This window comes from Dermochelys coriacea, chromosome 2, assembly GCF_009764565.3.
Source record: "Dermochelys coriacea isolate rDerCor1 chromosome 2, rDerCor1.pri.v4, whole genome shotgun sequence".
NCBI lineage: Eukaryota > Metazoa > Chordata > Testudines > Dermochelyidae > Dermochelys > Dermochelys coriacea.
Window position 1 is genome coordinate 128,453,817 of NC_050069.1, and position 72,089 is coordinate 128,525,905.

Sequence of the window (72,089 nt, forward strand, 5' to 3'; positions counted from 1 at the left end):
GGAGTTCAGGGTGCAGGAAAGGGTTCCGGCTGGGGCAGGGGGTTGGGGTGTTGGGGGCTGTGGGCTCTGGGATGGAGTTTAAATGTGGGAGGGCACCTGCAGGCACTGCCCCCACAGCTCCCACTGGTTTCAGTTCCCTGCCAATGGGAGCTGCAGAGATGTCACTAGGGGCAGGGGCAGTGTGCAGAGCCTCCCTGGCCACCCATGCACCTAAGGGCAGCAAGAACCTGGCAGCCATTTCCGGAAGCTACTCAGAGCTAGAGTAGGCAGAAGCCTGCCTTAGCCCTGGGCCCCTGCTGTGCCGCCGACTGGACTTTTAACAACTCAGTCAGCAGTGCCAATGGGAGCCAACAGGGTCCCTTTTTGACCGGGCATTCCAGACAAAAAACGGATGCCTGGCAACCCCAGCAGGATCCCAAAGGTGGATTTAAGCCATCCTTATCTTTTCCCCTCCTGTGGCTGTCCAATTGCCAAGCCAGTGTAAATAAGAAGCCTTAGGGCAGGGACTGCCTCCTACTATGGACTTGTCTACATGAGAAAGTTGAATCAGCAGACCTTAAATCAACTTCACAACCAATTTATTTAAGATGGTGCAAAAAAGAGTCTCTGTGGAGACTCTGATTTCAGTGTAAGAGGGACTTATTTTGGTTTGGTTCCTAAAAAACTGCTCCTAATTGACTTAAGCTGAATGAAAATAAGCCACCTGTGCCAAACTAAGAGTGTCCACATAGCTTTTTGCACTGATTTAACTATCTCTGTTTACATTCACACCTTAAGTTATACCAGTGAAACTTTCTCATATAAACAAACCTTATGTGTGTGTATATATAGATATATATTATAGTGCCAAGTAAAATATGCCCTAATCTTAGTCAAAGCCCCTAGGTGCTACTGTAATATACATAATAATTTTATACAAAAAATCAATATATGAATACATTACTAGAGAACACAACTGATTACTATAAATGTGTTCAAGATACAAAGAAAGATTTCTAGCAGAGGTAATTGAGCAGGATAGTAGGGTTAGAATACATTTTAAAAAGCAAACATTTTGAGCCAGGTGGCCTTGTCCTGTCGCTATAGGGTCCTGTGTCTTTAGGTATAAGGGACTCTGGAAAGTGTTGGTGTCACTTTAGCTTCTTGGCTAGGAGTATATTGGCATATGTTCTGTGCCATAGTCCAAGGGTATATTTTTTTGAGGTTAAAGACATCAATATGCTAATGTCCCTGATGCCTTTCCATACTGGGTGATTTAACGTGTAGGTATAATGACAATAGTTCAGGAAACTGGCTGTTGTACGTTGTGTTTACTTTTTAAGCACCTGCAACCTACTCTTACCCGCAACCAGTCCATTATTATGACTGATGTTCAGACTGATGCACTTAGCTGCATTTGATTATGAGAACATTTTAACAATGTTCATGATATCATGCTTCTTTCTCTTATATAGAGGAAGTTCATTATATTGTATCATATACGGAATTGCATCAAACTAGCCTATTTGGATGTAAATTGCATATTGCAGTGGCATGCAACATTTGTCTCACAGTTTTGTTTTGTAGATAAATGAATTTCCATATATTGTCCTAGTTAATGATGCAGATGTGCATGATATTTAGTATCTTCTAGTATATTAGACTGAAATTGAAATACATCATTCAATCTGAGAATAAGACAGAGGGTCTTTACAAATTTTACTATTGGTCTAAATTGTTTTTGGTTTTGTCAATCCTGTCTTTTTTAATTGCAGTCTGAAAACATTGCATGTTTTGATTACCTTGTTTCTGTTCTTTTCCCCCACTTTTCTTCCCCCCACAGGCCCCATCAGCCAGATTGGGGGGAAATGGCTACATTTATCCATTTCTGAGGTAGAAAATTGATTTTGAGATTATATCTCGTAGGAAAATATTCTTCACAAAGACCAATATAATTTGTCAGACAAACTAAATTTTGCAGCCAGATTGTTTTTTGTTGGGCACAAGGCCTCCATAAAGCAACTAATTTAATACATTCTTGCAACACTGCCTAAGGTGGTTAATATTGCCCTGATATACTATGTCAATCATAAAAGATTGCTAAATTGTAAAGTGATCTTACATAAGAACAGAAGAATGGCCATACTGGGTCAGACCAAAGGTTCATCTAGTCCAGTATCCTGTCTTCTGGCAGTGACCAATGCCAGTTGCCCCAGAGGGAATGAACAGGTAATTATCAGGTGATCCATTCCTTGTTGCCCATCCCCAGCTTCTGGGAAACAGAGGCTAGGGACACCATCCCTGCCCATCCTGGCTAATAGCCATTGATGGACCTATCCTCCATTAATTTATCTCATTCTTTTTTGAATCCTGTTATAGTCCTGGCCTTTACAACATCCTCTGGTAAAGAGTTTCACAAAAAGTTGATTGTGCGTTGAGTGAAGAAATACTTCCATTTGTTTGTTTTAAACCTGCTGCCTATTAACTTCATTTGGTGACCCCTAGTTCTTGTGTTTTGAGAAGGAGTAAATAACACTTCCTTATTTACTTTCTCCACACCTGTCATGATTTTATAGACCTCAATCATATCCCCGCATCTCCCAGTCATCTCTTTTCCAAGCTGAAAAGTCTCAGTCTTTTTAATCTCTCCTCATACAGAAGCCATTCCATACCCTTAATCATTTTTGCTGCCCTTTTCTGAACATTTTTTCAATTCCAATTTTTTTTTGAGATGGGGCAACCACATCTGCCCACAGTATTCAAGATGTGGGCATACCATGGATTTATATAGAGGCAATATGATATTTTCTGTCAAATTATCTATCCCTTTCGTAATGTATTCCCAACAATCTGTTTGCTTTTTTGATTGCCACTGCACATTGAGTGGAAGTTTTCAGAGAACTATGCACATTGACTCCAAGATCTCTTTCTTGAGTGGTAACAGCTAATTTAGACCCTATCATTTTATATGTATAGGTAGGATTATTTCTTCCAATGTTAATTACTTTGCATTTATCAACATTGAATTTCATCTGCAATTTTGTTGCGCAGTCACCCAGTTTTGAGAGATTTTTTGTTGATAAGTTGTTGCCTATGATCTTGGAATTCTCTACATTAGAATGAAGTGCAAGTTATGCAGTTCTAGGTGATATTTTAAATCAAGTCTAGTTTTCACTTGTAGAAAATATTTTTAAATGCACTGGGTTTTTGGAGAGTGTGATAGTTTTATTTATTTAGTTTAGATTGGTTGATTTTATCAAGGCATGAAACTAGTGAAAAAAATAAATATGTAATTGATTTTGCCATATGTGTTTAAATAGTCTGTATTTTATGTTGACTAACTTTAATAGAGTTCTCTTATTTTTTAAAAAAAAGATTATACAGTTTTAATGGTATTTGTGAAACAGTTATATCTTCAAACTACTGATATATGTATTTTGAAAACTGCCATAGTCCCCATTCCCAAAAAGAATTTAAGAACCTTTAAGCATATGATTAGTCACATTGTTTTCAGTGGGGTTGTTTGTGCTTAAATGTTTTTTTCTGAATTGGAAATGAAGAGGAGTTCTGTCATTTATTTCAATGATTCCAGGGTTGTCTCAGGGAGTCGACAAATGCTGTTTCACTTTTAAAAATACGGTAATAAGGTCTACTCAATAACAAATGTGTTGTATTTTTTGGAAGCAGCATTAAAAATAATCTGACATATTGACTTAAAACATTTGCAAACAAAGTAAAAAACAGAAAAATACACCCATGCTTGTCAGATGACATCCAACAGATTTTATAGTGTAGGCCACCATGTTAATATGCTAATTTTCTTCAGGGCTCTTTTTTACACTGCCGCTAATCTGGAGTTTCTCCACTGAAGTTAATTCCAATTCTTACACCAATTTTACTCCATTTCACTGACTTCCACATGGTAAAGACAACAGGTTAAGTGTGAGTCAGAATGAGAGCCAGAGCTATTCTAGATTTCCATTGGTATAAGAGAGGGGAACATGGACCCATCTAAATGTAGGTGAGTATATGTCTCTATGCTTCTAAACTGTCCTCTTTGCACATTCAAAGTCACTTTCTTAGAACATGATCCTGCACAATGATGAGCACTGTGGCCTTGATCCAGGAAAGCACTTAAGCATCCTTTGAGTAGTCCCATTGGACTCCTCAGATGTTGAAAGTTAAATATGTACTTAAATGGTTTGATGGTTCAGGGCCAGATCATTCAGCACTTTGCAGGATATTTTCTCTCAGATGCTCTTATTTATATTTGATTAAGATAACAGATACATCTATTAGACCGAATTGTAGTTAATACAATCCTTATCACCAAAATTAGTAAAATGTATCTTTACATTTAATGTTCAATGACTTCAATAAATAATGATTTTTACATTTCATACTAACACATTATAAAAATAAACTCCAGATAGAAAAATCAAACTATGGTCATATAATGTGCTAGCAATGTAATAATGATATTCTTGCCTCTTAACGTGTATCAGATTGCATGCATAACTAGCTAATAAACTACAAATTAATAATTATCCAACACTAGGGAATGGAGACGAGAGAGACAGAGGTTGAAAGGCTACCTACAGATATTTTATTCTGGAAAGGTTACTACTATATAAAATAGTACAGATTTGGATTTGAATACTTCCATGGAGAAAAGTTGCCAGTAATCAATCAATCTAATCTTCTGTCAGGTCTTCAGGTATCCCACAGAGGTGATGAAGGTCAAATCCATTGATTAAAAAAAAATAAAAGAAGGAAATTTCTGAGTAGAAATCTTCTGAGGAGCATTAACTCTGGGCCTTCATTTTCTATCCAATTGTGTGTTGGGGATAAAATACAGTCATGTGGGTGAACAATCAATGGTAGCACAAAAGTTGTGGGAGCCATGCGACTTAGGGGAACGTGAGCACATGCCATGGAGTATTCAGCTTTCTGCACTGCAGCCCTAGGTTTGCAAGCTAAATCCCCCAAGATGTCTAACCCTATCATAAGGGTGTGTGGGGGGGTACTTTTTATAGGGGAGAACAGGAAAGAAAAGGCAAAAACCAAGGCAAACCTTGTGCAGATGTCAGTGGACTTCCTCTCTTTCCTCAGTTTTTTCCACAGTAAGGGATGATCACACACAAAGTGTTTGGAGAGTCCTTGAAAAACAAGAGAGTATCATAATAAGCAAAAGGAAAATTACCATCTGCTAACATAATAGGAAAAAATCCTGTGAGAATTGTAATTGTATTTATATTTATAGGGCAGAGGACTCTCCCCAGACACATATAAATAAGATACATTCTGATTCAGAATATTAACTAGCTCTTCTGCTAGTGATAGATACCTTGGGTCAGGGAGCGGTAAGTCACCCTGGTTTAATTGGTGGTTTTATTTTTGTTCAAACAACTCCCAGGCCACTATTCTTCTAATTATCCTTAAATTTTGCACTGAGATTGATTTCAGAGGTGGTAATGCAAATAATTTGAGTGACAATGTGAAATCAAATAACTTACCACTGGTTTGTCAGATAGTTATGAAAAGCAGCTTAGAAATGGGAGAAAGTGGAATTAAGCAATGCATAATATCTAAATATATAAAATGATTCCATCCAGCTGTGGTAAGAAAAGGATTTTAACAGGAAAACTTTGGTTCCTGAAGAATAAATAATAGAGGGATTACATAAAGAGAGCAAGAAAAGGGGGGATATTTGCAAAGGCAAGAGATAATAATAATACTTTGGGATGCTTTCAACATTATTTTCTAAACATATTTTAAAGTGGTCTTTTTTCACCGGGGCTCCTGTTTTGTATATTAATAGTTCCTCTACTTCTATTTGTAATTATATTTACCTGTTCTTTTAAAGCAGAGAAAAGAACATGCTGTTGATTCCATCTGTGAGATTATAAAATAGTGAAACATTTGTTAGTAGGGTTTAAGTAGGTAATTTCTGTCCTTTTATAGAGTTTGTTAAAATAATTGTTCAAAAATAAGACCCTTAGTGTTTAAGGACAACAATAAACAGACTGAAGTGTTGTGTTGGGATTATGAACTGAAGTCTTCTAAAAAAAAACCCAACAAAAAACCCAACAATCCCTCCTCTCCCCCGCTCCCCAAAAAAAGAAAAGGAGGAGAGAGAAAGAGAAAAGGGAATTTTTGTCATTGACATTTTTAATTTTGTCAGCATATCCACAGCTGGAAAAAGAGCCAATAATAATGAGCCAAAATCTTCATAACATAATAAGAACATCTCCCACTCACCCCCTCCAGCCTCACAGATTGGGGGAAGCTTTGTTCAGATCAGCAGGGGAAAGAAAACTCTTCACTCTTTTGTGGTTTGTACCTGTTCTCCCCTCCTCCTGGTCGTGAGGAGGGGGCTCTGTGGCTGTTTGATTGGACAGAAGGGTGCAGCATAAGCCTATTGGCTCTGTGTACCCAAGGGGAGGGTTTGTAAAATCTACCCCCTCCCTGAGGAGCAGTAATCTGTGCTGGGAATATAATCTACCTCCTCTTCCTTCCATGGGATTAGAGTAGGTCCAGGTTAGGGCCTTGTTGTAGACATTGTGCTAGTCACCTTTTTGGGTCTGAGAAATAATTTTCCCCTCATTGCTAGATTGGCCTGTGTGGTGCAGTTTTTCACCTTCCTTTCAGAAACCAAGGGACTCAATTGCAAAAATCATGCTGTGACAGATTTGCAGTGTCCAGTGCAAGTACTCATTCAATAGGATGTCCAGTTCCCTAATAAACCAGAACTGGAAGAAGGTTAGGAAAAGGAACTCCCAAAGAAGGTGAGGAATGAGGTTGGGGCTCCTAATGTCTGGTAGAGGGAAGAGACAATCTCTTCTCCCCTGCCCCTTAACTCTCATACAAGGGAAGGGTGATGGGTCCCAGTGACAATTCTGGAACTAAGTTAACAAAGTAGGGGATTGATGGCAGTCCTGTACCAGGTGGAATAGATTGCAAAGGAAGAAAGACCTGTACTGGACAAGTTATTGCTGGATATATAAAGTGAATAAAACAGACTTTTTGCCCCCTGTGTGCTTTCCCTACAAGTGTTTTCCCTTTCTTGGGATGAAAATTTCAGACACTTTTTGTATAGTTGATTTGAAGAAATTCCAGTTTTCCTCCATATTTCAGTCCTTGAGCTCTTCAATATAGCTGACTTCTTAAAATAATTCCCTTAATTTTCCAAAATCTACTCTTTTTTTAAATAAAAAACCGATAATTGATGACTTGGTTTTGATTATCTTTCCATTTCATTTTAACTGAATCAGCTCAGGATCAGCTGATCCAAGGCTATTTCCAGTGACTAGCTCTTCTGTGATGTCCTCACTATTTATGAAAACCAAAACTAAAATTACATCTCCTCTTGTTGGTTCAGTGATGATTTGGTGGAAAAAACCCTGTTATCTATCAGATCCAGTAATAATGGGTCCAACCAGTCTCAGTAGCATTTATTGTCCCATCTATATCCGGGAGTTAAACTCTCCCATTATCCGAAAATTTCCAAAAGTATTTCTCTCTCTAATAAGAAAAGGAGTACTTGTGGCACCTTAGAGACTAACAAATTTATTTGAGCATAGTGAGCTGTAGCTCACAAAAGCTTATGCTCAAATAAATTTGTTAGTCTCTAAGGTGCCACAAATACTCCTTTTCTTTTTGCATATACAGACTAACACGGCTGCTACTCTGAAATCTCTCTCTAATAACATTGAAGAGGTCATGATCCATATCCAAAGTGACTCCCTGGGAGTCTAGAGCAGACCCCTAACACTATCCCAACAGAACCTCTTTTACAATCCTTCCCCAAAGTGATTTTGGCCCAAACAAGATTCTGTTTTGTCCATACAATTACTTCTTATTTCTTTAAAGTTTACTGCTTTAGTGATGTATAACACTACCCTCTACCATCTTGACCTTTATTCCTATCTCTCCTAAACAGCACTGACTCTCCATTACATGTATTTTAGTCCTGAGTGCTATTCTACCATGTTTCCACAATCCCAGTAACATCTGGCTTAACCTCCTGTACTAGTAGTTCCAGTAACTTCAGTTTATTTCTCAGTCTCCCTGCATTTGAATACAGGCATTTCAGTTGTTTTTCTCGGACCTCACCTAGTTTTCTAGCTTATGGTGTTCACTATCCCCTACTATATCTTCATTTAGGTGATTTTCTTGCAGCTGTGTATTGATGCCAGCTGTGGAGATTTCATGAATCTATCTCATTCTTCTCCCCCATCTCATAGTTTAAACTTTAAAGGTCTTCTTATCAATCATGTCAGCCTTGATACCAGAAGGTTACTATAACAGATAGTCAAGTAGAGTCCATCAGTCAAAAAAAGTCTTCTTTCCATAAATGTATTGCAATGATCCATCAATGCTACACCTTGGTCCTTCCTATTCTCTGCCTGTGGCACGTAATAATATAATGCCCCGTGGGTTGTAATAATTTGGACTTATTTCAGGTGTTGGGTTTAGTGTGTGCATGCTGGGTGGTCACCTACAATATATAGCAGGTCAGACTAGATGATCTGGTGGTCCCTTCCAGTCTCAAACACTATGACTATGATACAGTGAGCATGAAGAAGGTTCACTCACCTTCTAACTAGGTGCAAGGAACAGCTATCTTTTGGTCTGGCAACCCTGCCAATGATCATTCTATTCCTACAGTGAACTCTTTTCCTGCAACTTGTCTGCCAGCCAGGTCTAGATACTTATGTCTGCCCCTTTCAAGGTAACATAAAAATCTTCGGAAAAGGGACTTTGGCTCCAATTCTAGGTCCTGATTCTCACCTCAAGGCATTCCGGTGTCCTTGTCCCCATTTACAGATTCATGCCACCTTGCCAGTGGCTGGTAGAGGATATTGGGCATCTCCCACTACACAGGTTCCAGTCCAGGGAACATATAACTAGCAGCCAAGTTCTTCAGAGTCCTACTCATTGTAGTTGTTTCTCTGGGTTCTTCCCTGCCTATCTTTCTCGGGCCTTCTTACCTGAAGCTTCTCAAGGTTGACCTTTTTTCAGAGTTAGCATCCCAGAACCTTTTCTCCTTCTGGGTTTCCTCCTCGCCATGTCTCTGGTCCCAGAGAGTGACTGCAGATTCTCTTTGTCTGCAGCCCCTCCTCTGCTACAAACTTCCTCTCTTTATACTAACTAGACTGCTCCTGCCCAGCTGGACTTCATGATTAATTAAGTCTGACTCTCCCTCCAGATGGAGCCAGATAACATAACTGGCCTCTCAGGACCACATTAACCCATTCAGAGCCTGTGTGGGATACACACACCATCACAGTGACATATATCCAGATAATACTGGCAAGTGACCCAAACCCACATGCTGCAGAGGAAGGTGAAAAAAACCCAAGGTCAAGAGGTGAGAATACAATTCAGGACCCATTGGCTTTCAAGCCCTATGCACATTCCCCCTAGGCTATGAAATTATGTTGGTGTTAACAGCCAAAGGCAGTCAGGTATAGAGCTCATTGGGATATGTGTAATGTTCCCTAGAGGTACTTGTCTGGCACCTCTCCTCTACCTCTCCTGAGAAGGAAGGAGTCTTGCCTATGCTTGCTGTGGATCAGCTGCCTGCAACCACCAGCCTCTGGCAGCACAAACACTACCTTCCAGGCCTCATTCTCCCTGTGTAGGTAGCAATAGGCACACACCAACTCAAGTCCTCAGACAATTCCCTGCAGAGTTCAGCCCCTTATTCACTGTTCATTCACTATTCCCAAAGAAACAGCAAATACCAGTTTGTAAGATTAAACTGAGGATCACCAGTGTTCTTAACTTAGATATCTTTATAATGAAAACAAGAATAAGTTTATTATCAAAGATTCAAGTAATAGTGGGTAAGAATATTGGAAAAAAATGGTTACATATAAAGTAAAATCATAGTACACTTTCTAGAGACTAAACTTAAGTAACAGGTTAACCTCCTGTCTAAAGAGGTTTATCACACCTATTGTTTATCTCAACATTGCAAGTTTATCTGCAGAGTTTTCACTGGTTGAAACCCCACTTTCATGAATGCAAAGCTGCTATCCATTTACTTCCTAGGTACAGGATCCCAGGGTGTCCTTTGCCTTTTAGACATACCCTCAAAGTTCATTGTCTTTACTCATAGACAGGATAACCCCAAAGGCTTGGGTTTTTTTTTTTCCTGTGTGTGTCTTTCCTGTTAACTTCATATCTGTTTGTTAAGATTTGACTTCATATCTAAATAAGCATCATTGTGTTGGCTTAAAATGCTTAATTTACATCCTGACAGATATATATGTTTCTTACCTCCTGTGAGGAGGAACCAATCTAATGCACATCACCTTTTGGTGACCTGCTTTTGAACATATAAGTTTAAGAACACAATTTTCTGGTACAGATACATAATTCATTACAGAATACATGCACATACATTTCACAACAATATTGATGACTAGTGAGACACTGACTTTCAGTTGAGATCTCCCATGACTTTCTCTGGCAATCCAGAATGTATATACCAGAAACAAGGCACTCGAGTATCCCCACTGCTCCCCCTTCTCAGTTGGCATTAAGAGATTCTTTGGTCACAGTAAATCTATACTGGAGCTGGAGGTCTCATAGTAGCTTTGATCTAGCTAGCATGCTATAAATAACATTGTAGCTGCTGTGCAGGGGTGGTGAAATGGGATAGCTGCCCAAATATAATCCCATCTGAAATCCTAAATACCTACTCAGGAAAATTACCCTGTCACCACCACCCAGGCAACCATAGGTACTCTGCTATTTTTTTTAAGCTCACTAGCTTGATCACAGCTAGTGCAGATATGTCTATGCAAGCCAGAAATTATATCTCCAGCTACAGTATAAACATGCCCTAAGGGAACATACCTGACAAATACAAAGCACGCTCTCAACTACACACAATGCTGTAGTATTAAAATATGCATTATAAGTACAAATCTGAGCATTGATATCTCAATCTATTTTGTGCTATCAATGAGATCTTTAGAGGTGCAAGTATTCAGAGTTGCAACTGCAGTTCAACAGCTTGAACAAAAATGTGGATACATGGTTTGCAGATGCAAATTGCACTCTCAGAAAGGAGGCTGCCTTTGTGAAAATCTACCCCAAAATACGCTCTTCTGAAATAGGAATGCTAAAAGTCTGAGTCTTCAATAAGGGATGCAGCAAGCAAGAACAGCTACACTACCTAGCCACCTTGCAACTTAATTAAACCAAAGGTATTTCTTAGGAGGCAACAATTGTTTTGTTTTACGACGCTGAAAGACAGTGAATCAGAAATCTATGTTTCCCTTATTTTCAGAATGAACTCTGTGGATTTTCCAAGGTTCCATTTCTTTCTTTCTGTGTGGGAGTGTATAATATTAAATCTGAAATATGTTTTGCATTATTTTCTTATCCACTGCTGTCTTGGAAAACTCATGGTACACATGAGCATTTTTCTCTGTTATAAATTATTTAGCTTTTGTGTTTCATGAAAATGTGATTTTTTAAAAGTAAAATAAAGCTGTGGAATTTACTGATTGTAATCACTTTTCTATTTCCCTTTTTTTATTATTGTTTCTAGATTCTTTTCTTCATTTTATTATACCACTTTCTGGCACCCAAGAGGTTTGTGTGTTTAAGTTGGATTCATTTAAGTATAAGTTAACTGGAGAGAGATACAATTAATAAAATCACTATTCTTATTCCAGCATGTGAACAAAAGTCTAGGGATGGAGAAACTGGTTGGGATAAAGTAGAAAACATCTTCTGGCACCTGAACATTCACCCCGAATTCAAGATCTGCCATTATAAGGCACACAAAAGTGTGGCTAACACACTTTACAATAATATTTTCATTTTCACACATTTCCATTTCCCTGGTTTGGATTGGAAGCTACAGTAAAATACACTATGAAAAAGGTTTTTCTCATGGCATTTTCATCTTGAATGGGAGCAAGCACTACCAGAATACCTGCAACAAAATCTATTATCAAAAGATTTTCAGCCAATTTTGAAGAACTGTAAGGCTTAACAAATGCATTTTGGATGCTTGTCTGATATTAAATAAACTGAATCACCAAATATTTGGGCACTCGACCTCTGGTCCAAGTGAGCCATGTTTAGTGGAGGACCAAAGAAAAGAAAGTTTTTTGCTATCTTTGCAGGTTCTACATCCTTTCTCTACCCAATATGAGGTGAAACTGCTTAGATATCCACTGTGGATGGTTTGCAATGATCAGACACTTGACTAAAGCATCATCATATATGACCAAATCCCGGTGTTACAGATTCACTCGTGTGCTCATTTTCAGCCTTGCTGTGAGTCTAAGCCTCTGGCTCCCTAGGTTCCCATGTTTTAAGCTTCCCTGGGTCTCAGCAGGCTACAACACTATTTCCATCCTTGGACACACTGGCACATTTCCTGGGCACTGATCCTCAATCTGCTACTTCTTCATGGAAATGGGGCTCTGCAGCCTATTTCTTTAGGACCCTCAAGACCAGTACTGATCCCCAAAATACCCCAGTTGCTTAAACACATCCTTTCCCAGAACTCTACCCTAAAGCTGTGAAGCTTCTGGTTTACAGTTTTTCTCTCTCTCTCTCTCTCTCTCTCTCTTTGGAGGCAGTAGATGTGAAGCATATACCACACACAGACACTTTTAATCCTTTATTTACTCATGCAAAGCATAAGAGAGTACAGATCATACAAAACAATAAACCCTACACATTTCCCTATTTCATGTTCCTCTGTACTGTAAATTCCTGGTCTGGAACATGAAGCATCTTCTATGTTCTATATTTTGGGTAAACTTTACAATGCTCTCCATTTCCCCTCTCCCTTCAGGAGAATAAGCTAAAACTGTTTTTCCAAGGATGTAGCTACTTTTTAGCATAACTGTTGTGTGGTCAAAGCACCATTGTTAACATTAAATATTCCTCATTGTCACTCATCTGGTATGTATCTGCTACATATCCTGCCAGCAATGGTGGATCCACACATATAAATGAACTTATGATACAACTATTTTCATAGTAACAATTCATAATATCATCCAGAATTCATAACTTTGTACAGACAAATTCTGAAATCATCTTACCTGGCAATTACATCTTCTTGTGCACTGGGGAGAGTGGAGAGAGATGTGCCTTGTGTAGTTGAGTCATGTAAAGCTTTTCTGCTCAGCCTTTATTATCTGTAAAACAGGTGTAACAGTACTTATTTTTCACATTGGTATGATTAAGACACGTAATTGATTTAAAAGAAACACTTTAGGATTCTTATTAATTTATCTATTACTGGAAGAGAAAACAATGAAGAAAGAAAGGAAGCCTATTAATCATGCGCAAAAACAAACACTTATCATTACATGCCACTTCTACTAGCCTGCTTTGTTATATCACTGTACACAGGGTTGTGACAGCGTGTCAGTCTCAGGATATTAGCGAGCCAAAGAACAACTTCCGTTGGTGAGAGAAATAGGCTTTTAAACTACACAGAGCTCTTCTTCAGGGCTCGGAATTAGGAAAAGGTATTCAGAGTGTCACAGGTATATACAAGGTTGAACATATAGTTTAGCATAAGTAATTAGCACATATTCTAAGGGACCATTCAAGGTGAAGTGGCCTATTAACACCATTGTACTCATAGGTCAGAAAGGTGGTATAGTGGGTTTCAATTGTTGTAATAAACCATAAACCTAGTGTTTTATCAAACAGGGCTTACTCTCTCACACTCTGCAGCACACACACTGGGCAGAAGAGAGGGGCAGATGGCAGGAATGGCAGGAGAGCAGGAAGAGAGCCAACCCCATGGGAAGGAAGAGGCAGTGCTGACTTAGATTTGTGGGAGAGGATCATGACTGTGTCAGAAAAAATTACCCAATCCTCTTGGACTTGTGTTACATTGAGTGTGGTTGAGTTTAGGTGGGGCCTGACCAAACCTCTTGGATAGTGGTGCAGAGCTCTACAACACTTGATCCTAAGTACATACTCAGGACAGTTAGACTGTCACCACTGCCCATACAATGTCCATTATTCAGCTTGTATCAGTGGTGGAAGATAAAGTAGGCCCCTGCTCCTCTGCCACGGATGGGTGGTTGGGAAACACAACTGCAGCAGAGAACTGGGGAAATACATTATTGTGAGGAAATCTGTAAAAATCCTTTCTACTAAGATCCTTATTGTAAATAATGTAACTGATGATGTTATGTTTATCTCTGGAATCCATCATGAAAGTACAGTAGTTGCAGTTCATTTAAAAAATTCTGAGCACCGTGCATTTCACACATTTCTGCTTTACTTTTGTACTACGAAGGTTTATGCTTTGTCTTTTGTTATGTCCCTCTTAGTTATCCTGCAAACACATTCTGCTACATAATTAAAATAGGTTTCAGAGTAGCAGCCGTGTTAGTCTGTATTCGCAAAAAGAAAAGGAGTACTTGTGGCACCTTAGAGACTAACAAATTTATTAGAGCATAAGCTTTCGTGAGCTACATATGCTTCCTTAACTGCCACAGAAAACTTATAAGAAAGAAAATTGATGTACATAGCAGAAATCATCTTCACCAGAATGGATATACTCCTGTTACAGAGTTTGGGTACAATCCAGACCAGTGCGGGGCTGAGTCATGACCTGTGCTGTAACCTTGTGTGCCTCAAATGATTAGCTACTGTAATTCCCTTCCTGGGATGTTCAGAGTCAGAAAAAAGCATGCAGGTCACACCCAGAGTGTCTGTGTATAATTGCAACCATGGTCCAGCAACACATCATTCACACTCCCTGGTCTCTCACCACCTTGGTTACTGCTTGCAGGGTCACCCCAACACACTCTCAGTCCCTGTTTTTCCCAGAACCATGTGCACTCCAATGCCCAGCCCTCTCCTGGACATTTCAGAGAAATAATACGGTTTGTTTGTTCCTCTAAAGACAAAAATCACATCACAGTTTATTAATTTAACTGGGAAATATGCCCTTCCATTTAAACACAGCACTGAGTTGTTTTATATTAATAGTAAAAGAAGTTTATTAACTAAAGAAGATCAGATTTTAAATGAATTCAAGTATAAGAGATAAAGTTAGGAAGGGTTACAAGCAAAGAAAAGTGAAAACATGCAAATAAAAGTCTAAACTTTAATCTATCATAGTATAGACTTTGTTCAAGATTTCTCTCACCTATCATTCTTCTCAGCCCTGGCTAACTTTCCCTCACCCAGGACCTATCACAAAAGTACAAGATGTTGGCTTCCTTTGTCTTCCCAGTGAAAAATCTTTGAGCAGGCCTCTGACCTACATTCAGTTCTCAGAGACTTAAACCACTCCTAGGCTAAAGGACCCATCTTTCTCAGTTTGCAAGAGCTCTGATCTCCTGTGTCTGTTTAGTGATGGATGCCATAGCTGGCTTCTATTTTTGATTATATCTTCGAAAATTCTATGATCTTGCTTCAAGAAGCAATGCTGTTCTTCTGTTCCTATGGATTTCCCATTCCATTGTATGTAATGGGGCTTCCATTGTTTTGGATACTAATCACCAGTGTGCCATTAGCTTTCAGAAAAGACCTCACTCTATACACATTTATTATTCAATAACATTGTATATAAACAATTGATTCAATTGCTTATAACTTGAGGTTCCTCTCCCTCCCTCCACCAATCTTTATAGACCAGTAAACCTTGATAATGTATTCCTTGAAAAATAAAACCCCAGACCAAGCTTCTCTCTTCTGCTGGATGTAGACGTCACGCTGTTTCCTTCCCCACTTGTTTGCTTGATGTCTTTGTTTACCTGGTATGTAAAAATGGACCTTCCTTGTTTTTGCCTGAAGACTGGGCTTGTTAGAGAAGCAAATACACATTTCTTTGTCTAGGGCAGACCTGTTTACTATGTCCTCCAACATGCTTGGTTTAACCACACTTTGTCATAATTCTAGCACATGTCTATAGTTCTTAACGCACATTGCATATATACATCACATAAGAATATTATAGATCAGTGCGTTATTAGTTTTGAAATTGTACCTCACAAGGCATGTCTTCTCCAAATATCACTACAATGGTATGTATGGTGTGAATACAGGGGTATTTTATTTCACAGCACCACAGATTTTGTTTCAAAGGATTTTATACCTGTCTAAATCTTCCTTGTTATTTTGCATAATTTGGTCCTAATTATGTATAACAAAATTCAAGTCAATTTCTAAATAAATTAGTATAATTATTTAGCTCTTTAAACTCTTTAAACGTGACTGAATTGCAAGCTCTTTTTAAGGGTAAAATTTTTTATTTTGAACTGTTCATATTATATGTAGAGAGAACACCACATTTTCCCTTGATATTTAAGGTGGCAAGGATAATTTTTTATTTGGGTATCTGTCCAAGAGCAGCACATCCTGAGCAGTCTATTGCTACAATCGTGTTACATCCGCTCTGCTTCTGATAGTGATCATCCCCAAAGGTTCTTGATCAATAAAAAAAGATATTGATAACAAAGTGAAATCCAGCCTCAGAGCATGAATATTGTATATCAGCCTAATTAAATACTTAAACATTAAACTCCAAAAATATTTCAGCTCATACTGTAGATACCACTTTTAAATCCTATCAAATACCTTCTCCATTTCTAGTAATGTTACTATCCTAAACTACCCTTTACAATTGGATACAAAGGTACAATAATCTCCTAGTTTAACTGTGTCTTTAGGAAAATGGAATAAAGCCTACCTAATCTTCATGAAGTTCCCAATAACTAATATACTAGACGAATAAATAGTTTTATAGTCCCTGTTTAGCTATGAGATCAGTTCCAGACAGCTTTCAGTCCTATGACATCTTTCCAATCCAAGTAATTTCTTAAAAGATTTTTAACATGCTGAATCAAATGCTTTACTAAAAAATAATATACATGTGTTATATTTCCTGCATACGATTCATCCATTAAGTTTTTGTTCTCATTCTCTTGGCAAATTCCTGACTAACTCTACTGATAACTAAAGGCCTGACTGTGTCACCTTACTTATGCTAGTTAGCACTTACACGTGTAGTACCATTGAACTCACTGGGACGACTAACCTGAGTAGGTACTCACCAACCTGTATAAGGTAGCTCAATCACAACTATACATTTTTATAGAAAATACCATTTAAGTACTCAACCACTGTTTAAGGTGGTTACTCTTGGAGATTGACATGTCTTCATTTGATATAATGTTTCAATTGAGGTTAGGGATGGATTTCATTGAGACACATTTCTGTCAGCATATTGTCAAGGATAATAAAGGTTCTCTCACCTCCCATCCAAAGAACGGATATGTACTCTACTAAATGTCATTTCACGCTGTGGAGATACCTGGATAAACTTCAAAGGAAAACTTTCTGAACACAGCATTTTCTGTGCAGTTTTAAAAAGTCACTGCTTTCACATCATCTTGCACATTCTTGCTTCTGGCAGATGTCAGAGACAAATAGCAGTGAATCTCCCTAATTTAGATCTAAACCGTGGCATCAAGACAAAGCCCTGTGTTTGGGAAGGGGAGAGGGAAAGGAGAGGTGCATGGTGTCCTCAGCACAAACGGTGCTCTGCCATTACATCAACCTTAAAAATGGTGCTTTACTGGCTGGCTGCTGAGGTGGATGGGGCAATAGTACTTCACGGTCTTCATCTGTCGTCCTCAGGACTTTTACAGGCTAGCACCAATAGCGGCATAAACCTCATAGAGCACTTGCATTACCTGATGATCAGCACACCCATTATGCCTGGTGCCCACAAAGGGAATGGGATGGAGAATGGAATGACTCCTACCATTACATAGCAGCTCAGAGACTAGACACAAAATGACTCTATATCTGTATTGTTGTTCAAACAACTCTGACACTTCTTCAATTATTCTTCAGTTTTGTTGTGTGATTTTGAATATAAATGTATGCATATAAAGGATATTTCTTTCAAAGGCAATTTAAAAGAAATCTTGAAAACAGGTAATTTTCAACTTTAAATATGTGTCATGTATTAAAATAGCTTAATACAAGAAGAAATTGAATTAATCACTGCATAATATTTAAGGACCAAATTCCAACATATGATATACTTTGTTGTTTTATTTTTTTTTAAAGTTAAGCAAAGGCCTGAAATCTTCTTTCATTTATTTTACAATCCACCAAAATCTTCCCAACTTCAAAAACACACACAGCTTCAGATCTCCATATTTTCAATGTATGTTGAAGTAACTTAAAAAAAAAGTCGTCCCTCTTTCACCCCCATACATGTGGACAATAGCTGAAATTCTGTACCTTGTAAGAAAAGAAGAACTATTTCCCAGATGGATGAGAATCAAGTTTTGAACAATGGAGTTACAACAGTATCTTTGGAAGAATAACTCACATTTTTGAATCTCCTCAGATATTTAGGCAAAAGCTATGTGTTCATAAAGTAGCTAAACATTTACCCCTAAACATTTCATTGTATTCTCTAGGAAACCTATCAATACTTATTGATTTTTTTAGCATAATAGCTATAATAGTTGTGGTATATTGCCTTACAGTTCAGAATGGAATACATAGCTCCATTAATTTTACAGTTTTATCTCTGATTTCTACTTTCCATAGCTTACTAAAAACACAATAAGTGAAAACATATCACCATGGAAATTGCTTATGCAGGAATGTATCGATAAAGATATATCAAGTGTTTTATGGGAGCCAGGTTTTTTTCAATTGACCCTGCAAGGGAACTTGATTAAGATATAAGACATGCATACAAACATGCTATAACATGCACTTCCATATTTGTTAAAGAACTGGAGAATTTCATGTTGATCTGCCTATTTTCGTCTAGTGTAGGGGGTCCCAAACTTGGTTCATGGCTTGTTCAGGCTAAGCTTCTTTCAGGCCACAAAACGCTTTGTTTACCTGAGTGTCTGCAGGTACGGCTGCTCGCAGCTCCCAGTGGCCGCGGTTCACTGTACCGGGAAGTGGTAGCCCGGCCCACACCACTTCCCGCAGCTTCCGTTGGCCGGGAACAGTGAACAATGGCCACTGGAAGCTGCAAGCTGCCGTACCTGTGGACATTCAGGTAAACAAAGCGTCTCACAGCCCGACAGGGGCTTACCCTGAAAAAACTGCAAACCAAGTTTGGGAAACCCTTTTCAGGGTTCCCTCCCCACTCTGAACTCTAGGATACAGATGTGTGGACCCGCATGAAAGACCCCCTATGCTTATTTCTACTAGCTTAGGTTAAAAACTTCCCCAAGGCACAAATCCTTCCTTGTCCTTGGATGGGTACTGCTGCCACCACCAAGTGAGTTAGACAAAGATTCAGGAAAAGAACAACTTGGAGTTCCTGTTTCCCTAAAATATCCCCCCAAACCACTTCACCCCATTTCCTGGGGAGGCTTGAGAATTATTTACCAACCAAATAGGTAAACCAGATTCTTAAAAAACAGAACTTTATTATAAAGAAAAAAAAAGTAAAAGAAGCACCTCTCTAAAATCAGGATGGAAGGTAACTTCAGAACAGAACAGATTCAAAATACAGAGGATTCCCCTTTAGGCAAAACTTTAAAGTTACAAAAAAAACAGGGATAAACTTCCTTCTTAGCATTGGGAAAATTCACAAGCTAAAAACAAAAGATAATCTAATGCGCCTTGCCTTATTTACAGGTTTCAGAGTAGCAGCCGTGTTAGTCTGTATTCACAAAAAGAAAAGGAGTACTTGTGGCACCTTAGAGACTAACAAATTTATTTGAGCATAAGCTTTTGTGAGCTACAGCTCACTTCATCGGATGCATTTGGTGGAAAATACAGTGGGGAGATTTATATACACACACAGAGAACATGAAACAATGGGTTTTATCATACACACTGTAAGGAGAGTGATCACTTAAGATGAACCATCACCAGCAGCAGGGGGGAGAAAGGAGGAAAACCTTTCATGGTGACAAGCAAGGTAGGCTATTTCCAGCAGTTAACAAGAACATCTGAGGAACAGTACACTCACCAGCAACCACACACCACACAACAGAACCACTAACCAGGAACCTATCCTTGCAACAAAGCCCGTTGCCAACTCTGTCCACATATCTATTTAGGGGACATCATCATAGGGCCTAATCACATCAGCCACACTATCAGAGGCTCATTCACCTGCGCATCTACCAGTGTGATATATGCCATCATGTGCCAGCAATGCCCCCTGCCATGTACATTGGTCAAACTGGACAGTCTCTACGTAAAAGAATAAATGGACACAAATCAGACGTCAAGAATTATAACATTCAAAAACCAGTCGGAGAACACTTCAATCTCTCCGGTCACTCAATTACAGACCTGTAAGAGGTGGCTATCCTTCAACAAAAAAACTTCAAAACCAGACTCCAGCGAGAGACTGCTGAATTGGAATTAATTTGCAAACTGGATACAATTAATTTAGGCTTGAATAGAGACTGGGAATGGATGAGTCATTACACAAAGTAAAACTATTTCCCTATGTTATTTCTCCCCCACCCCCCACCCCCCACTGTTCCTCAGATGTTCTTGTTAACTGCTGGAAATAACCTACCTTGCTTGTCACCATGAAAGGTTTTCCTCCTTCTCCCCCTCTCCCCCCCCGCTGCTGGTGATGGTACATCTTAAGTGATTACTCTCCTTACAGTGTGTATGATAAAACCCATTGTTTCATGTTCTCTGTGTGTGTATATAAATCTCCGCTCTGTATTTTCCACCAAATACATCCGATGAAGTGAGCTGTAGCTCACAAAAACTTATGCTCAAATAAATTTGTTAGTCTCTAAGGTGCCACAAGTAATCCTTTTCTTTTTGCCTTATTTACTTACTCTTTTTGCAATATTGAGACTCATTTTAGGATGATTTTAGGAGAAGGAGTTTTCTGACCTGATGCTTCTCTGCTTCCCCAGGGAACACACACACACACACACACACACACACACACACACACACACACACACACACACACACACACCACAAACAAAGCCTTCTCCACCACCCCCAGATTTGAAAGTATCTTCTTTCCTCATTGGTCTTTTTGATCAGGTGCCAACCAGGTATTTGAGCTTCTTAACACCTTACAGGTAAGAAGGAATTCTAGGCTACCCTTAGCTGTATGGTTATGACTGTCCTGTTCTAGTGTGAAGTGTGTGACTTCTCCACAGTTCTAAAAGTGTATGCGTTATATGTCAAATGTTATTTAATGGGGTAAGTATGCACATGCAATAGCAATGAACAAGTTAACTACAAAAACATTATCTAAAGAAAAACATTTTTGAGTGAAACTTTGTCTTAAACTTATTAAAAGAAGACTCCTAGACTCTAGACAACATTTCAAACATGCTCCATTTACAAACCTGTAGATTTAGCCTAAATATTTTGTAGGCTTTCTGTGGAGTTATGTGGTTTAGGACATATTGAAATCCTGCAACCTGAAACAGATAAATTAGAATAGAGAAGTTAAATCCGTATATAGTATGCCTCAGACAGTTGCACCTCATTGCAAGTGTGAGCAGAGGTTAAGTGCGAGTACAAGTAAAGTACTATGTAAGAGTGAAATCCTGGCCCAATTTAAATCAATCGGAGTATTACCATTAACTGCAGCAGGCCAAGATTTTGCCCTACCCCCAATCCTCTGCACTGAGTGATACAAAAAGTTGCAGTGTGTACACTGCAGCATGGGCTAGCCGCCCCAGTACCCCAGTCTGCCTACCCCCTGAATATGGCTTGGGTGACTAGCCTGAACCACTGCCTGTGCTACAACACCCACACTGCTATTTTTAGCATGTTATCTTGAGCAGAGCTAGTACATCTGTCTATATGGGCTGGGAGGCACACCTCCAGCTTTAGTATGGACATACCCTAAGTATCAAGTACCCATTTAATTATTCCTAAGAGTAAAAGTTGGTGAGAAGGGAAAGGTATGGTATGGGAAGATAATGAGAAGACAGGCTTAATTGTGATTCCCAGCATGTAAATTAAATAATACCCTCTCCCCTCTTTCTCCTTAATCTGGCTTCTTAGCAGGAGTAAGATGTGCCACACAGCAGCACTCTCATTAATTTACAATCATTTTTTCCTCTCATTGAACTCCTCATCCTTTTTTATTTTAACTCTGCACCTGTGCTGTACTTGAGCAAAGCAAAGCCTTGAGCATGAGCTTGTGACACTCTACATCAAAGTAGCACCCTGGAATCCCCATATTCATCACTGTGATAGTATTATGATATGTTTTGTACAAAATATGCCCTTGTGGGATATCATTTAAAAAGTCTTGATCTGCTAAATATTACTATCCTGTTTCATTGTACATACTATCATTGTATGTGAAGTTATGAAGTATTGCTATATGTTTGTTACTGAAATATGTGTCCAGTGAGAAATGCCCACAGCTACCCTTTTAGTGGCAGCAAAGGAACAAATAATACCGACAAGACAGATTTATATCAGGACCAGCCAGACATGTTTTGATGGCCCATCAAGAAGTATCCGTTCTCCCAGAGACTCCTCAGGGAGGGAACGTAGACCGTGGGTACTACTTAACCCCCACGTCACAGTAATGATTTTTCTAGCACTTGGAAAGGAAAATAAATGAGGGTCAATGACATCACCCCTGGGCCTCTCTTCTTCCCCATTTCAACACCTGGAAGATCATTTGGAAGACAAAAACTTTCAACTCTGGAGATTTGTTCCAGGCTGAGAAGGAAATGTAGACTGTGTATTAAGAACTATGAGCTGCCTGAAACATCTATTAAGGTGAGAAAAGCCATTTGATTCAAATCTTTGTTAGTCTGTTAAAATTAAAATTTAGACTGTGATTCTATTTTTATTTCTTTTTAACTGACTTTGATCTCTATGCCTGCTACTTATAATCAGCTAAAGTGTAGTTACAAAATCTGGTTTACATTTGACTTAAAACAGTTTGTTTTTCATTGAAGTGAATTTCAGCTCAGGTTAACAAGGACTGTTGCACATCCCCTAACCTTTGTTGAAGCGACAAACTAATTATTGAGCTTGCACTGTCCATGGGAGTCTTGACCAGTGTAAAACAGTATATTTCTGTGATGTAAGGCTGGGGTTGGAGTGATTTGTTGATGTCGCTATCTGTATAATTCGTGAGTGGTTTAGAGAGGATTTATGTAATTTAGCTGGGTATGTCCCTGTATGTTGTTGATCGAGTGATCACAGCACCTGTAGAGGTTTTGCTGCTTGTTACTAGCACAGCATTGTAAGAGACAGAACAAGCTGGAGCATTAAGGGGTACAGCACTCCCACAGTTCCAGGTTGTACCCTGGGGACATGTCACAGAGCTTAATGTTAAGCATGTGCTTCAATGCATACTCATTCAGCAAAATACATAAGCATGTTATTAAAACTTACTGAATTAAGTGGATTAAATATCATAATAATAGCTTTGCTAATTTGAGGGCACAAGCCTTGATTAATTGTAATTCGAATAATTTCTCCTGAGATTTGTTGAACAGCATTTTGCTGGCTTTCCCCCCCTATGTTTCTAGTTTCTCTCAAACAGTGTGTATTACACCTCTGAACACATCAGTGGACATATAACATAGTGAATACCAGTGAAAATGTGGTAAGATCAGAGGCTAAAATAGGGAAAGAACAAATTAAAAATTACTAGACAAGTCAGATGTCTTCAAATCACCAGGGCCTGATGAAATACATCCTATAATACTCAAGACTGAGGAGGTGTCTGAGCCATTACTATTTATATGGAAGATGGGAGAAATTCCAGAGGACTGGAAAAGGGCAAATATAGCGACAATCTATAAAAAGGGAAATAAGGACAACCTGGGGAATCACAGACCAGTCAGCTTAACTTCAGTACAGATAATGGAGCAAATAATTAAGTGATTTGAAAACACCAAGAAGATAATAAGGTGATAAGTCACAGTCATCATGGATTTGTCAAGAATAAATCATGTCAAACCAACTTAATAGCTTTCTTTTACAGGATGACAAGCCTTGTGGATGGGGGGAAGCGGTAGATGGATATATCTTGACTTTAGTCAGACTTTTGATTCTGTCTTGCATGACCCTCTCACAAACAAACTAGGGAAATACAACCTAGATGAAGCTACTGTAAGATGAGTGCATAACTGTTTAGAAGACTGTTCCCAAACTATAATCAGTTGTTCACAGTCAAACTGGAAGGCCATATCAAGTGGGGTTCTACAAGGAGCAGTTCTGGGTCAGGTTCTGTTCAATATCTTGTTAAGGAAAAGTTAGCATATGTGACTCCATTTTGGGGCCCACCATTGTTTAAAAGCAAGCACATCATGCACCAGGAGGAGAGTACCTTAGATACTGCATTCCTGTGAAAACCCTCCCCCTTGTTTCCAGCCTGTCTCGACTCCCGGTTTCTGTTCTTTGTCTGTTCCTAACTCCCTGCCTCCTGGCCTTGATGTCAGCCTCCCATCCTGATAAGAAATGTTACTGATGCATTGCTTTAGGGCCATGTTGTGTAGTTAAAGAAATAGTTTAGCATGGGGAATGTACCTAGCAGGGATAGGTGGTAGATAAGAGAAGGGTTTGTCTATTGGCTAAGGTTTCCAACGCACAAGGGCAACATGCTTTGCTAAAAGGTATATAATCTTTGTATAACCTGCATTTGGGGTCCCCTTCTGACTAGCAGGGGGGCACCACGCTCGAGCGTAATAAACTTAATATCTTGGGAACTCTGCAGTTGTGGACTTTGTTCGTGTGCCTCAGTCTAGAATCGAACTGCACGTGACCTATCAGGTATAATTCGCAACAATCTTCATCAATAATTTAGATAATAGCATAGAGAATGCACTTATAAAGTTTGTGGATAATATCAAGCTGGGAGAGATTGCAAGTGCATTGGAGGTTAAAAATTCAAAATGATCTGGAGAAATTTGAGAAATGGTCTGAAGTAAATAGGATGGAATTCAATAAGGACAAATGCAAAATATTCCACTTAGGAAGGAACAATCAGTTGCACACATATAAAATGGAAAAGGACTGCCTAGGAAGGAGTACTGTGAAAAGGGATCTGGGGTCATAATGGCTCTCAAACTAAATATGAATCAACAGTGTAACACTATTGCCAAAAAAAGCTAACATCATTCTGTGATGCATTAGTAGAAATGTTGTAAGCAAGACACAAGAAGTAATTCTTCCGCTCTACTCCACGCTGATTAGGTCTCAGCTGGAGTTTTGTGACCAGTTCTGTGCACCACATTTCAGGAAAGATGAGGACAAATTGAAGAAAGTCCAGAGAAGAGCAAAAAAAAAAAAAGTTAAAGGTCTAAAAAACATTTTTTGTAAGGGAAGATTGAAAAAAATGGGTTCATTTAGTCTGGAGAAGAGAAGACTGAGTTGGGACATGATAACAATTTTCAGGTACATAAAAGGAGAAGGGAGAAAAATTGTTCTCCTTGACCTTTGACGATACAACAAGAACCATTGGGCTTAAATGGTCTTAAATTGCAGCAAGGGCAGTTTAGGTTGGACATTAAGAAAAACTTCCTAATGGTTAGGATAGTTAGCATTGGAATAAATTGCCTCAGGAGAGGTTGTATCATTGGATATTTTTAAAAGCAGATTAGAGAAATACCTGCCCAGGATGGTCTAGATCGGGGTGGCCAACCTATGGCTCCCGAGCCACGTGCGGCTCTTCAGAAGTTAATATGCAACTCCTTGTATAGGCACTCCGGGGCTGGAGTTATAGGCACCAACTTTCCAATGTGCTGGGTGGTGTTCACTGCTCAACTCCTGGCTCTGCCACAGGCCCTGCCCCCACCCCACCCCTTCCCGTCCCCTCCCCTGAGCCTGCCATGCCCTTGCTCCTCCCCTTCCTCCCGCCCCACCCCCCCAAGCCTCCTACATGCCACAAAACAGCTGATTGGGAGGTGTGGGGAAGGAACGGGGAGGCGCTGATCAGCCGGGCTGCCAGTGGGTGGGAGGTGCTGGGAGCGGGGGGTGGGAGCTGATAGGGGGCTGCTAACATATCGCTGTGGCTGTTTGGCAATGTACATTGGTAAATTCTGGCTCCTTCTCAGGCTCAGGTTGGCCACCCTGGACTAGATAATATTTAGTCCTGCCTTGATTTCAGGGGACTGGAAGATCTCTTGAGGTCCCTTCCAGTTCTACAATTCTGTGATTCTATGATAGTTCCTACCAGTTTAGTATCATCGGCAAAATTAATTTATGTAGCATTTACTCCTACTTCTAGATCATTAGTGAAGAAATTGAACATGACCTGACTTCACACTCCCACAGTTACCCACTAGTCACTTCTTCACAACTCAGTACTTTTAAGTTCATCATTTCCCTGTGTTTACAATCCTTCACCAGTTTTCATTTCACATACAGCATTCATATCCAAGCCAATTTAAATTAGTTTTAAGAGAAAGATTTTATATGATGCTGCATCAAATTCTTTACCAAATGAACTGCAAATGTGTATTGCATATTACATTTTCCTTTTGTCCATTAGTTTTATAATTCTATGAAAAAAGCAATCAAGTTTATCTGGTGAGTCTTCATTAAACCCATGGTGTTAATTGTTCATGGTTCCATTATCAGCTAGAAGTTTGGGACCTGATCCTGCAACTCATTTACACAAACATTCTTTAGGCATCCAAGTTGGAATTGGTGGGATTATTCATGAGAGTGAGGCTGGCGGGATTAGGTTTAGGCCTAGGTATATGCAAAAAAAAAATCTGTTAATTTTTACCAAAATTCAGAATATTTTTTCTTTTCTTTTCCCATGTCCATCATATTTACTGAATGTTCTGAATGTTAAATAAGAAAAGATGGCTGCTAAATATATTACCTTCTGTTAAAACTCAATAGTTTTGTCTTTCTAGTATTATGGCACTAACTCAAGTGTTGTTTTACTATAACCAAGACAGGAAAGGAAGGCTGGTACAGTGGTTAGGGTGGCAACTGAAGACTGCGGTTCAATTCTCTGCTATGCCCCAGAATTCCTGTTTGACATGGTTAAGTCACTTATCCTCTCTCTGTCTTATTTCCCCATCTGTAACAAGTAGTACCTCCCTAACTCACAATGGTGCTGTGAAGACAAATACATTAAAGATTGTGATTCACCCACATACTATGTGAATGGGGCCATATAAGTCCCTTACGTAGATAGACAGCACACTTCCTGTCATTAGACATCATTACAAAATCTAAAAACAATAGTTGAACAAGAAAATATGCACTTTGGCAAAATGTAATGATCCCCTGAAGGCAGTGACTATAGATAAATGTATAAAATGGCTGAAGATGGTGTGGGTGGGGGCCTCTTCCCAGAGAAATACTAGGTCTGCACTGGTAAGGGGGAGGACTAACTGATGTCTTCTTCTGTAAAGCCATGACCAGAGCCTTCACGGGATTCAACTTTGATTTCATTTATCAATAGCATAGCACTCAGGATAGTAAAATAAAAATTGTTAATGAGAAATGAGTTTGTTCAGTAAACACAGAGGGTTCATTGCTAAGAAGTTGAGCTCTTGTCCTTTGAGAGGGAGATTTTGTAACCTGGTGCCCTACAACTATATTGCCAACCCCAAACGTTCAAAAATCATGTGTCAGGCTCACCAAAAATCATGAGATTGACTTTAAAATAATGAGATTATGTAAAAAAAATAATAAATTTGGTGTTCTGTTTATTTGCCTTCTGTTTTTTGATCATTTAGGCAGGACCAGCTCTAGGCACCAGCAACCAAGCATGTGCTTGGGGTGGCACATTTCAAGGGAGAGCATACCGGCCACACTTTTTTTTTTTGCTTGGGCAGTTGCGCTCTTGAAACTTGGGGCGGCAAATTTTTGGCTTGGGGCAGCAAAAAACCTAGCGCTGGCCCTGCCTTTAGGGTGCACTGTGATCACATTTTGAAACTTTGTCCATGGCCATGAGACCTAGAAACTTACTTTTTCTTTAAGAATGAAGGCTGAAATCATCATATGTCCACTTGACTCCGGGAGCTGGGGTTGTAAGGAAAACAATAATTATCATGAGACTCATGACAAAATTATGAGAGTTGGCTGCATTGCTACAGTTTCAGTTGGCTTAAAACCATGCTATGTCTATACCTATTATTGAGAGAAATATTGATATTAAGAAATGGCATGTACAGTCAGTTAATAAGACTCTTAATCTGCTTAATCTGCTTCAATGAAAGAGACTCCCTCCTACCCCCACCCCAGTGAAAAATTGGCACAGCTAACACTATAAAATGTCACACTGGAACTACATAAAGGACCACATGCTGCACTTTTTCCCATTAAAACATCTCCACTCAAATCAATGGAATTAAATTCTGCTTTCAGTTACACTGGTGTCAATCCAGAGTAAGTTAATTGATTAGTGTCAAACTACTCTCTATTTATATCAGCATACCTGATGTCAGAAATTCACCCTGGGTGTTTGTATTAGTGTAAATGAAGGCAGTATTTGGCTCAGTATACCTGCATATAGCTATTTTGAGCCAGATTCTATTCCGAAATGCATGGAATTTACACCAGTTTTATTGAAACTCTGCCACTGTGTCTGCAGTAATTGAAAATATTCCTCTCTTTGGAACATTCCTTTCCTATTGCTTCAGTGTTTTAAATTATAATATAACATGGATTTTCCATTTGGCTGCTTTTTAAGATTTATTACACACAAGGACCCTTTTAAATCACACATTTAAACTGTGTTTCTGTCTCAGATGGTTAACACATGCAACTCTTCCCACAAGTTTTTCAGACTCATGCAAAAAGCCTTTAGATTCCCATTTGTTCCTAAATGGGACTATTGAGAAATTATTTCAATCTGCCTTGCTATTTAGGATTGATTTAGACATTTCTTTTCCAAACCATTCAGATTCAAAGATTGATATCTAGTTAATCCTTAAAAATGCTGAGTAAGGCATCTTGTTATGAATAGTCACATTTAATTAAATGGAACTACTTACTCAAAAATAAGGGCTATAGAATAGGCCTTCTGTTAATATTAGTAGTGCCCTATTGTACATATTGGATTAAATTAGTATAATTAGGAACAATAATATAACATTGTTCAAAGGAAAATGTATCCTCCCACCTCCTTTTGGTTACCAACCCCTGAAATTAGCCTGAAAAAACAAAAACAAACCCAATGGAAAGACTCCTACTGACTTCAGTGGACCCCATATTTTGAATATATGTCTTGCTTCTATTTTCCTTGCTCCCATTGTTAATTTCTCTCATAATCTCTGGTTTATATGATCTCCCGAGTCTTCCTCCATCCTGCTTCTGACAGTTGACTTTTCTATCAAGCCTTCGGTCATTTGTCCATAACACTGGGTGAGTTTAGATAAATAATTGGCTTTGCTGATACAAAGATCAGTGCTCTGTCCTAGCTAATTTATCATTCAGCATGGAAAAGATGAGGTTTTTTTAAAGGCAATTTACTTCATTGTTGTACATTTCCTTCTTTTCAGAACTATCGTTTGCCTTTTTGAGGGGAACTCAATTCACCTACTGTAAATAGAGTGCTTATTGCACTAATGATTTCCTATTATTATAATAATAGAAAGACTCTTAATTTAATTAAATTTAATTGGCCTGTGGCATTTCAGGATTTAAGTATTTGTTCAGCAGTAACTCAAGACCCATGAAGTCTTTAGCGGTAATAAGATCCAACAACAATTCTGAGATAAAGGCCATGTCCACACTACCGCTTGTCAGAAAAACGTATGTCACTCAGGGGTATGAATATTCCACCCCACTGAGCAATTTAGGTTAAACCAGCATAAGCGCTAGTGTGCACAGTGCTATGTTGTTGATAGAGCTTCTCCTGCCGATGTAGCTTATGGCATAAAGTGTCTTCATCACAACGCTGTGAGTGTAGACATGGCCAAAGAGTGTTATAGCACTATTGCTCACTGGTGGCTGTATGGATGAAGATTAGATTGCAGAGCCATTCAACAAAAGGCCGGTTTATCCTTAAAGTTGCTTAACAGATTGTCTTTCAAATGATTCAGATAGTGCTAGGGGGAAAAATTACAATCACTTTAATTTATATATTTTTTTCTTTTTTTAAATCACAACTTTTCTCTTGTTTTTTTTTCCACTTTCCACCCTAACTAATGATTAAATTCTCCCACTTACTCCACCATCCACCCAAAATTCAGCGGAAATCTTCTTCTTCTGTGGAGCTAAATCGTGCAACATTTTCTTAAGTAGGTTTTACATGAATTATCCTATGGAAGTCAATGTAAGAAATGCTCACAAGGGTAAAGGATAGAGTATCATGCACATATATGGTAACAGTGTCTGAAATAACTGATAAGAGTTATCTTTAGACCAACTTCTGGGTGCATTGAAGTCAATGGCAAAACAGCATTTACAGCAAAGAGTTTTAAGCCTGACTTAAAAACAAAACATTTTTTCTTCAACTTTGACAATAATAAAGATAATATATAATCTTTTAAGCTCATTTCATCAGTAGACGTCAAAGCATTTTCTCTTGACATTATGGTATCATCATTTCACTAGTTTTCTAGTCAGAATTTTCTAGGTTAAGATGGGTGAATTTCCAACTTTAAAAAACCCAAGAAGATTCTCCTCCACCACCACTTCTTGTGTGTATGGTGGAGGGCAGGGAGAGGGTGTCATGCAGTTGCAAAAAGGGCACATTCCATGCATCTCACCTGTTAGATCACTTTTAACTTCACCAACTTCACCAAGACAATATCAAAGCATACAATCTAGGAGTTTTTTGGGCTCACTCCCACACACTCTGAACACACCTATGTGTTTAAACAGTAAGTGGATAATCCACACTCTACAAATGTATAAGAAGATATTGTGACCTATGATTTAATCTTGCTATATTGTGATGCTGGGAATTAAGTTGGCTTCTCTAACACTTACACTGGTAGTGTGTTATTAATTGCAAATTAAAGTGGAAGTATACATGTATCCTCAGATACTACATTATATCATCCTGATTGACATTTTCATAATCAATTCCTAATGATTTAATGATTGCCTAATTATTTCTGTGTTACTGCCTTACAACTAACAGTTCAGCAATGACTCAGTGAGTTCTAAACATATTAAAGAAGGACTGTCATACCTAGAGAGGTGCCAACAGATAAAAATCTCTACTGTGTAGGTTAAAGCATCAAAACATTGTACTTCCTACTATACAACACCACAATGCATTATGTGAATGAATCTAAGCATATAATTGGATGAGACTCTCAATCAGTGATTGTGGTGGTGGTGATAATAGTTGGACAAGAGCATGATCATTTGAGCTGGAGAATATTTCCAAAAATATTTACAAATACTTGTTCAAAAATATAATCAAAACACTTAAAATTTAAACTGTTTTGAGCAGTCTTTTTTGTTCTGCATTTGAATAGCACCTAGCACAGTGGGGTCCTAGTCTAGGACTGGGCTCTTAGGTCCTACTGCAATACAAATAATAAATAACCCTGGGTTTGAATCCCTTATTTTCTCCCTTTCAGTTCACACTCTAGTGATCACATTTACTGCCAGGAATGTTTACTAAACAGGTGATTTTAAGAGATTCCTATAAAATAGTCACAGAAAATAGATTCTTAAATTGAGGTATTCATGTCAGAAATGTTGTCCTAATAATTATATTCTCCAGTCAGCAGCAGAAACATCTGTAGGTGTCCTCTCAAAACAGAGATAATTCTGAATTGCAAGTATCAGGTGGGAGATTTCCAAAAAACACCTAAGGGATTTTGGAGCATAAATGCCACTGAAAGACAATGGGATTTGTGCTCTTTGAAAATGTCCCTCACAAATATGCAAATCAAATTCCCTAACTATATGTTATTTATAGTATCCATTACAGTCATTTCTGAGTGTCTTGCAGCACACACTTTGTGAGCAACTCATAAACCGCAATGTTAATATAAAACATTCCTCAAGTAATTTTGAGAACGAATTCCTGAAAATCATGACTTGTTCATATACAACCCATGAATAAATAAATAATAATTCATAAATTTAATCATAATAAAATGGTGAATAAGTAGCTTATTTTGGTGAATAGTTCATCAATTCTACTGATAACTTTTTGTGATTTCCAGTAATTTAGGCACCTCATTTAAAAAAAAAATAGAAATTTTATTTCAGGATAAACTATAGTAATTTTGCATAAAAAAGAGAAGCATAGAAAATGTATACATTCTACAATGACTCTAAGTTCTTTGTATTAGCAGGTAAGAGGTTCATTAAAATAATTATTTTCTTCCCTTTCAAAATACTTTGAAATTACAGATGTTTGCTGATATTTTAGTACTTCATAATAAGTGATAAAGGCCAAGATTTTCAAAAGTGACCAGTGATATTCACTGACCAATTTGAGACTCTTTAAAGGGTCCTCATTTTCAAAGGGTGGGTGCTAAGCACTTTCTGGAAGTGCATGTGTAACTATAGCTCTTTTATCTTGTTTTCTTCTGTTAGCTGATTTTCCTACTGTATCCTCCTTTCTGCTGTCAGCATGTAAGTTTTACTTGTTTTGTACTTTTAAGCTCAAATCTCACAAATGTGTAATTTTTCTACCATGAATAGTTCAATTGAAATCAACAGGACTACTCATAGTAATAAAGTTAAGCATAGGCATAAGTGTTTGCAGATATTCAGTACAAGATGGTGGAAACTGAACTAGTTCACTTTAATCATCACCTAATTTGGTCCACTAATTAAACATGCTGTTGAACTGACTAAAATACATATAAGAGATAAACCTCTCATGAAATAGTCAATGTAATGTTCATCAGAGAACAACAGCAAAGCTCTACATATTGCACATTAAGTCAGTAAACCATAACACAAGTACAGATATGGACATAAACTAGATAGGCCTGGACCTCTACCAGTCAAATCAGAAGTAATTTTGCAATTGACTCCACTGGGAAGAGGATCAGGGCCTCAGTGGGCTTTTTTTGCTTTTTTATAAGATCATTTAAGATTCAAATTTTCTACTATATTAATTATTCATTAGCATTAGTAGTTCAATAATGATAAACAAAAAAAGTGTAGTTTTATATACTGAATTAAACACTTCACATTTGTGGACCCACAACTAATCTCAGGTAAAAAATGGTAGAGTTACCTGCCTAATTAACTGAATTTCTCTGCAAATCAGGTAATTGGATAATTAGACTTCTAAATCTAGTAATTGACACCTGTACTTAATTATTAAGTATGTATTAATTGCAGGCACAAAATTGCACCTGTAAAATAGATGCTATTTTACAGACCCTACACATATATTCTTCAAACATTTTGGTATTTTCTGCATATATTTTTATAAATTCGTTGTATGTCAGCATTAAGTTGAAATTCATTAAATGCCTTGTTAAAGAGTGATGTTTTAAAAGCCCTGGCTCTTCCACCTCCCCACACAAATGGTGCCATTCCTGCAGTACATTATACATGCTTATGTCAGTCATGGTTTAGATTGATAGTACATTATAGTTTTAAGGATTTGTGATCACATTGGAACAGACAGAGAAGTGGTTTATTAACCAATGTTCATGAGATTTTAATTGTAGCAATTTCCCTCTTCTTTTCACTGATGTAAATTCACAGTGGCTCCTAACTGAACTTCTTTTTCTAAAGGAGAGAGCTTTTCTTATTGCGTAACTTTCATTCTCCCCCACATTACTGCTTTAAAATCTTTTTGACAATTTACATAGTTTTTGAATGGATCTGCTGAGAAATGATTTATGGAGAATTTAAAAGCTAGATTAGCTGCCTTTAATGAAGTGAAAGGAGTAACCAGAGCTGTCCCTAAGCAAAATTAGTCTTTCAAGAAATGTTCAGAAGGAGGAATTGCCTACAAAAACATTATACAACAATCTGTATCTAAATACCATGGTGAAGGACACACTAGAAATACCATAGGCAGTTAGGTCAACACGTTCCAATGTTCTGTTATTGCCTGTTAACAGCCTAGTGAGACAGACTGGGTTGGATGAGTGAATCTGTCATGATGAATGGAGACATTCAGTAGGATAGCAGGGAGAAGTAGCATGGATATGGACTAGGGAGAGGAAAGGACAGAAGCAATGAGAGATAAGCTGGCAGAGAGAGTGAGTTGGATAGGCTGCTTATACCACCACAGAGAACAGGAAATCAAGGAAAAGGGTCAGAGAAGCATAGCCACATCATCACAAAGGAATTGAGGAAGATGGCATTTGCAGGTGTGTACCAAATAAGCCATATGTCTGCCCTGATGAGGGAGAAGCAGACATCATCAAAGGATTTAGTGTTGTACACTTAAATCAAAAGGAAGAACTAACAAAGCATCTTACTGGAACAGAGGTGTTAAAAATGTGCTTTTTATCTCCACAAAATTCCTTTAAAGATGCTGTACTAGTGACAAGCTAATTATAAAAGCTCTCAAAAGCTTTTCAAGCTTTGAGAGAGGGAGAAAAAATAATTTTACCTTAGGCAATAAATAAAGCAAGAAAAATCCCAGTAAGGCAAAAATTAAGTGTACAGAAGACGCCACAAAATACATTTTTCAAACAAATATATAAGCCATGCTTTCTGAAATTCACAAACAAAAAAAGGACATGATATACACCCTTACAATTCTGAGTATTTTTGATGTGCATTTTTTTTTAAGTTTGTAGTAGATTAAACTGATGTGATGAGTGGTTGCAGATATGCATTTCCCATTAGAGGAAAAATCAGTAACACAGAATAATTTTAGATATATACTGAAGTATATGCATAGAGTTTTACAGAGATTGGGTGGGTCAAATATATTCATAATAAGCCACAAAAGGATAGTATGTAAGGTCCCTACCAAGAGCCAGTTGCCCACTGCACATTATAATCATTGCAAAATGTAAGTTATATATCTATGCTGTAAATTATATTTTAAGTTAAGGCTGGTAATAACCAGATGACATTCCTCAGACAGATTCCTTGCAAGCAAGAGGTAACAAATGCTTATCTGTGTTTGATCATGTGTGTACTGAGCACTCTATGTCTCACAATGGATGCCTGTTTGCTTACTCGGCCAATTGCTAATCAAGAGGTTAGGAAATTTTCCATAGAAAAAAATTACAGGATGAAATAAACAGCAGGAGGGGACCTTGTTTGTAAGTAAAGGAAATGGATTTGTGATGATTGTCTGGAGGTCAGAGGTATCCCCTGCAACTCTCCTTGATGAGGCATGTTGGCAATGTGACTTGTCTCATGAATGGAAGATCACAGCCAAGCCAAGCTGTAGAATGCATGAGCTTTGCTCTATAAGACATGAAAGTATCTATTTAAACAAGTCTTAGTTCTAGAATGTATGTTAATTTTAACGATTTGTTTCCAATATTTTTATTTGCCAACATTTGAATGTCTATATTAAATAAACTTTCCATATCTCACTGCTGAGTGTTAAGTGTAGTGGTGAACAGGACAGGGTTGGACACTCCAGGGAGATGCTCACATGGCTTTGGTGTTGGATTGTGCCTATCCATAATCTGCAGCGTAACAGTGGCACCTGTGCAAACAGAGAAGGGAGTGATTATGTTGCCTGGTGTATCAGGGGGCTAACCCCTGGCAGGCACAAACAAGGCTTTCTCACATTAAGGGTAGGGGATATCCCTTAACCATGGATACCCAGGGGAAGCACCATAGTAAATCAGGAGTAACTATATGGAAGTTAATGGAATTCCATGTATAAGAATGAGGAGAGATCAGAATTAGGCCCTCAGTTAGGGGTGTCTATGCAGCCTGAGTTCATACTTACTTGAGAGGTAAGATTTCAATGATGCTACTAGCTGATGATCTTCTGTTTTCAGGGGACCAAAGTAATGATCTTTGCAGTCCAATAACTTTACATTACTTTCCTTCTTTGATGAATTTTCAGCCAGCTGTTAGAGTGGGCTGTAGTTCTGAGTTGTTAGAGTCAGAATATGAGAGGGGGTTTGTGTGTGTGTACATATACATAGTTCTAGGAGACAATCTGATTGCTTCCACTTCTTTTTCCCAGTAATGTGGTGTTCTTCATTATACAGTTCCATCTGTTCTTTTTTCAGTACCTCTGTGATTGCATTAGCTTGTACCTGTAAATCTTGTTTGATGGGTTTTTTTGTTTTGATTTGATCATGCTCTTCTTACTGTACAGATGATAAACAAGTTTATGATGTAAAGTGTTTCACCAGTTCTTCTGAAGAGCAGCTGTGCTTTCCTGATAGAAAGTTTTGCACTGTCATCTTTTCCCCTATACCCAAAAGAAAAAAAAGGGTAACTGCCCAATAGGAGCACCAATAATTTTACCTCACTTCTTCACTGAGATACCATAAAGACAACCAGGTTTGTAGATCATTGGACCCTGGTTCAGCAAAAGATTTAAGCATGTGCCTAAATTTAGGCATGTGAGTACTCCTACTGACTTCACTGGGATTACTAGTATGCACTTAAGCATCTCGCTGAGTCAGGATTTGAGGACATAATGCCCATCACTGTAATATTTGAACACCAAACAATCATTAAAAAATTTATCCTATGACAGAATGACATCCATACCAGTCTCAAAGGAGATCACATAGCCCATCCTCTAAGCAGTCAGAAAAAGACCCAGTGGGCAGCAGGAGAGGAAAATTTAAAATAGGAGGAAGACTGATTTCAGACCTTTTCTATTCTCATGTGCCTGGGCCATCTGGCTTGCTGGCAAAAGCAGAGAATCATACTAAGGATATGTCTAGAAATTGTTAAACAATAGCTAAATGATGCCCGTGTACTGAAAGAGAAACATATTAACATTTTCTAATTTACTTTCCAATATGGCTCATATATATTTTCTATCATGTTTTATACTTCATATTTTCATATATCATTAAATAAATGTAAGCATAATTTATGGTTTGATCTTGCATATGTTTACTCATGTGGGTAGTCCCGAATGGGCTTCAGTGGTGCTACTAGTCTGAATAAGGATTTGTGAGATCAGACCTATCATTTTTTAGGGCTGGGCAAATCAGTTTAGATTAAACTTTCATCTCCCTAATCATCTGATAATTTTTATAGACTTTGTTGTATTTATAGATTTATTTTTTTCACTTCCAGTTTCTAGTCAGAACAGGAAGCATTAAAGTCTGTCCCCATCAGATTTCCAAGACAGTTTTGCTAACTACAGAAATTTGAACAAGTGTCAGATAAGCATACAAAAGATTAGATGCTTTTTTCAAAGAACCTGAACTCAAAACACTCAGCCATTTTCATAGCTCTCAGAAGTACTGGTGGATATCAGTAGAGTTTGTGTCTGACTAGTAAGGGTGTTAAAATAACATTAAAATTCCTGCTCTGAGCATAAACACTGATTTAATGGTATGGCTGATTTACAGATATAAGTGCCCTATGTGACTGACTGAAGATAGACCTCAAAAAAAATATTGAATCCAAATACTCCTGAACTTCACAGAACTCTAGAACAAGGTTCAGATCCAAACTCTGAAAGTCTGCTTCTCTTCTTGTGTACACCAATCTTACATGGGGCTAAGAGCTTACACCAGAATGAGAGGAGAATCATACCTCAAAGACTGGGCAGATCTGTACAACTCACATGTAAAACATAAAAGTAATCAGTAACCTATACTTTCTGAGAAAGTCATCAGTGAATCCTAAAGGATTAAAGTATGTTTTTTTTCAGAATCAGCAACTGGTATTTTGGAGTACAGCAGATCACTTTTTAAAAGTAATTTAAACCTCTATACTAAGTGGATAATCAAACAGTGCCTACTAAACTTTCTACTTATGAATTTCAAATTATTTTTTTAATTAATGTCTTACATTACTTTGGCTTTTATGCAATTACATAATACATTATTCATTTTGATGTTATGTTTTAGACAGATGTTAAATCAAAGAAGTTAATGATTAAACAGATTTTAATAGATTTACCACTATAGTCTTTACTCACTTTAAAAATATTTTTGATTGAATTTGGTGCTCATGAAAGTGAGGGGCTGATAAACATATTTTTCAAAGGCATCCTTACCAGCCTAGTACTTTGATCACACAGTTCTGTATGCACCACAAATTATATTCCATAAACAAAAATTTAGATTAAAATGAATTAAGACTCATTAAGTGTAACATCCTGCAATGCAAACTCTTTAAGTGAGGAAATGCCAAGTTATGGGACATCTCTTCATCTTGCCATTTTGTTTAACCCCCCGCTTCGTCACAAGAAAATTCCTTCTGCCTCTAAACAATAATCACACACACTAAACATTCATCTCCTTTACAGTACAAGGCAAAACTTAAACTGCAACCTTTTTTTGAGCATTATGCCAGCTGGAATAGCCAAAGCTCGATATTGATCTGGCCATGCTTCTCCCCCGACACAGACAAATGGGTGATTACATGGGGTAGCGAATGGTTGGTAACACCAGTTTTACATCAGAGCAGTGGTCAAGGATCCATCTCAACAGCATCTATTTGTTTGGGAGAGAGAGTGGGCCTAATTGTTATTTTGTGTGACTTCATTGATATCTTTGCTAATACTACTGATTTTCTATGGATGGAAATGGAAAGAGAATAAATCCCAGGATGTTCACTTGTCCACCACTGTACTGCAGCTGTCTCTGGGGCAACATACACAGGCATTGCATAATGAAACTGACACCACCTCATTCTAAAACCATCTGAGCTTTCACTGCCACGAATAGTTAGGATCTCAGTTCTCGAGTCTCAGGCACCTTTGACTTCCCCTTGATACAAATCCTGAAGGGGTAAGATGAGGGTGCAAGGATAACTTTATGCAACTTTTGTATCTGCAATTCTGGGTACAGCCCCCAGCTGAAGTTAAAACAGCCTCAGAACTGTTCTAATCTATGCTCAGTTTTCTGTTGCTTGGAGGGGCCATTGATAACTGGAAATAACTGGAGAACAAAGGCACTCTAGACATGATCACTTTCCCCAGTCTTGTCCCTCATGCCAGGAGCTGAGAAGCAGGTATACAGTCACAGCTGAGGTTGTGTGACACTCTAGAATTCCGCCTCTACCAGTTGGATTTATAGACACACTGCGCAACTGGGGTGAATGAATGGCCAGAGCAGAAACGAGAATTAGGCCCTCTATTTTGTGTGTAATCTTTGAGATGGCACTAGCAGTTGGGCATTATCCTCTATCATCATCAAAAGGGCACTAAATCATGAAGGGGGAAGTGTGCAACCTACTAGAATTGCCAGCTCCACCTTCTGCAGCACCTTTCTGTATCAAAGTAACGGTATAAGAAAGATCATTCATCCAAATAATTTACAAAAAGAAAAGGAGTACTTGTGGCACCTTAGAGACTAACAAATTTATTAGAGCATAAGCTTTCGTGAGCTACAGCTCACTTCATCGGATGCATTCGATGCATCTGAGCTGTAGCTCACGAAAGCTTATGCTCTAATAAATTTGTTAGTCTCTAAGGTGCCACAAGTACTCCTTTTCTTTTTGCGAATACAGACTAACACGGCTGCTATTCTGAAACCAAATAATTTAGAAACAATACTGAAACTGGGAAAGCAATTATATATGAATATCAAACACAGACCTATCAGCAGATATTAAATCTTGCTGCCTAAATCATTCTAGACACATTCAGGCTTTTATATTTAATATTTTCCTTTGACCTTCGGAGTTTGTTTTGAGGTACACCTTAATTCCTTTTCACATCTACAACTATGAAAGTGAATTTGTAAGTACCTTTGCTTTAAAGTATGCAGTCCATGTGGAAAGATAATACTTCTCACGATTAAATGCAATTAGCAATATGTTAAGTGACATGAAGGATAAACACTGCTGTCTTCCATTTGAAAACTGTTTAGTTTCTTCCATTTATATTATGCCGACACAAAATCCATTTTGTTGCTCTAGAAACTTCTCACAATAAAAGAGGGGAAAGATATTCTTCACTATCAGTACAGAAATATATACTCTCTCACAGACATTCAGTATTGTGCTCTTTATGAAATCATACACAGGTTCTTGTGTTTGTCTGATGAAGACATCTGATGCTTTTACTTTATTATGAATAGAGGGATACAAACTGACACCTCAAAACTGAATGCCCCCCACATTTATTATTGACTGGAATCCAAACCTGGATTTGGATCCACATTTTTCAGCAGCTTCTATTTCAGTAAACAACTGACTCCAATCATCCAACAACTTCACAGCCTCACTCCTCTCCATTTATGATTTTGCTGGACTGTCTTACATGAATTGTAGCATAAGTACTACCCTGATGACACCTAGTAATATATTGACCTAATAACATATCGGTTGTCCCTATCATTTCTGAGAACTGGAGATCATATTTAAAATTTATCCTGCTCTATTTGACTCTATGGAATGACTCATCCACAGAAAAACAGTTTGATTTTATATTTAAACAATATTTTGGTTGCATTTTTAAATAGTATAGGCTAGAAGAATGAAAGATGGATGTTGATAAATTGGTGAATCCAGAGATGAGTCAAAACCATGATTAAAGAATTGAAAAACATGTCTTATAGTAATAGACTCAAGGAGCTCAATCTGTTTAGCTTAACAAACAGAAGGTTAAAGGGTGTGTGATGCCACTACGAGGGCTCTGGGTTGGGACCTTTGGAGTAGGGCAGGCCCGAGTCCCCCTACCCTAGGCCACCCCCCCGGAGGCGGCCCACTATTCTGCAGCCCAAGGACTCCTCATTGACTCTGGCTGCTAGGCCTGCTTACCCTGCGACCCAGGGACTCCTCAGAGACTCCAGCCACTAGGCCTGGGACCCTGCAAACCAGGGAACCACAATTGCCTCTGGCCACTAGGCCCAAGACCTGTGAATCAGAGACCCCCTATAGACTCAGGCCACTTGGCCTTGACCCCACAAACCAGAGATTTGCCACTGACTCTGACCATTAGGATCTCTTGGATCTTGCTGGCCCTCTTATCATTCACCATGCATATCTCAGCAAGATGGTATATTTTGAGACAATAATGTGTTGAAATTGTATAGCATCTTTTGTCCTCGGATTTCATCCATATTTATTTTCAATTATTAATTCAGTTTCACAGTACCCCTCTATGGGGAGAGAATAAAAAATGCGCGCACACACACACACACACACACACACACAAAGCTGTACAAAAGTTTTTGCTCTTTTTCACAGATTTCACACATTACATTTTGCACTTTGTTCTGGGCTATTTCAAGACCCAAGAATTTCAGCAAATGGATACCCAAAAAAATGAAATCCAAAAAGTCATAAGGTTTGCAGTGTGAAAGGTTTTTAATTTGAAAGAAAGCTCAGCCTACAGAATTTCACAAATCAAATGCCTGTCAGATGCAATAACCAAGATGAAATGCATAAATCTTGGATATGGTGGATGATTTTGATTTCCATCTTGAATTTTTTAGTCCATCTCTTCATAGATATAGCTTCACTGACTGCTGAAAATACAGCCACCTTGAGCTGCATCTGTCTAAGGGCATGGCTACACTTGCAGATGTAGAGCGCTTTGAGTTAAACCCACCTTCGGAAAGCACAATAGGGAATGCGCTGCAGTCTGTTCACACTGTCAGAAACAAGCGCACTGGCATGGCCACATTTGCAGCACTTGCAGCAGCATTGGGAGCGGTGCATTATGGGCACCTATCCCACAGAGCAGCTCTTCCCATTCTGGCACTGTGGCTTGTGGGAAGGGGTTGGGGAGGTGGGGCATTCTAGGTCCTGTCCCAACACCCCGTGATGCATCAGTTCGCTTCCCAGCAATCACTGTGCTTCCGTCTACATTTGGTGCCATCTTTCAACATTTTTTCTACTGCGCGCTCTGTTTTTCCTTTTGGTCTGCGGGAATGGAGCCTGAATTGCTAAGGAGTATGCTGATGAGTCTCACCAGCATGTCATGTTTGGCAGTCAAGTTATTCCTTATGATCCAAAGTGATAGTGAGGGCTCCGACAATGATATTGACTTGAGTAACGCAGATGACACGAGTTTGCTTGTGGCATTCACAGACATGCTCAGCACCGTGGAATGCTGCTTTTGGGCTTGGGAAAAAAACACTCAGTGGTGGGATCACATCGTCATGAAAGTCTGGGATGATGAGCAGCAGCTGCAGAACTTTCGGATGAGAAAAGCCACTTTCATGTGACTGTGTGAGGAGCTCGCTCCCACCTTGCAGCACAAGGACACAAGATTGAGAAGCGGGTGGCTATTGCAATCTGGAAGTTTGCAACTCCAGACAACTACCGATCGGTCGCTAACCAGTTTGGAGTGGGGAAGTTGACCATTGGAATCGTGTTGATGCAAGTTTGCAGAGCCATTAATCGCATCCTGCTCAGAAAAACTATGACTCCGGGTAAGGTGCTTGACATTGTGGATGGCTTTACACAAATGGGTTTCCCTAACTGCGGAGGGGCGATAGATGGCACACATATTCCAATTCTGGCACCAGCCCACCTAGCCTCTGAGTACGTTAATTGGATGGGGTATTTCTCTTCGGTTCTCCAGGTGCTTGTGGATCACCATGGGTGTTTCATTGACATTAACGCAGGCTGGCCCAGAAAGGTGCATGACACACGCATCTTTCGGAACACTGGCCTGTTCAGGAAGCTGCAAGCCAGGACTTTTTTCCCAGACCAGAAGATCACCATAGAAGACGTCAAAATGCCCTTTGTGATCCTTGCACACCCCGCTTACCCTTTAATGCCATGGCTCATGAAACCCTACACAGGGAGCCTTAACAGCAGCAAGGAGCAATTCAACAACAGGTTGAGCCGGTGCAGAATGACTTTGGAGTGTGCTTTTGGCTGTTTAAAGGGCTGCTGGTGCTATCTGTATGGGAAGCTGGACCTGGCCGATGACAGCATTCCCACAGTTATATCTGCGTGCTGTACCCTCCATAACATTTGTGAAGGGAAGGGTGAGCGATTCACTCAGGCATGGAACTCAGAGGTTCAACACCTGGAGGTTGAATTTGAACAGCCAGAGAGCAGGGATATTAGAGGGGCCCAGTGCGGGGCTGCCAGGATTAGAGATGCCTTGAGGGAGCAATTTGAGGCTGAAAGCCATGAGTAATGTCGGGTGCCCTACACGGAAGTGAAGTGCTGTGGTTCCAATGTTAGTAGGAACCTGTGTTTGCTACGCTGACTTGCTCTGTTTGCTATGCTGTTTCTTTCCTGGGATAAGGTATCTTTTACACTATGCAATAATAAAGAATGTTTTCAAAGCCAAAAAATCTATTCATTGAAAATAAAATTCATTTATTGAAAAGAAATACAACTGCTTGGGAAACAGAAAGGGCAAGGGGGTGGGGTGAGGAATGGTACAATCACAGATTTGCGTATGTCCTGTTATCATACTCAGCCTTCCTGTCTGGAGTGCCATGCAATGAGTGCTTCACTTCAGGATGGCTATACTGCATGGTGATGGGAGTTGAGTGCAGAGGTAAGGGTCAGTTTGCAGGGCTGGGTGGTGAAGCTACAAGTGTTGGAGACAGCTGGTGGCGGTAAGAACCCGGATGTTGGGGAAAGTGGGTTGGAGGTGACATGAGGGCACAAGGGAAGAGGTTTTGGACAAGGGTTGCAGGGGTGGGGGTTGGGCACGGTAGTGTTCTATCTGCATGGCTATGAGCGCCTGGATCGAATTCGCTTGGCGCTCCATTATGCTTATCAACTGATCCGTGCATTGTTGCTGGAGCACCGCACTTTTGTGCCGGCACTCCTCATTCTGCTGGCAAATCCTCCTTTCACTGTCCCGCCATTCCTGCATTTTTCAATTTTCATTACTTGAATGCTGCATTACTTCATGCAACATGTCTTCCTTGCTTCTACATGGCCTCTTTCTGATTCTTTGGAGTCTTTCAGCCGGTGATAACATGGACGGCTGAGATGTCAAGGTTACATCAGTAAAGGCAAAATGCAACACTTAACAGAGGCAGCATTGTTCACATCAGACAGAGCAATGATTCCCGCATACTTAAGGGCAAGCAAAGTCTACACAATAGCATAATTTTCCCATCCCAAACTGAGCGCACAACCCACAGGAGCTCCAAAATGGTGAGTAAGCACAGGGTCAAGCGTGACTGATTATTTCATGGCTGTACTGTCCTCTGGGTTTCTGTGCCTTGGGGAGAGCCAACTGTGGGAGGGGGCCCCTATACTGAACACTGTCCCCATATTTTCCACAGGAGTTCATCCTGGAAGATATCTCACTGTTGAGTGTGACCTGGAAATTCTACTGCATTCTACTGCAATGCAGCTTCTGCCCTGGCCCATATGCATCTTGCCTGTGTGCAGCAATGGTCCCCCCACTCCTTATAGCACAAAGGCATGGACAAGTTAGCCTTACTGGGACAAGGAACACAGTGGCTCTCCTGAGAAACCTGTGCTAGCGCATTGCCCAAGTTCTGGATGAGATCTTTGAAGAGATCACTGAGGCCGATTACCACGATATGAGAGAGCACATCAATACCCTATTCCACATCTAGGCATGCATACAGCCCTAACCCTCCTCACCCAAGAGCCCGCACCAAATAACTTCCTTCCCAAAATAAAAGCCGCTTACTGGGAACCTCCTCTGGTGTTTGTATTTCTCCAAGCACCGGCCACCATGACTGGCTACCTTCCTTCTGGCTTGAGAACAGCTCCTGGATGCATGCATCTAGGGATTCCAGGGTGTCTTCTTCCACCTCAGCGCCCTTGCTCCCACTTTGCTTCTCCTCCTCCCGCCTTGTTGAACTGGGCTCTGAAGTGCCCATGGTGGTATTCGGAATGGAGGTGGGGTCGGCCCCATGTATCACGTCCAGCTCTTTGTAGAAATGGCAGGTCGCAGGGGCAGCTCCAGAGCAGCTGTTTGCCTCGGGGATTTTGCGATAGGCATTCCACAGTTCCTTCACTTTAATCCTGCACTGCAGTACATGCCAGTCATGGCCCCTTTCCATCATGTCCCTTGATATCTGCCTGAAGGTATTGTAATTCCTGCAGTTGGAACACAGCCGGTACTGGACAGCTTCCTCCCCCCAAACACTGATGAGGTCCAGCACTTCACTATTGCTCCATACTGGGGATCACCTGGCGCATGGAGGCATGGTCACCTGGAAAGATTTGCTGAGAGCATTCCACGCCTGACTGAGCAAACAGGAAGGGGATTTTCAAAATTCCTAGAGAATTTAAAGGGCAGGTCTGGTGGTTGGTCACCTGAGGGGAGAGCAGTAGAGTTCAAAGTGATGACCAGAGTGGTTAGCACTGGCATTGTGGGTCACTTCTGGAGGCCGATCAGAGCACACTATATGACCAGGGTGTCCATACTGGTGCTGCAGCACTCCAGCGGGGGCAAAGCAAAAGTTATTCCACTCGCCGAGGTGGAGTATCAGCAGCGCTGTAGCTGCGGAGTCAGAGCGCTCTACGTGCCTTGCCAGCGTGGACAAGCAGTGATCTAGTGCACCCAAGGCTCCCTTATTGCACTGTAACTCGCAAGTGTAGCCAACTCCTTAGTGCATAGCACAAGAGTTTAGGACAAGAAGGGAAGAATAATATTGTACCCTATTAAAACTGCAGTGGGGAATTCATGCATAAAATTTCAGTTGGAATTTGGACAAATCTGTGATGAAGGTCAGAAAGTTATGTATTATTGCTGCTATATTATACAATTATTGTCATAATTATTGTTATTATGTAATTATTTTTATTTAACTGTTGTACCTTTTATGATTAAATTAGAGCTGGCGAAAAGATTCTCAACATAGCAGTTATCCACTCAAAATGCAATTCTGTATAAATCAACACATTTCACAATAATGTGTCTATTTTTATGACATTTTCTGTGGGAAAAGATCAAAAAAATTGAATGTATTGTTATAATTTAACAGCTTTTTATATTAAAACATGGATTTTATTATATTATAGCAATACTATATAATATTTATAGTATATATTATACTGTAGAACCCCTATTTTGTGACTTTATTAGGGACTTAGTTCATGAAATTGAAAAATTCATAAAATTGAATATCTCAAAATTACAAGTCAATATATTAATCACTCAATGACAGTGTACATAACAACTGGCAACAAAAGTGTTCAGTATGTCTGATTTTTCTTGGTTTGAGAGAACTGCATTTCTTCTTTGCTGACAAAACTTTCAAGTCTTTTCAAGCCTATGCAGCCACTGAACCACTGACTGAAGGACTGAAGTCACATTTGGCAGCAGAAAGATGACTTTGGCAGTAAAAAAAATGGTTTATATAATATGTCATTTTTAAGACAGATGTTCATAAAACTGGGATTTAATATAAACGCAGATTTGAAATGTTTCAACACTATCAAACCAAACTTTCCAATGGCCACAATTTTTTTCTCTTCACAATTTTCACTTTTTGGAGAATTTCAGCTTTTTATTCCAACTGAGAATGAAAATAGATTTTAAAACATTGGCATTTCCCACAGACTGCAAATGCCAGTTCCTGGTCAGCTCTAAATAAAATCATATTTCACAGAATGATTCACTTTGAACCAAACCTCAAAATCAGCTTGCAGCGCAAGTGACCTATAACATGGGGCATCTCCACTGCTCATCCTCTGGTAGAAACATGTCAGTGAGAATGGCTGATGGATCCACACAGTCATGGATCTACCTATCCAAAACACTGTAATAACAACCCTTTTCATGTGCTGAGGTATAGGAACCACAAAAGAGAAAAACTCTAAAGCACACAGGAAATATAGACCCTAATAATAAATTCTCCAAAGTCTTACCACCTCCTTTCTTTAATAGAATCACAATGGTTCTGCTGGGTTTTGGCTCTTGATGGCCACTGGGATTCTTTCTGGATCCAAAAAGAAAAGGAGTACCCGTGGCACCTTAGAGACTAACAAATTTATTAGAGCATAAGCTTTCGTGAGCTACAGTTCACTTCATCGGATGAAGTGAGCTGTAGCTCACGAAAGCTTATGCTCAAATAAATTTGTTAGTCTCTAAGGTGCCACAAGTACTCCTTTTCTTTTTGCGAATACAGACTAACATGGCTGCTACTCCGAAACCTGTCATTAGTGAACAATGTGATTTTTAAATAGTTTCTATTTGGACCCATACCCGAAAAAGATTCAGAATGAGGCAGGAAAATGTCCTTGCCAGATAGAAGTTTTGCTGATGGACATCAAGAATACAGTGAGGTAGAAAATTCTCCAGTCTCCTTATATACCTCTCCTAATGCACAGTGCTTTTGATTCTGCTACAAGATCCTGACAACTGAAAATAGATATGCTGTTACAAAAGGTAATGATGAACTTGCCACACAAACTGATGATCTAAAATTGTCTTAGTGCAGCCTAAGAATTTTCATAACTTTTTTTGTCCAATATGAAACCTGCATTAGTGCTGTTGGGAATCAAACTCCCCACTTGAAAGAACATGGAAATGCTAGCAAAGGCTGTGGCAAGACTTAACATGAAAGTGAAATGAAGATTTAGAGAATTAATTAACAGGAAATTTCCCAACACTCCATTCTCCAAGAAAAGGCACAATATAATCCTGCTGTCTTTATTATCAAGCTCCAAGTATCAGTCTCAGTGGGTTGAAACTTTGTTTACTTTTTGATTCAATCTACCTCTTCCACCTACAGCTAGATGCTGGCAGGAAGCCTTGAGAGTATTTAAACCTTCAGATATCAGTCTAGAAGTGAACAGCAGTGTGTTGTATTGCAATAGATACTAATAAACATTGTTTTGGAAATAATGACAATCTCAGAGGAAAGCATTGAAGAAAGAACTAGAAGTAAGGAGCAGAAGTAAGTTCCTTCTGATGATTTTTAGTTTTTATTCTGGAATTATGATACCTGTTAAGAATAATATATATTCTTCAGAATATACACTTACTTCTTAGTCTTTTTGAAATGCAAAGAAACTTTTTCCTACCAATACAGTTGGCCATGTGTGGAGTTGTACACACAACTAAGACCAAAAATAATTTTAAATTGAATCAGACAGGAATGTTCCACTGGGATTCACTCCAAATCCAATATCTTCAGGACCCAAATATCACATGCTTTGAAAATGTTATTCTAATATTAATTCAGATGGGTTGACCACCAACAGGTATAAACTGGCATTGCTTTATTAACTTCAATGGAACTATGCTGATTTTCTGCAGCTGAAGATCTAACCCAACATGTGGAATGGAAGAAGACAGGCAGCCCTGTCCAAGTCAACCCAGGCTTGTTGGAACCTGAGTCAGCTAAGAAATACCAGTGTCATGCTGTTTGGAGTAGCTCATGAACAAGAATACCTACTTCAGGGCAAAAAGAAAAGGAGTACTTGTGGCACCTTAGAGACTAACAAATTTATTTGAGCATAAGCTTTTGTGAGCTACAGTTAACTTCATCAAATACATTTGTTAGTCTCTAAGGTTTAATAACTAGGAAGAACAAATGAGTTATTTACAAGGTTACAGTAGGTAACATACACCCACAAATGTATTACAGTCTTACATTCTAAATGATAGGTTTCAGAGTAGCAGCCGTGTTAGTCTGTATTCGCAAAAAGAAAAGGAGTACTTGTGGCACCTTAGAGACTAACAAATTTATTAGAGCATAAGCTTTCGTGAGCTACAGCTCACTTCATCGGATGCATTTGGTGGAAAAAACAGAGGAGAGATTTATATACACACACACAGAGAACATGAAACAATGGGTTTATCATACACACTGTAAGGAGAGTGATCACTTAAGATAAGCCATCACCAGCAGCAGGGGGTGGAAAGGAGGAAAACCTTTCATGGTGACAAGCAAGGTAGGCTAATTCCAGCAGTTAACAAGAATATCAGAGGAACAGTGGGGGGTGGGGTGGGAGGGAGAAATACCATGGGGAAATAGTTTTACTTTGTGTAATGACTCATCCATTCCCAGTCTCTATTCAAGCCTAAGTTAATTGTATCCAGTTTGCAAATTAATTCCAATTCAGCAGTCTCTCGTTGGAGTCTGTTTTTGAAGCTTTTTTGTTGAAGTATAGCCACTCTAAGATCTGTGATCGAGTGACCAGAGAGATTGAAGTGTTCTCCAACTGGTTTTTGAATGTTATAATTCTTTACGTCTGATTTATGTCCATTCATTCTTTTACATAGAGACTGTCCAGTTTGGCCAATGTACATGGCAGAGGGGCATTGCTGGCACATATTGCCATCTATCACATTGGTAGATGCGCAGGTGAACGAGCCTCTGATAGTGTGGCTGATGTGATTAGGCCCTATGATGGTATCCCCTGAATAGATATGTGGACAGAATTGGCAACGGGCTTTGTTGCAAGGATAGGTTCCTGGGTTAGTGGTTCTGTTGTGTGGTGTGTGGTTGCTGGTGAGTATTTGCTTCAGATTGGGGGGCTGTCTGTAAGCAAGGACTGGTCTGTCTCCCAAGATCTGTGAGAGTGATGGGTCGTCCTTCAGGATAGGTTGTAGATCCTTGATGATGCGTTGGAGAGGTTTTAGTTGGGGGCTGAAGGTGATGGCTAGTGGCGTTCTGTTGTTTTCTTTGTTGGGCCTGTCCTGTAGTAGGTGACTTCTGGGTACTCTTCTGGCTCTGTCAATCTGTTTCTTCACTTCAGCAGGTGGGTATTGTAGTTGTAGGAATGCATGATAGAGATCTTGTAGGTGTTTGTCTCTGTCTGAGGGGTTGGAGCAAATGCGGTTATATTGTAGCGCTTGGCTGTAGACAACGGATCGAGTGGTATGATCTGGATGAAAGCTAGAGGCATGTAAGTAGGAATAGCGGTCAGTAGGTTTCCGATATAAGGTGGTGTTTATGTGACCATCGCTTATTAGCACCGTAGTGTCCAGGAAGTGGATCTCTTGTGTGGACTGGTCCAAGCTGAGGTTGATGGTGGGATGGAAATTGTTGAAATCATGGTGGAATTCCTCAAGAGCTTCTTTTCCATGGGTCCAGATGATGAAGATGTCATCAATGTAGCGCAAGTAGAGTAGGAGCATTAGGGGACGAGAGCTGAGGAAGTGTTGTTGTCTACAGCCAAGCGCTACGATATAACCGCATTTGCTCCAACCCCTCAGACAGAGACAAACACCTACAAGATCTCTATCATGCATTCCTACAACTACAATACCCACCTGCTGAAGTGAAGAAACAGATTGACAGAGCCAGAAGAGTACCCAGAAGTCACCTACTACAGGACAGGCCCAACAAAGAAAACAACAGAACGCCACTAGCCATCACCTTCAGCCCCCAACTAAAACCTCTCCAACGCATCATCAAGGATCTACAACCTATCCTGAAGGACGACCCATCACTCTCACAGATCTTGGGAGACAGACCAGTCCTTGCTTACAGACAGCCCCCCAATCTGAAGCAAATACTCACCAGCAACCACACACCACACAACAGAACCACTAACCCAGGAACCTATCCTTGCAACAAAGCCCGTTGCCAACTCTGTCCACATATCTATTCAGGGGATACCATCATAGGGCCTAATCACATCAGCCACACTATCAGAGGCTCGTTCACCTGCGCATCTACCAATGTGATAGATGGCATCATGTGCCAGCAATGCCCCTCTGCCATGTACATTGGCCAAACTGGACAGTCTCTACGTAAAAGAATGAATGGACATAAATCAGACGTAAAGAATTATAACATTCAAAAACCAGTTGGAGAACACTTCAATCTCTCTGGTCACTCGATCACAGATCTTAGAGTGGCTATACTTCAACAAAAAAGCTTCAAAAACAGACTCCAACGAGAGACTGCTGAATTGGAATTAATTTGCAAACTGGATACAATTAACTTAGGCTTGAATAGAGACTGGGAATGGATGAGTCATTACACAAAGTAAAACTATTTCCCCATGGTATTTCTCCCTCCCACCCCACCCCCCACTGTTCCTCTGATATTCTTGTTAACTGCTGGAATTAGCCTACCTTGCTTGTCACCATGAAAGGTTTTCCTCCTTTCCACCCCCTGCTGCTGGTGATGGCTTATCTTAAGTGATCACTCTCCTTACAGTGTGTATGATAAACCCATTGTTTCATGTTCTCTGTGTGTGTGTATATAAATCTCTCCTCTGTTTTTTCCACCAAATGCATCCGATGAAGTGAGCTGTAGCTCACGAAAGCTTATGCTCTAATAAATTTGTTAGTCTCTAAAGTGCCACCGGTACTCCTTTTCTTTATTCTAAATGATAATACAAGCTTTTATAAGAAGCAAAATTTGTGTCTTTAGGGCTAACCCAAACTAGACAGTTGGGGACTCAGACTCAGACTTTAAGGTCAGAAGTGATCATCATGACCATCTAATGTGACCTCCTGCACATTGCAGACCACAGAACCTCACCCACCTGCTCTTGAAATAGACCCCTAATATCTGGCTGAGCTACTTAAATCCTCAAATCCTGGCTTAAAGACTGCAAGTTACAGAGCATTCACCATTTACACTAGTTTAAAACTGCAAGTGACCATGGCCCATTCTGCAGAGAAGCCGAAAAAAACCCAGGGTCTCTGCCAATCTGACCCAGAGAAAATTCCTTCCTGACCCCAATTATGGAGATCAATTAGACCCAGAGCATGTGGGCAAGACCTACCAGGCAGATACCTGGGAATTCTCTAAAGTAACTTAGAGCCCTCCCCATCTAGTGTCCCATCTCCAGCCATTAGAGATTTTTGCTACTGGCAGTTACTGATGAACCACATGCCATTGTAAGCAGTCCCATCATATCATCTCCTCCATAAATTTATTAAGCTCAGACTTGAAGTCAGGTTTTTTTGTCCCCACTGCTCTCCTTGGAAGGCTGTTTCAGAACTTCATTCCCCTGATGGTTAGAAGCCTTCATCTAATTACGAGCCTAAACTTGTTGATGGTCAGTTTGTATCCATTTGTTCTTGTGTCCACATTGGCACTTAACTTAAATAACTCCTCTCCTTCCTTTCTTATGCTTAGAAATCCTTGACCCTCAGAGTTCAAGCAGCATAGGAGTAATTAATGCTCCTTAACAGGCATTTTTATTCCCTTTCCCCAGCAATCACGCTGTAATGGGAGGAGGGCTTGGGCATGTACCCTCTTCAGAGCTGTGGGGGAAGCAATCAACAAAGTCTTTGGTCCACAATGACCCATTTCTATTCAATAGTCCTTCCTGAGGGGCATAACACCTTCTGTGGGAATCCTGGGCATTGGCAGAGCTGGCACCAGGTCTGCCAGTGTCACAGAGAGTTTAACAGTTGTTCAGTTCTCCCCTTTTTGCATCCATCCTATGCATTGAATGACGCAGGGATTCTGTGGAAAAAGGAGTATGGTTTCATGTAATTGAAGACTGTATAGTCATAATGGATACATAAGCACAAGAGGCTGAATTGATATTATACAGGCAACCACAAATGTACCATTTCCTAACTTTCAAGTGCTTAACTTTATAATCTTCATGTTCTTTTAACATAGCTTCTTTTATGAAATATCCTATTTTATGTGTGTGTGGGGGGGTATTTTTATAAGGAAAAAGGTAGAAACAAATTATATTAAGTACAACCGTAACAATCCCACCACCTTATATCATTAGCTCGGTTTGGGCCCCTGAGCACTGCAGCCCAGACTAATACGGATTGAAATAGAGGACTAATTATTAGCCAGCAGCAGCAGAAGGCTGCTGTTTCAGGATGTGGGCAGGAAATGAGCTATTAGGTCTAGAGGTGGTCGGGGAAGCCCAGCATGCCTTCAACCTGGAAGTTAGTGTGCTCCTGGCCCATGTGATGAACCCAGAGTGGGAGATGGGATGTTTTGACTTCAGTGGAGCTAGGTTGATTTACACCAGCTGAGGGTCTGCCCAGAGTGTGAAATTCACTTCATACACATAAAGGCTGAGTATGATAGATGGAGTACAGAGCAGCTGAGATGAACTCCCAACTCAGGACCAGTGGTTGGTACTCCAGCCTATGAGTTGGATTTGTGACCACAACTCTTCCACACCTGTTCACAGGATACTGGACCCACTGAATCTACATAAAGACTGTGTGGCTCCTCCACAGCAACCACCTCACTACAGCTTTCTGTTAAGCATTATGCCTAACTGATGTGGAGTCTTTCTGCAGCACTTAGCTTGCAGACACCCCGTTCAGCTTCTCCATCAGTGAAAACCCCACACATCATGAGTGAACTTCAAATTGAAAACACTCATTCTCAGAGTGTCACAAAGTTTATGAACAGTATTAATTCAAATTGAGCTTGTATTTTGAATACTATTCATGAAACAAAATGCAATGCCTTTGTTGCTTGTATAAATTGTAGTTCCATTTATAACCACAGATGCATCTACTGTAAAATGCAAAGCATTTTGATTTGGAAATTATATTCTACATTCATGTAACTTTTGAATTTTAAAGAACAAACAATAAATGTAACATGACAACAATTTACATTTCTAAATCAAATAACAAATACTGTATATGGTACGGTTACTAATTTTAAAAAATGGAATTCATCTGAAGCCTTTGCAAATATTCTCCTTTCCTCACTTGCTGAGAAATAATCTTTTTTAAAGATAAAGGGCATTTTTATTACTGCATCTGTTACGCTGAGGTGTAATTAGAAGATAATTTAATTTCTCAGATGATAACAAAAAATAAAATCCTCTTTGTTTATACATGTAAGATCTATTAATTAAGGGCTAGAGTCTGCCACCCTTATTCACTGAGCAATTCCTTACTCTGCAACTGCTAAGTTTGGTTTCAGTGGCATTTCTTGTGCAGTAAAACAATGTAAGGGCAGCAGAATCAGTCCATTAAGGGTGAAATTAATTTCCCCCACATAGAAGCCCTGTATAAATGCAAAGTGCTGGGACAGTTAAACTGATTAAGTCTACAGCCCCAACCCAGGATCATGGTGTATATATTGTGTTTGGGCCACTGAATTAATATAAAAGTAGGTGCGGAGGCTCCTCCTCTGGCTGGTTAACAGCCACACCAGCCTATCAGGGGTAGGATTTACAGCTTCTCTAGTGCACGAGTTGACAGTCAGCCCATTAATAACAACATCTTGAGAGGCCTTCTCAAGTACCTCAGAATTGATGACCAACTGTTGCAAGTAGTTTTGTGGTCTATACAATAACACGTACATTTCATTTTTATTGAACTAACCAAATTGGATAAAATTTTTACTTTGAGTACTTTTAGTGGCAAACCTAAAATAATTATGATGATTAAAAAAACCTCTCTCTTTAAAAAAAAAAACTAATAAAATATATATTTATCAATCCATACAATGGAAGAAGACAGTACAATCACAATAACATGGGGGGAGGGGGGAAATCCCTAAAGAAACTTCCCCGTAGCTAGTCAAATGATGGACACTAATTCATGGTGATGCAAGAAAGATGTGACATAATTTCATTGAGGATTGCCCACACTTCCAAAAAAACAATCCATCAGATTAAAGACCTAAGATTTGTGCTTTCAGAAGTAAGTAAAATCAGATTAGTAGCTTCAAAAATTTATAATCTTTTAAAGTTGTTTCTGGAAGCTTTGGGGGGGAGGCGGAAAGAATTAGACTTCATCAAAAACTGTAAAAAACAACAACCTTATTTCTTACCTTCACAAACAATTTGAAGCTTCATGAGATAACACATTATTATATGAGCACCTGTTTTATCACAGAATTGTTTTAAGGATTTAAGATCTAATCCAAAGCCTGTTAAAATCAACAAGATACATAACCCCAGACTTCAATGAGTTAGGGATGATACTCTTAAACCTCAGTTTATGAATTTACATTTCCCTTGTAAGATCGGGGAAAATGTAAATCCTATGTACTAAACTTTTTGTTTGACACATTTTAAAATTTTCCAACATTTATAGTAACCAGAAAGGGATCAGATCTAGAGCTGGTGAAAAACAGCTTTCCTATCTCTGGAAATTATGTGAGATTTTAATTTTTTTTTCCATCAAGAGTTGGGAAGAAAAGTGAAATTAGCAAAAAATTTCCGACTGACAATACAAATAAAAAAAACCCACTTTGGTTAAACAAAATGTTTTGCTTTAATATTTTCTTTTCTTTTTTTTCTTTTCCATTTCAATCTTTTATTTATTTATTTTTTACTATAAGTAGCTTAATTTTTTAAACAAAAAGTCAAACTCATTTGAAACCAAAACACAGGGTTTGTTTGTTTTTTCACTTCAATATATGTCAAAATGGGATATTTTGACAATTTCTAAATTTTCCTCTGAAAATATTTCAAAATGAAAAATTTGCTGAAACTGACCCTTTCTCTTGAGAAGCTTTGGTTTCAAGGAATCAGCATTTTCCAGGGGAAAAAGTTTCATTAAAAAAATATTCTGACCAGCTCTAGTGAGATCCCCAGATGCTGAAATCAATGTAGTTCCCCTGAACTCAACTGACCCTCAACACTTCAGTTCATCTGAGGATCCAGAAAAAAATTCTACAGACATCTCCGATTGCACCCTAATACAACAGAACAAGAAAGGTAATTAAAGACCTGTTAGAGGTTCTACAAAGGTTTACATGTTTCACCTACTACATTTTGAATTAGCTCTTGCAAGGAGAGAATAGTATCATTTCCCTTTTCTCGGAATTTATTCTTAAGAGCTTTTGGCCTCTGGCTCAACATAGTTTTGTCTTGAACTCATTACTAACAATATGTTATTCAGTATGGTTTTCATTTGAATTAGATTGTTGTTAAATATTAATACTGTACCTACAAATAAATTAAGACTTTTCAATTTGCTCCACTTACCTTTTTTTAAAAAATAGTGGGGAAATAACATCCCGTTTTCTTTCTTTAAAAAAAAAGTTAATGCAACCACTCTTTCTCAAGAATAAAGAACTTCATCCCAGCAATAAACTAGACTGGTGTGAATGGGGGAGCATCATTTCAGATGACATATTATTCACTGTGGTGTATTTGCCATCTCCTCTAACAGTAGCTTGGATATATTGACATATTAACATTTGTTTCTGTTGTTTTAGATTCTTGAGTGACCTACACATTCTTGGTCCCATTTGACACCCCACAACACCTCACAAATAAACAAACAAACAAACCTCACCAAAGAAGCCAAAAAGAAGAAGAAAAACTAAAAACAAACAAACTAATCCAACCAAAACCCAAACCCTGAAAAAGCTCCAATGCTTTATATACTATGGGATAATACAAAGAGCAAACATTCATAATAGGTATCAAGGAAATGCTGCACAAATATTCCCTGATGCTGCAAGGAATATTTAAGTAAGTGTGTAATTTTCATGCATGTGGCTCAAGTTTCATAAGTAGTAAAATGTTTGCAGGATAAGGGACCTTAGCTGAGATCTACACTATAAACTTATATTGGTATAACTACATCTCTCAGGGGTATGAATAAGCTCCCATAAATATAGCTACTGCCTCTCGAGGAGGTGAATTAAGTACATTAACAGGAAAAGCTCTCCCACGGGCAGAGTAGTATCTTCACTAAAACTGCTGCAGTATGTGAAGACAAGCCCTTACTTTAAGAAAAGACCCATTCTTTTAACTTCTCTCACTCAGGTTGATGCTTTTGATGGGGTTAGGTACCATGTTCCCTGCCACTGAAGCACTGGAATGGGTTATCTAGGGAGGTGATAAAATCTCCATCCTTAGAGGTTTTTAAGGCCCGGCTTGAAAAGGCCCTGGCTGTAATCATTTAGTTGAGGTTGGTCCTGCTTTGAGCAAGCAGCTGGACTAGATGATCTCCTGAGGTCTCTTCCAACCCTAATCCTCTATGATTCTATGAATCAAACCACCAGAATTGTGCATGTGATTTCATTAGGTTTTCTGTACTCGGAAAATCTGCCCAGTCTTACCAAACATCAAGAATGAATTATTTCAGAATCTTTTTTATTGATTGTACAGCTTTCACCAGAAAAAAAATCCATTTTTAAAAACCAATGGAAGGTGAACTTTCACCAGCTTCTCCTTGCAGACAAAATGTGTGCATTGTTTTGCTAGCCTAGGATACAAGGCTTGCCAAAGCACATGAATGAGAAAGACAATTCTTAACTCTGTCTAAAAAGTATAGCTATCTATAGCATACATGTAAAATATCATTCATTGTACTCTCTCTTTTATTCTTAATAATACTTAAAGAACTAATAAGCAAAACAAAATATGCCAGAAACTTGTATTTGGGTCTCCCACATCAAAGGTGAATACACTGAACTTTTGGCTATTTTGAGGTCTGCATCCCTGCACAAAATGCCATCTTGAGAAATCTTCCCAAATGAAAATTTAATAAAAATGGACTATTTCCTGAGAAAAGTTTTGCTTTTAAAAAATCTGCATTTTCTGATGAAAAAGCATTTTATCAAAAAATTCCCAACCAGCTCCAACAGGAGTGTTCAGACTTTCTGTTCCGAGGAAACTACAAAACCCTGCAGGGTTTGAAGATCTGTTTAATTTTTTTAAAAAAACAAGTTTTTAGCTTTCTTCATTTCTCACTAACATCACTGAACTTCTTAACCACAGAAGCTGCCAGCTTCAGGACTTAATAGAAAGTCTTTGGCGGCACACAAATCATTGCAGAAGATATAATGATTACTGCTGTCACACAACTCATTTTTAAATGTGAAATCTGGGCTGTCTTTTGTTTGGTGCACTGTATGCCAGAAACCCAATTTTTCATGTGATCAAGGACACATTGATGGATAGTGCTCCATATGGCATTAAATTAAGTGCTTCTTAAAGGCACCTTTAAAGGAAACTATTACTGAACTAATGATGTGCAAGTGATTGAACTTGTTCACTTCCCATCTCTGTGATGTCATTCAGATGAACCATTCTTTTTACAAGGAGACAATGGCATGTGGCTGTCAGGTAATGGAAGCAGACTTTGGCCTGGTATGTATCTGTCCTTCTAGTTTTAGCAAAGTTCCCCATATTCAATTTTTAATAATAGCTAAGAGTTTAAAAAAAGAAAAATTCAAGAATGGGATATTACTCTCAGAATAAACATCCTGACACTCCAGACTCTTGAGCAAAGACTTTAGTATTAATATATCTAGGACATTTAAATCCATGGTACGCCCACATCTTGAATACTGTTTGCAGATGTAGTCGCCCCATTTCAAAAAAGATATTTTGGAATTGGAAAAGGTTCAGAAAAGGGCAACAAAAATTATTAGGGGTATGGAATGGCTTTCATATGAGGAGAGATTAATAAGACTGGGACTTTTCAGCTTGGAAAAGAGATGGCTAATGGGAGATATGATTGAGGTCTATAAAATTATGACAGGTGTAGAGAAAGTAGATAAGGAAGTGTTGTTTACTACTTCTCATAACACAAGAACTAGGGGGTCACCAAATGAAATTAATAGGCAGCAGGTTTAAAACAAATAAAAGGAAGTATTTTTTTCACACAACACATAGTCAACCTGTGAAACTCCTTGCCAGAGGATGTTGTGAAGGCCAAGATCATAACAGGGTTCAAAAAAGAACTAGATAAATTCATAGAGGATGGGTCCATCAATGGCTATTAGCCAGGATGGGCAGGAATGGTGTCCCTAGCTTCTGTTTGCCAGAAGCTGGGAATGAGCGACAGGGGACGAATCAGTTGATGATTATCTGTTCTGTTCATTCCCTCTGGGGCACCTGGCACTGGCCACTGTCGGAAGTCAGGATATTGGGCTAGATGGACCTTTGGTCTGACCCAGTAGGGCCATTCTTATATTCTTATTTACTGCAACCCCTCTTCGTATTGCATCCATCAATATCTCTTATGTTATATATGGTATTAGTAAAACTATTAGACTGTGAGAAAGAGCTAGAACCAGACAGGCAAGAAAAGGAGTTTGAGGGGTTTTGGTCGTTTTTTATTTTGATCAGAAAAGGTACTTTGAGGTTAAGGCTCCTGACTGAGAATAGAGCTTTCTGGAACATTTTCAATTAAATTAAATTTCCCCAAATATTCTCTTTTTTCAAGGTCAAAACATTTCCTGGAGACATCACTTCTGATTGGAGAGAAAGACACGTGACTAGGTCTTTCAGCAAATCACTTACTCCTTCTTCTGCAATTGCTAGCTCTGCCTACTCTGAGGCAGAGTTAGTTCAGTGCTGCTAAGTGAACTTCAACACTGCAACCAACCTATTAAGAGGGTGGAAGAGTACCAGGTGATGTCTGATGAACTTTGTGAGTACTGGAAACTAGATCTGGCCTGGCCAAGCTTTTGCTTATCTTGAGAAGCTAAGCCACCTCCTACCCATACCCAACAAAGGTTAAATCTTGGCCTGTTGATGTCAATGGGAGTTTTACCCATTTAACCTCAGATACATATTTCAGTGTTTCCAACTCTCATTATTGTATTGCATGTCTCCTGTTATTCGGTGACTTTATTTAAGCCCCAGATCCTGCGGTCATGTTTTTATATGATAATCTATTTTTTTTCTTTAAATAAGAGTTTCAAGCTCTCCTGGTTATGGACACAAGATTGAAAACATAAACCCTAAATTCTGAAACACCAGATTGCAAATATACCAGAGTGGCTGAACTGAAGAAGCTAAGGGAAACAGAGAGGTACATAGATGAGATTTTCTGGGACACAGTGGAGTTGTCTCTCCCTCCCTTCCCCCAGTCTGAGGGCCTCTCTGTTGTTGAGGAGGATGAATGTCTCATGGAAGGAGAACATCAATCCTGAGTGGTGGAAAATGATCCCATAGGATCTCCCTTTCATAGTATCCTACTGCACTGAGGATACCTCTCTGGGGGGAAGGGACCCCTATTATCAGGAAAAGACTAGTATTAGTAATGAGGGATTTGATTATTAGAAACATAGATAATTGGGTTTGTGAAGACTGGTAGAACTGCATGGTGAATTGCTTACTGGGTGTAAAGGTTGTGGACCTCTTGGACATCTACACAGGCTTATGTGCAATGCTAGGGAGAAGCCAGTGGTAGTGGTACATGAAGGTATGAATGACATAGGGAAAGGCAGTAGAAAGGTCCTGATATAATAGACATCACAGAAACTTGGTGGAAGGGTGATAATAAATGTGACACTGTAATACCAGAATACAAAATGACAGAGTATGTCAACCTGTTTTGGGTGTGGCACTATATGTGAAAGAAAGCATAAAGTCAAGTATAGTAAAAATCTTCAATGAACCAAACAGTATTAAGGGATCATTCAAGGAAGACAGTGCCTCAACAAACATACAGACAAGAATGATCCAGTGGATACAGTGTACTTCAACTTTCAAAAAGTTTTTGACAAGGTCTCTCACCAAAGGCTCTTAAGCAAAGTAGGCAATCATTGGTTAGAAGGAAGATCCTCTCATGGATCAGTAACTGGTTAAATAATAGGAAACAAAGGATAGGAATAAATAGTCAGTTTTCACAGTGGAGAGAGGTAAATAGTGGGGTCTTCCAAAGATCTGTACTGGAATCAGTGCTGTTCAACATATGAACTGGAAAAAGGGGTACCCTGTGAGATGGAAAAGTTTGTAGCCAATACAAAATTACTCAAGATAGTTAGTCCAAAGCTGACTGCAAAGAGTTACAAAATGATATCATATAACTGGGTGACTGGACAAGAAAATGGCAGATGAAATTCAATGTTGATAAATACAAATTAATGCACATTGGAAAACATAATCCCAACAATACCTACAAAATGATGGGCTTTAAATTTGTTGTTACCACTCAAGAAAGAGATCTTGGATAGTTCTCTACAAACATCTGCTTGATGTTCAGTAGCATTCCAAACAAAACAAAACACCTAACAGAATATTAAGAACCATTAGGAAGGGGATAGATAATAAGACAGAAAATATCATATTGCAGCTATATATATTCATGGTATGCCCACACTATGAATACTGTGTGCAGTTCTAATCCCGCTCCCCTCCCCATCTCCAAAATAGCAATATTAGAACTGGAAAAAGTACAGAGAAGGGCAACAAATATGATTAACAATATGGAACAGTTTCCATATGAGGAGAGATTAAAAAGACTGGGGCTATTCAGTTTAGAAAGGAGACAGATAAGGAAGGATTGATAGAGGTCTATAAAATAATGAATGGTGTGGAGAAAGTGAATAAGGAAGTGTTATTTACCCCTTCATGTAACACAAGCACCAAGGGTCACCCAAACAACTTAATAGATAGCGGGTTTAAAACAAACATAAGGAAGTACTTCTTCACACAAGGCACAGTCAACGTGTGGAACTTGTTGTTAGGGGACATTGTGAAGGCTAAACATGTAGCTGGGTTCAAAAAAGAATTGGATAAGTTCATGGAGCATAGGTCCACCAGTGGCTATTTGCCAGGATGATCAAGAATGCCATCCCATGCTTGGGGTGTCCCTAACCTCTGACTGTGGAAGCTGGGACTGGACAACAGCACCTTGATCACTCAATACATTCCCCAGTTCTGTCCATTGTCTCTGAAACAACTAGCACCAGCCACTGTTGAAAGAGAGGATAATGGTCCAGATGGACAATTGGTCTGACCAGTATGGCCATGTTTATGTTCTGAAAAAGAACATCTTAGAAAAATCTGATTTTTTGAGACAAAGTCTAATTTTTGGAGTCTCAAATAATGATTGTATATGTTTGCAGTCAGTGGTATTGCTGTTTTGTCACCTGCCATCAAACAGTTCATCTCTTCACTCACATAGTTTAATATGGGAAGGAGGATAAGTTGATTTTTATGATTATTCTGGGCTGAAGGTACCAATCAACAATAGCATACTCTAGTAAGTTGAATTTAAAGCAAGTATTCATAGTTCTTGCAACTAATGATGTCCATTGATCACCTTGATTGAATTAGACTTGTCATGTTATTTTCCATTTTATTAACTCTCTGCCTTACCTAAATACTCTCACTAAAAGACCCATCATGTAACAATTCATCATATATATCAATGCAGGACATTTAAGAAAAAAATGAGCATCCAAAATGCATATGAAAATATTAATCAACACAGAGAGTGAGATTTTTTGTTGCACAGCATCTTACAGTCCAGGGACAGTTGAGGGTTAGGGTGGTTTAAAGCAACTTTTTCCTCCCTCTTAATGGACCATCTTCGAGACTGAAATGATCCTGAGTGTCATTTAAGTAGCCTTGGGGATCTGTGTAAATTATGGTAACCTAAACTGAGCTTTTGGTCAAATGTAACATACTCCTTGACTCATGTCCAGTCCACTCCTCTTGGCAGCAAATGAAGAAGTATGTTCACTTACTTCCTGACCCTACTGATCCCTTTGCCCCTTTAGCGTGTGCTTCCCTAATTCTCCTCTCCCCACACCTATGGCTAGTCTTCACATACAGTGCTGCAGTGCGCAGGTTCACTGGTACAGCTGTAGCGCTTTACTGAAGATGCTACTATGTCAATGGGAGAGCTTCTCCCACAGGCGTAGTTAATCCACCTCCCACAGAGGTGGCAGCTATGTTGACAGGAGAAGGTCTCCCATTGATATAGTGCTATGTACACTGAGGGTTAGACTGGCATAACTGTGTCACTCAAGGGTGGGTATTTTTCACACTCCTGAGCAATATAGTTATACCAATATAAATTTGTAGTTTAGACTTAGATTTAAGATCGATTTAGGTCCTGTGTGATGGGGTAGGGTGTGGGGTAATATGGGCTTAATCCCCTGCACCTAGTCATAGAAGCCAGACACAGTCTAACCCTATATTCTTCAGAGATTAGGTCAGATTTCTAGAGGAATATGTTGAGAGAAGAATTCACCACTACTGGAGCATCATCTAAATGAACTACTGGTTCTTTGGTTATTTTGAAGTTTGTCCAGCCCTACCAGTTTCTTATTTACATGAATCCTAATTCTGGCTCTGAAAAAAAAGTACATAGAATATAGTGCAGTTTGTACAATACTTTATAATGCTGGTCAAATTAAAATGCATCACTTTATCTACCTCGTTTAATATATTGTACAAAGCCTAGAATATAGTTTCCCTAATGATAAAAAATTAAGGGCAGAGCATCATTTTTCTATTGGGCCACCAATCTTCCACTTTACTTTGTATTTTTTAAAATCCCCCACAGTTTTTTTACCTCTCTATCTCCCCCTGCCTTTTCATAACACTAGAACTGTAGTATTTAGAGCAATGTCCCTTTTCCAGGTTTCCTTCTTGCCTGGCTGAACTTCTAGCTGACAATTTGAATTATCTTTCCTTCTATAGTGCAGCATCGTCACCTATTGTAAACATTGCAGCACTAGAAAATGGAAACAGTGATCTTCACTGACTTATGGCCGGGGATTAATTACAATCTAGTTGAATACCACACACCTGCTTTATTTATTTACCCAAATTTTTAATGCCAGTAGTAATAAATAGTTACATATATAGAAAAAAAAAACAGATCTGCACATCTTTCTGACTTTGATGAAATCAAATGCACTGACACATTAGGGACTAAGTTCCATTCCTCTTGTGGCCAAAACACCCATTGAGTCTGGCAGGGCAGAATGGGGCCCATGTCCTCTATAAAGCACAAGATGGGGTATTAGCTGGTGTCTGTTACAGACCACCAAATCACACTGGGGAAGAGGACAACTGGATCATTGCACAACTATCTTTAATGTGTAGGGGGAAAAAGATTCATGATCAAGGCAGACTTCAATTTGAGTAACATATGCTGGTGGTTTCATGATGCCAGAACTAAAACATCCTTAAAATTTCTAAATATTATAGATAAAAATCCACTAACTAAAAAAGCATTTAATCCAAAACAGGGAAATTCTATATGAGATTTCATCTTGACAGAGGCAAGAACTGAACAGAGAACTAAAAATGAATCTTAACTTCAGTATAAGTGATCATAACTTGATCAGAATTATAATGTTCAAACAGAATAAAATACAGACAGACTATGCTTTAAAAATGCCAATTTTAAAAGGGCCAATTTCAAAAAGCTGAAAACAGTTATGAGTGACAGCAGCTGAGAGGAAACCTTTAATCAGAAAAATGTGAATGAAAATTAGGAATAGTTTAAGAACATTTTGCTAGATGCCCAAAAATTTCACAATCTCTTAAATGAGGAAGAAGGCTGCACTGGTTAAAAAACTAACCTGGTTTAGAGGAGAAGTGAAGGCAGCTATAAAAATAAAACTATATATAACAAATGGAAGAACGAAGATGTTGAAAATAATAAATATAATTTTGAAGCTAGAACTTTTAGAAAACTGATAAGGGAAACAAAGGGACACAAGAAGCAATCTATGGCAGCAAAGTTAAGGACCATAAGAAGGAACAAATATATATTATTTATATCCTAAAAATAGGTATTAGTCCATTGCTAGATGGAAATGGTAGAATTATAAATAATAATGCAGAAAAGGCAGAAGTTTTCAATAAATATTTTAGTTCTGTATAAGTTAGACATTTTAAAATCAGCATGGACAGATACCTTTCATCAAAGAATTTTTAAAAGAGTTGACTGAGGAGCTCACTGGACCATCAGTGTTGATTTTCCATAAGTCTTGCAACACTTGGGAAGTTCCAGAAGAGCGGAAGAAAGCTAATGTTGTGCCAGTATTTAAAAAGTGTAAAGGTAACTATATGCCTGTCAGCCTGATAATGGAGTAGCTGATACAGGACTCAATTAATAAAGAATTAAAGAAAGGAAATATAATTAATGTCAATCAAAGTGGGTTTGTGGTAAATATATCCTGATAAACTAACTTGATTTTTTTTTTTACAAAGATTGGAAGTTTTGTTGATCAAAATAATAGCATTGATGTAATATACTACACTTCTGTAAGGCATTGCCTAGGCACCACATGACATTTTCATGAAAAAAACTAGAAAGATATACAATTAACATGGTACACTTTAAATTGATTAAAAGCTGGCCAACTGATAGGTCTCAAATTGTAATTGGAAACCAGGAATATCATCAAACAGGAGTTTTTTCTAATGGAATCCCACAGGAAACAGTTCTTGGCAGTATGCTATTTAGCATTGTTATTAATAAAGAAAAGAAAACATAAAAACATCCATGATAAAGTTTGCAGACACAAAAATTGGAGGAGTGGTAAATAATGAAGAGGACAGGTAACTTGATACAAAGTGATCTGGATCTCTTGATAAACTGGACACAAACAATATGCATTTTAATATGTCTAAATATAAATATACACACCTAGGGCCAAAGAATGAAGGCCATATTTACAGGATTGAGGGAATCTACCCTGAAATGCAGAATTTGAGCTCCTAGTGCAGTGGTGGGCAACCTGCGGCCCACGGGCCGCATGCGGCCCATCAGGGTAATCCACTGGCGGGCTGTGAGACTGTGTTTACGTTTGCACGGCCACCCTCAGCCCCCATTAGCCAGGAAAGGTGAACCACGGCCACCACATCCCTGAAGCCTGCGCCACATCCCACAGCTCCCATTGGTCGGGAAGAGCGAACTGCAACCACTGGGAGCTGTGGGCACCCATGCCTGTGGACAGTCAATGTAAACTGTCTCGCGGCCTGCCAGGGATTACTCCGGCAGGCTGCAGGTTGCCCACCACTGCCCTAGTGCAACACTGCCACCAAAAGAGCTAATGTAATCTTTGTATGCCTAAACAAGGGAATCTCAATTAAGAGTAGAGAGGTTATTTTATCTCTGTATTTCGCACTGGTGTGACTACTTCTGGAATACTTTGTCCCATTCTAGGGTCCACATTTCAAGAAGGATGTTGATAAATTGTAGAGGGTTCAGAGAAAAGCCACGAGAATGATTAAAGGATTTGAAAATATGCCTTATGGTCATGGACTCAAGGGGTGACTTGATTACACTTTATAAGTATCTATACGAGGGACAGATATTTAATAATGGGCTCATTGATCGAGCAGAGAAAGGTATAACATGATCCAATACCTGGAAGTTGAGGCTAGACAAATTTAGACTGAAAATAAGTTATAATTTTTTAACCATTGGAACAACTTACCATGGTGGATTCCTGATCATTGACACATTTTAAACCAAAATTGGAATTTTTTTCCAAAAGATATTCTCTAGGAACTATTTTGGGAAAGTTCTATGGCCTGTGCAATGCAGGAGGTCAGACTAGATGATCCAATTTTCCTTTCTGGCCTTGGAATCTATGAATCCTTGCTATCATATAGGATATGCAAGATACTCACAATAACATTTTAAAATAAAATTAATAGTCCCTGTATTTGGAAAATGTTATTGTTTGGCTGATCCAGCACATTGCTGTTGTATTGGAGGATCTCCATTGATTACCATGTAACACTGTATTAATTTTAAGATTGTACTCATGATGGCTTATGCCATCTATGGGAAAATGCTGATTTATTAATTTCGTATTCTTCTCCATGTTCCCTTTGATTCTTGGAACAGAAGTTGTTAACTATTCAATTCTTTCATCTGCAGTCCTTTGGGGTTAAATTATTTTCTCATTATTCACACTGCATGCAGAACCTGATATTTCTTGTCACGAGTTACATGGAGCGTCGCTAATGAATTTTAGGGGTAAACTTAAACACTCTCTTATTGTGTTGCTGTTGGTTGTTTGGTCAAACTTTTATTTCTCTTCTTTATATATTGTACATGGGTCTGAGGCACTGTGTGAATAGCAGTCTGTATAATCCATTGCATTATTCTGTTTATTAAAAGAAGTTTTATATTTTCTGTGAATTAACTCAGTTTGCAAGCTTTGTTAAAGAAAGAAATCACCATTTGGGTAGTCTACATTGATAATCCAATCCATCAACCTAAAATAATTAAGTTGTTATCAAACAGGTATCAATTCCAAAGAAACCTAATATTGGACATAACTGACAGCAGGTGAGATCAAATCAACTAGCTACAAGTTAGTAAAGAGAATGGTGAATTTTTGATTTACTTCCAAAGGTTCAGAACCCCTGGCCTATTATGCCTGCCACCCATGAATATATGTACAGGTGAGTCACAATCTATCATTCCAAATGGTAGCAGAGACATCGTAATCTTCCAGTTTCCGAAAAGTCTCTCAGGACTACCCAGAATAACTCTTGGGATCTCTGTCTTCTCCTACACTTAGTCTGCTCTGTTTGGATTCTAACAGTCCAGAGATGAAGATTTTTTCCTTGTGTCCATACTTATAGGTTCTTCTCACAGAAAACAATCTTACAGTCTTACCACCTACATGGGGTCTTTAAATTCACTGCCAACCAAAGAGAGTCTTTGATCTCTGATCATCCCACACAGTGACTCGTTGCCTTCAAATGCTCAAGAATTAGTAATTTTCTGTTAAAGTTCTTCCTTTGTATTACACAAGGCTTCTTTCTCATTTGATTGGTTATTTAGTTATAGGAGTATATACAGTGTAAATGTTTGCTAGTATATTATGACACAATACAGATAGGTGAAAACAATGCACACAGCAACCCATTAGTTTTCAGGAAGTTTAAACACTAGATACATTCTTATGCATTTAACAATCACTTTGATCTACACTAATACACTAAAAGAAAAAGAGTACTTGTGGCACCTTAGAGACTAACAAATTTATTTGAGCATAAGCTTTCATGAGCTACAGCTCACTTCATTGGATGCATGCAGTGGCTTACAAGACTTCCTATGCCTGATCTTTTATTGGATATTATTGTTCCAGTACAGTAGGACTTAGTCTCTTGCACTCTTGAGAAGTCTTGGCAAGGCCTCAGAGCTTGAATGATCATAGTGGGTGTTCTGAAGTCAAATCTATTTGGAAAGAGGGGAGCAGTGGTGTGAAAAAGCTTTAAAATCCTCTGTTTTATGCTTAGACAAAACATCTTTTGAGTTTTATACTGTCACAGCTGGATCCATGTCAGAAGTTAAGAGAAATGGCTAAGACAAGCTATAATCATATAAAAACTTTGTCCAGAGTCCTGGTACTGAATCAGATTAATAAACCAGACAAGACCTGACTGCACCTTTCATGGGTAGAATCTATATTATTCTCTTATGTACAAAGAAACATCTTTAATAATTATAGTATGTTAATAAGATGATGATTCTTAATATACTTGTCAAATTTGGTATCCCACAGACATGAAATAGTAATATCAGAGCTGGCCTCAGCAGAACAAAAATAAATGATGGACAGGCCATATAGATCAAAAGGACTGCAACAGTTTTGTCTGGTTTGACTCTCAGACAGATAGCCCTCGTACAGATCCTAATCTCCGTTAGACATTGGGTAAATCATTCCACCGTACTAGCTGGGTTTGAAGAGATAAAATATAAATCTGGGAATTGTCAGCATATTGAAGATTCTGCAACACATACTGTCTCATTCACCTTCTTAATGGCCTCTTAGTGGGATGCCAAGAATGACAGAATATTACACTGTAAATATGTACATGAGAGCTCTCCCAGGTAAGAACTACATCTAGCCGATTAAAGTATTATGGATATCTCAGTTTGGGTTCCAACTTTTTCTAGCCTCTTAGTTCTACTTTCAGCTGTAAAATTTCCCTAATATGTCAGAGTCCCGAGACATGCCCTTGAATTCCAAAGTGAAAGTATATGAGCAGTTAGATGATAGATAAACAGTTCATCCTTGTGTTTCTGTGGAGATGCCATGATAGCTTTTTCACGGGTTCTGTAGCACCTATGTGGAATCATTCTATATGACAGCATTACACAGGAATAAGACTAACTTCTCCATTTATAAATAATTGAATATTCTTTCAGTTCTTTAACAACTGAAACTCTTTCTACTGTCCTTTATGAAGTAGTCTAAAAGTAGAGCTTATTTTACCTTTATTAAATAACTTGATTCTTCCAACAGCAAAAGAACTTCATTTAATAAAGTCATAAATATCTCTGAAAGTCTCTCCTGGTATCTTACAATGGTATCAAGTACTAAGTATAAAAATAAGACTAGTTACAACAGAATATAAGCATCACTGCTATATTTGCAAGGATTTTGCTGAAAAAAAATCCCAACAGATTTCAGCTATTTCCATATCACTATGTTCTATATTCTCTTTGTTACAGATTTATACATGAAGAACAGTGTAATTTCAATGTGGAGAAGAACAATCTTGCAGTATCACAAATCTTGTGAGCTGAAACCATTTGATATAAAATCTTTGATAGGAAATAAATAATGTGGAATATGTCGATGATATTTTTAAAGCATCACTTTCTTGGCCCATACTTCAGAGGTGTTTCCTGTTGCCTATACATCGCTGTCTGGCTCTTTCATGTGCTCGCATAAGAAATGAAATAATTACATACCCTTTTTAAAAAAAATACATTTCAGATATTTACAAGTCTATTAATATTTTAGGAGCTGATTCTGATCATACTTACCTTTAATACATCAGGAATAAATCCACTGTACTTCATAGAGTGACATGAGTAGGCCCCCAGTGCTAATAAGATTAGAATCATACCCTAATTATCTATCAACAGCTTCAATGAATTCACAAGGATTTACAGAAAAGAGCTATTGTTTCTATCTTAGAGTTGCCACATCAAGAGTTGTATGAATCATGAACTTCTGTTTGGAAAGAGAAAGTGTACATCAGCATAAAATAATACTTCAGATGAATTGGACTGCAGTGAACCCATTCAAAATGAATAAGGAATATAACTTTCCCATCAAAATTAATAACCACCAGTCTCTATATTTCACAAAATAGAAGTCACTCAAGTGAAAGCATTTTATTACTATGTATTTTTGGCAATCTAGTCAGCCTGATAATCATTCTAATGTGGAACCTTAGTTCCAAACTTAGAATGAAGAGAAGAAAAAGAAGAGGATACAAAAAAAAAAAAAAGAGCATACAGCCTTTGTGAAAGATACATCATCCTGCTTCAACTTCAGTAATTACTTTTACTACATATGGAATGCAGTCCCTGATCTGATAAGGCCACTCACCACCCTTTCCTTCTTAACATCTATTTTGAAGATTCACGTGAACCATGATCACTATATGATTTTAAGAAGCATACATTTTTGCCTTCAGATAAATCAGTTTTAGTCATTCCACTTTTCCTCCAAATTATCATCCATTTTAAATATATTAGAGAATCTGGTGCTCATAAAAGGTGTTAGAGACTCAACATCAAAAGGTTTCAGAGTAGCAGCCATGTTAGTCTGTATTCGCAAAAAGACAAGGAGTACTTGTGGCACCTTAGAGACTAACGAATTTATTTGAGCATAAATAAAGTGAGCATCCGATGAAGTGAGCTGTAGCTCATGAAGGCTTATGCTCAAATAAATTTGTTAGTCTCTAAGGTGACACAAGTACTCCTTTTCTTCTTCAGATAACTCCTTCTTCAGATAACTTCAAAAGTTATCTGTTTATCCACACAGACATGACAGCAGTGGTGGTGGGGGATTTCAACTACCCAGACATCTGTTGGGAAAAATAATACAGCAGAGCACAGATTATACAATAAGTTCTTGGAATGTATTGGAGAATTTTTTTTATTTATTTCAAAAGGTGGAGAAAGCTACTAGGGGAGAGGCTGTTCTAGTTTTCATTTTGACAAATAGGGAAGAACTGGTTGAGAATTTGAAAGTGGAAGGCAACTTGGGTGAAAGTGATCGTGAAATAGTAGAGTTCATGATTCTAAGGAATGGTAGGAGGGAGAACAGCACAATAAAGATAATGGATTTCAAGAAGGCATATTTAGCGAACTCAGGGAATTGGTAGTAAAATCCCATGGGAAGCAAGTCTAAGAGGAAAAACAATTGAAGACAGTTGGCAGTTTTTCAAATAAACATTATTAAAGGACACAAGAGCAAACTATCCCACTGCCTCGGAAAGATAGGAAATATGGCAAGAGACCAACCTGGCTTAACCAGGAAATATTCAATGATCTAAAACTCAAAAAAAGAGTCATACAAAAAGTGGAAACTCAGTCAAATTACAAAGGATGAAGATACTCAAACAACACAAATATGTAGGGACAAAATTAGAAAAGCCAAGGCACAAAATGAGATCAAACTAGCAAGGGACATAAAAGGAGTGAGGGAGGGGCCTCAGGCAGAGGGGGAAGGGCCGGAGGCTAGCCTCCCCCAACGGCTCTTTTGCTAACCACCCATATAGGCAGGATAATATCTATTTACTATGTATACTATATTTTTATTGCTTTTTTACTGTTTTCATTTCCAAGCCAAAAAAGTGAGTGTGAGCTGGATTCTATATCTTCTTTCACATCTTCAAGAGCATCACTACCTAAATTCCAACTGCAGGCCCAAATTCTGCCCTCATTTATATCCATGCAAACAATTGATCACAAATAAAGGTATACAGATGACTAAAAATCTTTACTACTGATACTGACGTATGAGAACAAAATAATCCTGCTTGACTTTTAGATCCTAGATAAACTTTGTATGATGGACAGCTAAAGCCAACCAACCAACCCACCCTTTATTTATACACTGAGCAATTTTGAACTGGAAATGAAGGAATCCTGGCCCCTCCCCCTCTGACTGAGGCCCCTCTCCCACTCCTTTCTCCTCCCCACCCGCCGGTGCCCAGAGCACCCCCCCTGCGGCTGCCAGCCCCCTGTGGACTCCCAGCCCCGAAGCACTGGATGAGCGGCTTGGCCCCAGCCCCCCCAGCCCCAACCCTGGAGTGCCTTGTGGGCTGTATGACTGGAGCATCCCCAGCCCCACCTCCGGAGTGCTGGAAGGGTGGCATGGCCCAGCAACCTGAACCCATGCCCCAGAGCGCCAGGCGGGTGGCACAGTGCAGCTCCAGCCCCTGGCCTTGAGAGCACCGGCCACAGCTTGCGCGCCCCAGATTCTGGGCCATGGAAGAGCAGGAAGGGAACTAGAAGCAGGCAGGAAGAGGCCTGGGGGACGGAGCGTGGGTGGGGCCATGCCAGTCTGTTTGGTGAGGCACAGTCTCCCTCGGCCTCTGATACTCACTGCCCATGCCTGACTATGATATTGGGTGCAGGTCCGACAGGCAAGAAGATGCTGTTTTTAGCTACTTACTTTTCTGAGCAGAGTCACAGTTTAATTATGCCCCAAAAGAATGTCTGTTGTCATCTTTGAAAAATGATTTTCATTGTGATGAAATTTGGCTTATCCTAGAGACTTACTACACGTGACAAATCAGATTTTTTTTTACTATAATATAAAATCTGTTCCCTGGGGGGTACAAAGACATTTACAGTCGATTAAAGTCATTTAATACAATTCTGCCAAACCAAAAAGCAAATCTGGTCT